This window comes from Myotis myotis, unplaced genomic scaffold (genome assembly GCF_014108235.1).
Source record: "Myotis myotis isolate mMyoMyo1 unplaced genomic scaffold, mMyoMyo1.p scaffold_m19_p_2, whole genome shotgun sequence".
NCBI lineage: Eukaryota > Metazoa > Chordata > Mammalia > Chiroptera > Vespertilionidae > Myotis > Myotis myotis.
The window spans coordinates 206,875,401-206,947,489 of NW_023416324.1; the positions used below are offsets into that span (position 1 = coordinate 206,875,401).

The 72,089-nt window shown below is 37.5% G+C and overlaps 2 pseudogenes; both read left to right on the forward strand.

Moving 5' to 3' along the window:
• Positions 1-6,846: 6,846 nt before the first annotated feature.
• LOC118675798 lies at positions 6,847-50,996 on the forward strand (annotated as a pseudogene).
• A 10,733-nt stretch (positions 50,997-61,729) lies between these two features.
• Positions 61,730-72,089, forward strand: part of LOC118675799 — a 13,681-nt pseudogene continuing 3,321 nt past the window's right edge.

A 72,089-nucleotide genomic window follows, 5' to 3' on the forward strand; every position in this document is an offset into this window, starting at 1 on the left:
TATAAATGTATATAATAAACAATTTAAGTCATTTTAATAATTTTTTGAAAGTCCCACGAATGTAGAATGCATTTATAATGTCATTGCTGGAGATTAAGTAACTATAAAGATAAGGAACAATCAATAAAAGAAATATTACATAAGAAACACTAGTGTGTAATTGTGCACACTTATCTAAGAGTAACTCTTCTCTTAATGTTTAATAAACTTTATCTTAGTAAAGCACATCAAATATCTAGTCTTCATACTTCCTTTAAGGGTATTCTTAATTTTAATCTCAGATACAATATGACTTTATGAACAAACACTTGATTCTTTGTCCATGAGACTATCCTGCTCTTACTTAATCCCATCGAAATTTTCTTTTATTAAATTTATTTTTATTGATTTCAGAGAGGGAGGGAGAGGGAGAGAGAGAGACATCAATGATGAGAAAGAATCATTAATCAGCTGCCTTCTGCACGCCCCACACTGCTGATAGAGTCAGCAACACCGGCATGTGCCCTTATGGGGACTTGAACCATGACCTCCTGGTTCATAGGTTGCCATTCCACCCTTGAGCCATGAAGGCCAGGCCCCATCTAAATTCTTTACAAAATACTGAACAGCTGTCTTTGTCTGTTTTTGTTTGCTTTTAACCAGAACAGCATCAGACCTTTTGGAAGCTACAGTGCTTACTCAGAAGTAGTACTAGATGAGAAGTAATCCTTTCTAATGTTTTACTGAAGCCTCTTTCTTACTGGTTACTGCATGATGTTGTGCAATGCCAAGGACTGCTTTAATCCTCTACCTTTCTTTCTGCAAAGGACAGAGTGATTGGTTTTTATTGACATAAGTAGAAAGCATTTCTTTCTGTGTTTCCTACAGCCTACTCCTTGAGACAGTTAATGTATATTCTGTGCTTTCTAATACATCTCTCACTGTTCATTTTGATATCATTGTGCCTGAAGCATAAGGCTCTCCTCCTTTGTTAAACTCTGGGGGATAATGGTGAAGAAAGCAAAGGAATTTTAAATAGTCAATGAAAAAACAAACATGTTACTTTACTCTGTTATAGATCACAATCACACAGAGACCCTTAGAGCTAGAAAGATTTCTAGTACAGAGAAAGAGTAAGAAAAGTTTCTTATTCTTTGCTGATACACTTCTAGTGATAGGCATCTCACTGACAATTTCATTTATAGACAGAATTAAATAATTTAGTCAATATCTGACTTCCTATAATTGCCCACATTAAGTCTTATGGATCCACGTAGGCCAATTTTAATTCTCTTTTGTCATGAGAAGTGTTTAAGGACAAGGCTCATAACCTATCTATAATAATAAAAGGGTTGTAGGCTAATTAGACTGGACAGTCAAACGACCTTTTGGATGACCTTCTGGAAGAAACTGGTGCTGCAAGTGCCATGCCCCTTGCATGAATTTTATGCATCGGGCCTCTAGTAGTGAATATATTGTTCGCTGCCCACATCCCCTCTTGAGCTTCCTTTGCTTCCTTTACTCCTTGTAGCCTTGATGAGACCATCTTGGTGGCGTGTGGTTGGGTGACCAGAAGAATAATTGTCCCCAGTACAACTATGATTCCAGGGGCTGACACATGAACAAAGTGGGACTCTCTTTGGTCTTTAAAAATTAAGGTTGAGTCAAGATCTCCCTTTTTTTGCTTAAAATAATATGAGTGATATTTCTATTCCTTCATTAATTATGAATGACCTGTTAATGTACTTTGTCTATATCATACTTTTCCTTTTCTTTCCCCTCAGTTATAACTCTTTCCATTCTTAGTGTCAAGTCCATTCTGAACTCTTTACCATATAGGTGCACCTTTTTTTTTCAATGATTTTTTTTTCTGAAAGTGAATTTCTTAGAAATGAGCAAAAATGTGCTACATGACCAACAAAGAACAGTGTGCACCACCACTCTCCTTGTTCTGAATGCTGCCTTTCTAGCAATGAAGCCTCAATGGGCATGGCTTTGCTGGCACTTCATCACCTAATTTGCTTGTATCAAGTTGGTGTTTAGTGCCTGGGGCATCCTCACTGACCCTCAGAGGGATGAATTAGAGTGAAGTTAGGGTATTAAACCCCGTGGATGCCTCCTTGTGGGCTTGCCTCTAAGAAGAGGTCATTACTCCTCTTACAGCAACCTGTTCTCTATAATTCTTCTCCCCTCAGGTTCTGGTAACCTGTCCCAGCCTTTGAGTCTAAGTTTGGTAACAGCTTCACTGTGCCAGGCAAACTTCTTTGGGGTTTCCTATACTTCGTCTATACCCTTGTTTACTATTGTTGTCAAAAAACCTTTCTTACAATGATCCTATTTTGATCATGTCATTTGTTTCCTATCTCAGGCATGGTGAATAAGTTAAAAACAGAAAGGAGTCCTTCACTTAACCATTAGACATGTCTTTACAGGGTGACATGGATCCTTCCCTCTAAAGATAAAAAAATAAAATAATGTATTGAATCTTAAGCCAAGTACTTTACTAAAGAGCCTTATAGCTACCTTCTGATTCAGTAGAGAGAACTTGGACTTTTATAATCAGGTAGAATTTGGTTAAGGTTCTGATTTTACTACATTAAGTTTGTTTCTTGGATCTATGATTCTCAGTATTCTCATTTGTACCACAGGAACAGTAGTGTATCATTCTAAAGGTGGCAGTAGCAAGTAAATGGGTTACATTTAAAGAGCCTTGTAGAGAACCTGAAGCTCAGTAGATCTTTCATAGTTTATTCCTCTTTTACTTTTATATATTTTACAACAGATTCTACCATTAGATTCATGGTGCATCCTGGACATAAAAACAGAATGTGTTTGTGAATTTTGAGATTACATGGCCCCACATCTAGTTTAAGTACCTCTCAGAGTTTAGCATATTAAGTCTTATACATTTAGAAAATGTCCTGGACTAGAGTTGTGGAGTCCTGGGTTCTACTCTCTTCTCTGATATTAGTTATATGACTATCTTTTCTTATTTATAAAAATAAAGAATAAATACCATTGGTGGCATTTTCTAGAGCTAACATTCTTATATAGAATATGTTACTTACCAATATGATATATATATATTGAAGTGGAACTCACTAAATACCTTTTAGCTTGAATATCAGGAGTTGAAAACTAGGAAAATATTTATATTCTTGTGATTACCAAAAATGAAATGCTTATTATACAAATCATTTTTTTGCAATTTGATTTTCATAAAAGTTTGCTTCCTAAGCCAATTTACCTCAAAATTTGTCACCATCAAACTGATTTTGTTACCAACTATCAAAATTCCCAGGTACTAGGTCCTTATCCTTTATCAGAAGCTTTGAATACAAAGTAAATATTTACATTTTAATCAAATTGGAAACTAGTGAAAGTAATATAAACTGATTGGTTGACTTTATAAAATACCATAATAAAATACTATTTAATAAAATAATATTTTATTATTATCAATATAATGAAATGGTAATATATGATAGTATCTCACATAGCAATGTGTTAAAATACTCAAATAAAATAATGTTTTATTACAAATATAATAAAATAGTACATAATAATGTTTAATGTAGTAGTTAATAACTTAGTATAGAGGTAAGTTGTATATTATAAATAAAAGATATGAATGAAATATTTTCATAGTTTTATTTCATCAGCAGTGTACAATTGTGTTGATAGCTATATGCTCTTTTCTTGATATCTAATAATACCAAAGCAAGCGTAGTTGAAGATGAAAGGTAGGAAATAATTGTACATGCCTATAAATAGAAATGACTATGAGCATCTGCTCACAATAAATGTAATCCTACTACTCCTTTGTTTTATTGATTCATATCAACACTGAATATTTGTATTGAATGGGAAGGAAGAAATGATCTAAGTTAAACAAGGTTGAGAGGTCTGACCCAAAGACTTAGGTTCAATTACACTTCTTAAAACCACTTCTCCATTTGAAAAGGAAGTGCTCTAGATTATTTTGTTAGAAGGTACTTGTCTTATTTTAGGAGTTGTGTGTGTGTGTGTGTGTGTGTGTGCGCGCGCACATAATGTGAAAAAAATTTTTGATATGCTACCCAATAGTGAAAATACCAATGGTAAAAAAAAAATCTCATTGGCTAGATACATTGATTAGCAAGCTACATTAAGTAAAAAACTTTAAAGGATGAGTTTGACATTTTAAAAAATCACTCATAATCTACCATTCAGAGATAAGTATTATTATTTACTTTTAATATTTTTCTTCTGAAAGTATTTTTCTTCTTGTTGGTAGCATTTTTAGAGTTGAGAATTACAGAATAAAGTGGTATAAATATTTTAAGTTTCTAAACATGTATTGCTAATTCTATATTCCTAAAGCTTTTTGATAAGATTATATCAATTTATGTTTCAAACAGCAGTACAGGGAGTGCTGCTGTCACACTATGCTCACTCACATCATTGAATCACTCTCTAATTGCAAACCTCTTGGCAAGTACAAAGGCAAAATCCCTGGAGGATGGACAAATTACTTAAAGGCAAGTGCCCTGCTTTGTTTAGAAACACCTTATATTTATAATATTTACCAAGTTAACTTTAATCCAGACCTCACCATCTAAATTTATTAACTCATACAACTTGAGAATCAACATCAAGAACTAATGTTGATTACCTTAAATGGGCCCCTAATATGGCAGGAAGAGGTTTCATATATTTAATTCAGATTTTTAAAATACATTTTTTATTTATTTCAGAAAGGAAGGGACACGGAGGAGGAGAGAGAGAAAAACATCAATGATGAGAGAGAATCATTGGTTAGCTGTCTCTTGCACCCCCCAACACTGGGGATTGAGCCGACAATCCTGGCATGTGCTGACCAGGAATCGAACTGTGGCCTCCTGGTTCATAGTTTGACAACCGACCGATGCTCAACCACATCAGCTGGGCTACAGTTTTTTTTTAACAAGCTGAAGGGGAGTCATGCATATTTAGAGACAGATGAAAGAGAGGATTAAGATGTTTGTACATTTCAAGTGAGTCAATTCTAGCTGGGGCCCATTTGTCTCAGTATTACTTGTGACAAAGAAGAGAATCTTGCCTCTAGGACATTATTTCATGTGTATTCGAAATTTCATGCAAAAGTAGTCATCCACAGATGGTTTCTCTGTAGCTTGGTCGATTTGAACAAATCGTCCCAGAACTGTTCTGAGCAGTGGCTAAATGCCCACTTCACAAATCCCTCATTGTCAGTCTTCAGGGAGTGGACAGGAATGGAATGCAGATGAGAGAATCTAAACTCGTCCTCAACCCTTGGAGGAGGCCTCTCTCCAGGGCAACATTCAAGTACATCGGCCTTGCTGCAAGGCAAGGTCTCTACTTTATGGGAGATCAACCCAAAAAGATTAAAAAACCCTGCCTGGTACGTTTAAGACCACATTTTACTGACACACACACACACAAATTATGGTTTTGACCTTTAACCGTGCTTTTTAAATTCTCTGTGTTAGTTGTTTCAATTTGTTAAGACCAACTTCAGGTCATCGGGTCCATGACTACCCAGACCCACAGGGAACTCCTTTCTGGTATTAATTATCTCTATTGTCATTTATTGCTTCCTATTTCTTTGTTGTTGCCTTTGCTGCTGTAAACATGTCTTGAACTCTAAGAAAATTACAATTATATCAAGGTCAGGGCTGGATATTTTATTTCAGTCTATTTCCTTTGGTGCCTTGGTTCCATCATTATGGACTGAATACTTGCTAACAATTCTCAACATATGGAACATACCAAATGTTTAGCTTGTTGGGACAGTAATTTAACATAATCATGTTGAATGTTTATGGTCTGGTCAGGGAGTGATATTTCCTCCCATTAATTCCCATATGTAGACTACTAAAGCCAGAAATAGTTTTTATTGGACAAAAAGAAAAAGGGAAACCGCATTGAATCTTACTACTAGTCATCATGGGCTTTAATGTTCGTGATTCCAGACAGGGAAAATGAAGTTTAATGAATAAACCATAAGCAAACATTATATATGCCTTTAAAACACATTTTGAACCTTTTAAAAGAAGAATATTTGTTAGATAGAGACAATTAAGTGAATTGGGGAGAAAATTGCTCAGGTTTTTAATAATGGGAGATAATTTACAGTCTTTGGAGTATTTATACATGCCTCTATAAAAAGACTTTATGAATAGGACATCCACACAGGGTGTGGCAAAAGTAGGTGTATAATTGTGAGTATGCGAAACACAGTTTATTCTTATATTATTTATTAATTATTGTATTATTTTCCATACAAACAACTGTAAATCTACTTTTCTCCCATCCTATATATCACAGTGTGGTCAATATAGTTCTGGCTTTTGTCTGATGTTCTGAAAAATTATGAATAGCCTTCTTTTACCCCTTCTCAGGTCCATCATGTCACAAATGGAATAATACATTTTATCAATACACAACTGATGTCTTAGTCAAGATCCTTGCTTTCAAAGCATGGAAAAACACAAACCAACTCAATAAAAAGTATTCCGAGATCAGGTAGCTACATAATTATAAGTTTTGAAACACATATCACATAGTAGTCTGTTTAAAATTTATTGTCAGCTTTATTATAGTAAAAGTAAAATATATACATATTTCTAGTCAGGTTCTAAACTAGTTCAATGTGTGCAGACTTTCAAAATAGAATTTGAGGGTGTCTGTTATTTGTACTTTGTTGATGCAAAGTAAATTACAATGTGGTATATTGTAAAGCATTTTTAAAAGAATGTTTCACTTCTTTCCCTTGAATTGGAAAAAACAAAAAGATGCTTTAGAGGGAACATTGTGATCTGATTAAAGCTATTCAAATTGAGAAGAAATAAATGACTTCATCGCAGAATGATGGGATATGTGCAGAGTGACATGAAGTCCCAAGACGTGATGAACTTGTGTGTTTGTTTTTTTAACTGTGTTATTAACAAGCAAGTGGCTTTTGGGTCAAGAGCCTGGTTTCCAAAAGGTAAGTCAAACCTCATCACATATTTTCAAAAGCATGCCCGTTTAAGAAATTGAATATCATAATGCAAGTTCATGTCAGTCAATCTCTAGTTTCTAAACACCAAAGATATCACATGATCTCACTCATTTGTTGAATATAGTGAACAACATAAACTGATAAACAAAAATAGATACAGAGACAGAAGCATCGAATAGCCTGTCAAACTTCAGAGGGAAGGCGGGCTGGGGGGCGGTGCGGGGAGGGAGAGGGTAAGAGATCAACCAAAGAACTTGTATGCATGCGTATAAGCATAACCAATGGACATAGGCACTAGGGGGGTGAGGGCAGGTGCGGGGGTGGGGTGGCTGGGGGGAGGTCAATGGGAGAAAAAGGAAACATATGTAATACTATATGCAATACTTCAAACAATAAAAAATGAATAATTTAGTCCTTCGACCTGCAAGTTCCAGTTGAAGAAGGAATCAGTTGTAGAAATAAATAGAAACCAACACAAATAGCATGATGCTCTGGAGCAACTCGCTCCTTCAAAATGCAATCTGTTTTTTCTGCTTCGTTGAAGAGAAAGCAGTTGATGGTTTACACCTAAATTGTTTTCAAATGTTTATCATAAAATGTGAAAATAATAAAAGTGTCTATGAAAAAAAGAAGTATCTATTCTGAGTCCTGGAAGGTGGGTGAGTCATATCCCAAGAAGTGAGCAGGAGTAAATTGCAGTTGCTTTTGTTGTCATTTGCCACTGATATTTGTTGTCAGTACATTTGGCCCCAGCAGTCTAGAGATAGAAAGAACTCCTTCAGATGGGTAAGAGATGTGGAATGAGAGTGGAGGGAATGAGAGGGTGGAGACTCATGTATGTTATTGTTAAAAGCAATAGACATGTGACAAAATGCCAGTCATTTCTATGGTTCTGGAAGATGAGTCGTAGGTTTTCCTACTATTAGTAGCAATACCTAGGCTCAGTTCTCACATTTTCATCATTAACTGTGTCCATTGGCTGAAAACTCATTATCACTTCCTATTTTTTTAAATATATTTTTATTGTTTTCAGAGAGGAAGAAAGAGGCAGAAAGAGATAGAAACCTCAGTGATGAGAATCATGGATCGGCTGCCTCCTGCATATCCCCTACTGGGGATCAAGCCCACAACTCGGGCATTTGCCCTTGACCAGAATCGAACCCAGGACCCTTCAGTCTGTAGGCTAATGCTCTATCCTCTGAGCCAAATCAGCTATGGCCAGAGACAATGATTTTAAATCTTTTAAAAATAGATGATATTCCCTCTCTTCCTTGCCTTTTGTATTTTTCACATAAGGCTCTGTGATGAATGTGTGTGCATAATCATTTTATACAATGTTTTTTAATGCACTTTCTGAATTACAACCATGAGAATATTAGAGCCAGAATAATAGGATAAAAAACCAGTGAGTCGTAATCCACATTGTCTAAATTTCTTAGAAGAAAAGGACTCACTAGTGCTCTATATTAATTATGTATTTAAAATGTATGTTAGTTTTGAAATATTGAAAATTCCAATCAAAAAGAGAAAATGGAATACAATCTGTTTATTATTTTGACTTCTTAAAATATTTATTAAAACTGAAAAAGAAAAATCCAGAAGCTAAAATATTTTAATTTCAGCAGAGTACTTCCTTGGGACATTGAAAGACCTGTAATATCTATTGGAATTCAAAAAGCTCTTGCAGAACAACATTTTGATAAGTTTAAATGCAAGTAAATGAAAAGCTTAAGTATTGAATTTTCTTTGATACACATAAGAATTTTGAGAAAAAAAATGTTTGGAACATATGCTCCGAACTCAGCAAATCAGTAACTATAGGCAAAATGTCCAATGTGAGTTCATGAAACTCATAAATTTCACAAGGAAAAGGTTTCCCAATAAAAAGGCAGAAAATAATCCTATATAATAAAAGCCTAATATGTTAAGTGCCCGGTCGGCTGGTCATCTGATCACCCATTTAACCAATCAAAGCGTAATATGCTAAGGCCCTCAACCACTCGCTATGACATACACTGGCCACCAGGGGGCAGATGTTCTGGCCGGTAGGTTAGCTTGCTGCGAGGGTCCGGCCAATTGGGACATGCCCTGGGGCCCTCCTGCAGTCCCTCCCTCAGCTGGCCAACCTCCCGCATCCCTCCCTGGCCCCAATCATGCACCGGTGGAGTCCCTCCACATGGCCTGCACCCTCTCACAATCCAGGACCCCTCAGGGGATGTCAGAGAGCTGGTTTCAGCCCCATCCCACAGGCCAGGCTGAGGAACCCCACTAGTACACAAATTCATGCACTGGGCCTCTAGTATCATCATAATATTATTAAATCTTTACAACTTTCTTTTGAAATGAGAGAATCATACACATTGAATCTCATTAAATCAGCTGTATGCAGTAGTTTAATTAAATAGTGATACACGTTTTTGCCTTTAAAATTTTTGGACGCTCATCTAAAATCAGATAATAAATTGGTAGCAATCTTTGTAAATATTTACACACACACACACACACACACACACACACACACACAAAGGGAGGGCCAGAGTGTTGTTCAAAAGTCTTCCTATTGCAATCAGAACTATTCTTTGGCAAGTCACTACCCATGTGCACATATGTTTATGATAAATTTATATATATATCTGATAGGACAGTCACACATACTGTGACATGTATTGTACAGATCCAGATGCTGTAGGGACAATATCAGAACTACAATTGTTCAAATTTTAAAAAGGTATAAAAGATTTAATACCAAACACAAACTTAGTTGTGATTAAATAAATAGACTTAACTCCAAAAGTGCATTCCAATTCCCTTATTTCCTAATACGAGATGGAAGAGGCAGATGGATACTCTCACATTAGGGCAATTTCAACCAGAATGGGCTTAACTGGGCAGCTAATGATCATAAATAAAATTCAACTTAAAAACCAAATGGAACTAAATGTCCTGCCAAAAGCAGCAAAAATATATTTCTGAGTAATAAACAATAATGTCTTTAGAAAACTTCCAGGGAAATAGACATCTTAGTTCTCTCAGCAGGTGATTCTATACTACAGGGTAGGATTTCTTTTTAACATGAAAGTTATACTCTGTAACTGCTCAGGAGTTGAGTTTTTGTGTGCCAGGTACATCCAGTAAATGTGGAGGTGTTTTTGTTGTGCTGTCCTTGTCTTATGGAAGTATCACTGAAGAAAAAAAAAATTAAAGAATGGATGCTTATTGTCAAGTCCAGTTCACTTTAAGGTAGCAAGATGGATTCGGGATTTTAGCCAAAATCAAGAATCTATTTTGTATTATTGCTAACCTTTCAAAACAAGGGCCATTAATCTGCTCTGTAAAAACTATTCAGAGACTGTAGATTTAACACATGTTATAGAGCACTGATGACTAAATACTAGTACTGCCCACACAAATGCAGATTTCTGAGGTCCAGTATGGGATATACTGTGTTGGGGTTCAGGAAGCTTTAATTCATAGAGCCAAGTAACAACTGAGAGAAGAATGCTACCTTCAATCTTGGTCACACAACGTGAAAGTGGGGATACAAATTCAGCTCATTCTTTTGAAAGAATTTAAGAGTCAAAACCCTCTTGGTATCTTTTAAACTTTACTCCCCACAATATGAATGCACCGGTAAACTATAATAGAACCTCATTTCTTAGATATAGTGGGGGAGACAGATATGTCTCTTCCTGTAAATTTAGAAATCTGAAATTGTGATCACTAGTTTGAGGGACTATTATCACAACCTAATTTTCATCTGATGTTGCTCAATTTTTAGGAAGTGTATTGTTCTTGTTTTATGAAATTTGTAATTCCGTTGTCAAGAATGTGTCACATAGGTTAAGTTATTAAAATGCTAGCCTTAAATTTAGTATCCTATATGTGTTGTTATCATATGGCTTATTTCATGAAAGCAAAGTGCATCATCTATTGAAGAAAATCTAGAACACAAGTAAATTTGTAAAGAAAATTAAAGATATCAAAGTAGTTAAATCTATGAAACTAGCTGCTGCCTTTATTTTCTTCTTTTCTAAATGTATTTTTTATATATTTCACAGAAATTACTCAGAAGTAGAAGCCAATCTTGCATGCAAATATATAAAGGGCAAGATGACTATATCTGTAGTCAGCCATTGGCAACTGTCTCTAACAGTAACTATAATCAAGGCATTTTTTAAAATACATTTTTATTGATTTCAGAGAGGAAGGGAGAGGGAGGGAGAGATAGAAACATCAATGATGAGAGAGAATCATTGATCGGCTGCCTCCTGCACACCCCACACTGGGGATCAAGCCCACAACTCAGGCGTGTGCCCTTGACTGGAATCGAACCTGGGAGCCTTCAGTCTGCAGGCTGATGCTCTATCCACTGAGCCAAACCAGCTAGGGCAAGGCATTTTTTATAAAAGAAAAATGTTTTCTCCATATTGGCTCTCTGCTTTTGTCATTCATTCATTAAAAAATGTTTGTTTTGTACTTACCTTGCGCTGAAAATTTAAAATTGAACAAGTGGTTTCTGAGTTATTTGGAATAAGATTAGAGATCAGCTTTACAGCCTATAGATAAAAATTGAACAAGTGGCTTCTGAGTTATTTGGAATAAGATTAGAGATCAGCTTTACAGCCTATAGATAAAAATTGAACAAGTGGCTTCTGAGTTATTTGGAATAAGATTAGAGATCAGCTTTACAGCCTATAGATAAAAATTGAACAAGTGGCTTCTGAGTTATTTGGAATAAGATTAGAGATCAGCTTTACAGCTATAGACTAGACATTCAGCGAGCACCTTGAAAAAAAGATGGCCCCTTTCTGTAGGTTCTGTCTCACCTAAACCAGTGCCTGGCATGCACTCATGGTTCTCCTAACACTTGCTGAATGAATAGGCAATTGCAGGGACTTTTCTTGGGATGGAGGGATTTTTGTATGCATCCTCTACATTTCTATACATTCCACAAGTCTTCACCAATTCCCAGGTAAATGGTGCTACTTTCCCCTTTTGAATGAGTTTGATGAGGTGTCACTGAAAAATATTCTTGAAGGCAGATTATAATGCTTTCTTTTACAATATGAAAATCACACCACACACACACACACACACACACACACACACACACACACACACACACACGCTGAGAAGTGCTGGACCTCTTCAGATGATCACAGGCAACAGACCTTGCAAAATACCTGAACATTGTGCTTTCCCCAAGGGAGGTGAACACATCATAAGATGGCAGATGTGTTCTGAGTTGTTGCTTTGGTTTTAGACATGTGCACAAAATACATGTGCACTAAATAAAATAAACATAAATGTGCTCTTTATTTTGAAGACACCTGGCTTTGTGGGAAGTTAAATGGGTGTGTGATGTCTTAGAAAATACCTAAAAGGAACTGTAACTCAACATTAAATTTAATACTAGGAACTCTTGATCTTGAACTCTAACTTAAGTTACTATTTCAGTTAACATGCAAGTAATAATCATATGCCTAAGCTTTCTCAAGACCCATAAGCCTGGAAAGAGCCAGTCTCATGACCTGCAAGTATCTACGTGAGCAGTTTTGCTTCACAGAAGACAGGGTCAAAAGGGGAACAGAGTTAACATCTATTGAGCACCTTGTGTATTCCAGGCACCATGCAAATTGTTTTATTTAGGTCATTGGCTTCCCTCTCAATATGAGACTACAAATGATAAGAGGAGAACTAATAATAGTATAGATTTTAACAAACTATACATTATTCTTTATTATTACCTGTCCCTGTAAGGGTATTTTTAGATGAGATTAATATTTAAATTAGTGGACTTGCAGTAAAACAGATTGCTCTTCATTAAGTGGGTGGGCCTTATCCAATCAGTTGAAGACCTGAATAGCACAAAATGACCAGCCCCCGCTGAACAACAGAACATTCTAATATGCTCTGGAGAATATATCCCTGGACTTATAAGGTGGTTTCTACTTTTCCAGAAATTTTATGAGATATAAAGAAATGTCATATTCTGCCTCATTTTAATTCCACCAATCCTTTAATCTTATCATTACCCATTGGTCAAAGCAATATGAATGAATCTCAGGAGAAATTATACTGAAAATTCAAATGAAATAGGGTTTTCTTGGGATAGATCTAAGAAATATATTCTTGCTCTACATGGTTTGGCTCATGTGGATAGAGATCAGCCTGCAGACCAAAAGGTCCCAAGTTCAATTCTAGTAAAGGGCTTGTATTTTAGTTGCAGGCTCCTCCCCGACCTGGGGCTTGGTCAGGGCTGGTGCAGGAGGCAACCAATCAATGTGTTTCTCTCACATTGATGTTTCTCTCTGTCTTTCCCTCCCTCTTCCACTCTCCTTAAAAACCAATGGAAAAATGTCCTCAGGTGAGAAATAACAAAACAGACAAAAAAGAAATATATTCTCTGCTCATACATATCTGATTATTTACAATAAGATCAGTAATGGCAAATTGAGTGATATAATAACTTCATACAGAATTCTTATTTGAAAAATTCATTTTAGTTGAAAACGATTTACTTAATTGTGGATTTAGAAACACTGGTACAATATATAAAGAGTTTATACTTGCTCTGTTTACTTACTGTGATTATTACCACAGCTTTTTTTTTTTGGCCTGAATCCCTATGATGACAGAGATGCCATGAGAATTAAAAGAGGTAATCCACTTAAAGCTTTTAGAAAAACACCTGACCTGTAATATATAAGAAACTGTCATTATCCATTAGTTGTGATTATTATTGTTACCTTTTTTCTTCCTCTCACCATGCTCTCTGAGAAGCCACTAAGTATTTATGACTCCTCCCTGCTGCTGGTCCACTAATTCTAACGATTTATCACTGTCACTGTATGTCAGGTCCATTCTGTACATCACTCTTACCTACCCCAACATCCTGCTCTGGCCTTTCACGCTATTGCAGTTACCACCTGACTTTTCGCTATGCCACGAGTTGCTTCTTCTCCATGATAGCACACATACCACTGTCACATTGTATCTTTCAAAAATGGCTTTGGATATTTGACCCTTCTAAAAAAACCTTCCACTTCTTCCAATTTCTGAATTAAGATCACACTGTAAATTGGCATTCATGACATTCTACTATCTGGAATAAACTGTCAGTACCATACATGTGGCCTCCAGATGAACTGGATTATTGTTGCCTTTTTAAATACATATTATTATCTTTTTAAGTAATTGAATAGTGACTCTCAGGATTAGGGAAGTGATCACCTTTTCTCAGAAATCTCTCCTTTAGATCCAATGACACATCATTTTCAAGAACTTCCTGAATCTCACAGGTGAACTGTCTGAATCTATGTGCTTTGTTTAACATGTATCTTATGATTCTTTGTACTGAGGATGCTTGCATATCCCCTTATATCAATGTGATAATCATTCTAATAGTCATAGGGCCTTTAAAAATGTATATGGATATAACTGATAAATGAATAAAAAATACACTTAACGCTTACAAAGCAATTCCACAATGAAATATTCCTTGTTTTTTAATACTGCCAAAGTAATTGGATAAGAAAAGTAGAAACAGTAATTACATACATGTTTTATATGCATAATACAAATAAAATAATATTTTAAAATAAAGGCATATTTGATATCACATATACATAAATTAAGCCATGACAAATTTAAGAAAATTCTATCTCAAGTTTTTAAATTAGATATCAATTATTGTCAATCTTTATCAATTTACCTGAAAAAAATGCACATGAAGCACAGAAAGCTCCTCTCCCTATTACAGGGGAAGCAAAGAAGAAATAAATTTTGTTCTTGTGAAAGACTTAATGAGGGAAAAAACAGATGGAAAACCCGAATCTGACTTTCAAACAAAAAAGTTCTTTGAAAATAATGCAGTGGGTGATTTCCTTCCCTCTCTCGGCAATGCCATTTCAATCTCTAAGAATTTCCTATTTACTCCTTGACCTTTCAAATGAGGTCATCACTAAAGGAAATGTCTTCTTTCAAGAGTAACTTCTTACTTTAGAGATCTTAAAGGGTTTCAGAGTATAGACCTTGTTAGATCCTGTTCTTATGAAGAGGAAGGGTAAGCAAGAGCTATTTGTCAATGAAAGCACTTGCCAATGAATGTCAGAGCACATGGGTGCTTCCTGAATGTACAGCTGTGCTATATGGAACCAGACTCCATGTAATGCTAACATTTTAAAATACTTCCTAATAGTTTGTCTCTAAGTGACATTTTAGAGATTGAGGTTTTTTTCCATTTAGAAACTAAGGTTATAAGAGCAAAATAAAAGTTGAGCTTAAAATACAATTGTCAAAAAATATGGCAATACTATTCATTTTATTTATGGTTCTAGATGAGTACTTGAAATATTGGGGGACTCACTTTGTAAATTTTATGATTGTCTAACCACTATGCTGTACAGCCGAAGCTAATATAAAATTATATTGAATATCAACTGTAATTTAAAAAAAAATAAAAAGAAACACTACTCACTACATGGCTTCATCAAATTCAAATAAGACACTGATTTCCTATCAATCTATTTTTGTGTGTGAAATTACTTGAAAACTTTAGAAAAGATGTATATGTGTTTTAAGATAACTTATAGTGAGCCTAATAAAATAGATATAATGTTAAAATTCCATTATGTTATCTTTACCTTGTTTATTATTTGCATTTGATTTATGGTGCCCAAAGCTTAATTAAAACAAGGACTTAGTATAATACATTTCCTAAAACATAGCTAAGTGTATAAGTAAATGATGACAAAAGATACTCTTTTCATGAAAATATTAGTTTCAAAGATTTTAAATCAGGAAATTCAGTTGAGGACATAACTATTTTTTAATTGCATCAGCTTTTTCTTTCCTGATAAGTCAGATCTAAATAAACATTATTGTTACATGATTGGTTAACATTTAATTGAATGTGCTCATAAATAATTTTGAAGCCATCTTAGGTCAAGTTCTCTCAGAGGACCTTGAGAGTTACATGTATTCAAATGAGCTGAGCACTCGACAATTGGCTTAATAAGGAAATTCTTCCAGGAGAAACCTGTAAGGAAGTGTAGGAAACAGGGTAGGAAAAGGGAAGAAGTCAAGCAAGGCTATGGTTTCAGGGGAAGTACAGACTCAGCCTGATCCCTTGGGAGCTCTGTAGAGGAAATTGCACAGTTTGCCCCATCTGGAGTCAGGGGAGCTGAGTTGTTCATTACCTACGGGCCATCTCTTTGAACCTAAGCTATCTGTATGGTCAACTCAGTGATAAGACAAGTGCATTCCTCTGAAGCTTGCCATTGCCAGTCTTTAGCAGCAAAGCGCATAGAACTTAAGGAATGAGCACACACAGTTCCCAGAAAGGAGATCCAGGGATTTGGGGATGAGGCTCCAACACTGTCTATTCTAGGAAGTATGTTAAATCTTAATCTGCAATACTAAGAAATTCTAATAATATTGTTGCAGACTGCCAGCCATGCACCCCAAATCCATTCACTCCCCGCGTCACCACTTCTAGTTCTCTGATACCTTGCTGAAAAACCTGATGTTATTAAAGTCTTCCCTTACACTATTCAATTCCAAACCTCACGGGTTGAATCAGGATTGTGTGGGGCCAACCTTACAAGTGGCATTTTATTTGACAGTGATTGGTTTAGACATTGGCAAGGCACTTAATCCTGTCTAATGAGATTTCGGGGAAAAGATGTTCAGTTGTTTAGATGTTCACCCTAATGAGAAAAGCTGCACAAAAGGAAATGTCCCTTGTCACCAAATGTCACTGCGGCTGCATGCCATGCGGGAAATGCTAAGGCCTCTTGCCATCTTGAGTGGCAACAAAAGGTACAGGAGGGGGGTGAGAAAAAGGATGGAAAGCCATTGAAGTTTGTATGGGATTTCTGGGCCACTGTAACCTCTCCATATCCAGATTTCTAAATGTGTCAGATAATAAAATTAAAAGAATTATCATTTGCGATTTCTGTTATTTGACACAAACACATTTTAATTACTATAACAATAGCTAGCTCTCAAGCTACTTGCTTTGACAGATAGATACCATGTAAAGCTTGTAATGGGCCAGATACATTTCTAAGTGCTTTACATATGTTAATTCATTTAGTAATGTTGCTACTGATGGGAGAAGACACGCCCCACAGCTGCTAATAAATATCACGATTGCCAGGCAGAATCAATGTCCTTCCATCTTGTTGAAAAGGTTCACACCACATTGTGTCGCTCACTGAAATTACTATCGTTTCCATCACTAACACCACCAAAACCACAGTGAAGGAACAATAGACTTTGTTCTTGGTTTTTATTTAAGAAACGTAAACAAGCATCTTTGCAAAACCATGAAAAATATTTCTTCATGATTTTCTTAACAATAGTTCTTTTAAAAATGGTTTGTAATTTATAAGTATGCTAAATTAACTCTTGCTAACATTGGATATGCCCTTTTCCATTCGCTGTGTTATCCCAGGAAATATTAGCTGAACACCACCCAGAAAGTTTTCTAAGCCATGTGAAATGCAATCAAGATGTTTGCGAAAACAAAGCACACACACATACACACATACTGTCGATGATAGATAGATAGATAGATAGATGATAGATAGATGATAGATAGATAGATAGATAGATAGATAGATAGATAGATAGATGATAGATAGATAGATAGATAGATAGATAGATAGATAGATAGATAATAGATAGATAGATAGATGATAGATAGATAGATAGATAGATAGATAGATAGATAGATAGATAGATAGATAGATAGATAGATGATAGATAGATAGATAGATAGATAGATAGATAGATAGATAGATAGATAGATAGATAGATAGATAGCTGATGGAGATAGATAGATAGATAGATAGATAGATAGATAGTGATAGATAGCTGAATAGAAGATAGATAGCTCGATAGTAGATAGATAGCTAGGCTGATCGATAGATAGATAGCTAGATGATAGATAGATAATAGATAGCTAGATAGGGGGGATAGATGATAGATGATAGATAGATAGATAGTAGATAGAGAGGATAGATAGATAGATGATAGATGATAGATAGATAGATAGATAGATGATAGATGATAGATAGATGATAGATAGATAGATTAGATAGATAGAGAATAGATAGATAGATAGATAGATGATAGATAGATAGAGACTTGTTCTGTATAGTTCTCTTTTTTATTATGTTCACCATTACATAAGATACATCAGATAATAAACTATAATATTTTACTTAAGAAGGGCATCCTCTTTAAAATATGATTGAGAATAGTTAAACTTGGTTCAGTTCACCTGAGCAATTAATTAAATGGAAATCTTTGATGAGTCCTTGTTGCTAGATTTCAATGAATAAACTATTCACCATCCTATATTTGCCTGCTATCACACTTCCATATTTCTCCTTATTAACGTCCTAGGGTTATGAAGACTACAGATTAGATATGAGCCCTGGGAAAGACTTCATGTGTAGCCATGTCACCGCCTCTCTGTGCCTCTTATACGCTACCTAACCCTGCTAATGCAGAGGAGCAATCTGAGTGTGTGTAGTTTCATCAGAGAGAGAGGAAGAGTAGGAGAACAAGGTTAACTACAAGAGTTCACATTCTAATGTCCTTTAGTCATATGACCTTGACAAAATGAGTTAATCCTTCTGAGGTTTAAAGCCAGTACACTTTGATGGAGAACTGATATTTCTTCAGATATTTGTATCAACTTGATAAAGAGTTCAAGGATGATTATGAATGAATATGATTTCTGGACACTCGTGGTACAGATTCTCAATAAATATTTGTTCCCTTTTTTTGCCTTTATGATTCAGATTAAGAAACCATATTAGGTGATGTTAAGTTCTCTAAAGGAGACCATTTCTGCTTAAAGGTATGAACTTCAGCCTCATGCAGTAGCTAAAATTTTTATTTATGCTTAAGGTGTTTTTTGTTTTGTTTTTTTAAATATATTTTATTGATTTTTTACAGAGAGGAAGGGAGAGGGATAGAGAGTCAGAAACATCGATGAGAGAGAAACATCGATCAGCTGCCTCCTGCACTCCCCCTACTGGGGATGTGCCTGCAACCAAGGTACATGCCCTTGACTGAATCGAACCTGGAACCCTTCAGTCCTCAGGCCAACACTCTATCCACTGAGCAAAACCGGTCAGGGCTATGCTTAAGTTTTAAAACATCGTGTTGATGTATTTTATCCTGCAAGTGTATTTGAATTTTAAAAAGAAATTATTAATATGAATGTTAATTCAAGATATTCAAGGGCTGACTAGAAATATTCCAAGAGAAGGATGTCCCCCCCAAAGTAATGAGGCATAACCTTCTATGCTGAGAATTTTTGTATAACTAAGACATAATGTGTGAACAGGATATGAGGCAAGTCAAGCAAAGATTAGGGTTTGAGACTGAGGGCCAAATATTCAAAAATCTTGTACAAAATAAAATAAAATAATTATAATAATGATTAACATATATAAATTTCCATACTTTTCAAATAGTAAAACAGGGTGCCCTTTTGTAGAATATCAATTTTAGTCTAGGATTTGGGGGATAAGTGTATGAAAGTAGGAAATTCATAATATACATATGAAAATAAACAGATATATATTGAGGAGTAGGAATGAGAAATTAACTTGAAAAGGATAAGACTTCAGATTTTTGTATCAAGCTGCTAAACTTTTAACCTCCCAGTCTCTAGGAATAACCAACTATTCTCTCATTTTGTATTTTGATGGAAAACTTGAAGAAACATTTGTCTATGCCAAGCTTATTATTTAATCTAATTACCACAATAATTATAGAAGGTACAAATGAAGAATCTAAGACTTAGATGGTGAAAATAGTTTTACCAAGATTATGTAACCTACAATTTACAAAGTGGGGACGCTACTAACTAGAATTAAACTTGGTTTTCCCCAAATGCTTTACTTCCTTAAGTAAATAAAATTTTAGACAAAAGTGACAAGTCATTTAAGCATTTAAAATAGTGAAGGGCCACAATTACACACACACACACACACACACACACACACACACAATATGATTAAAGAAGGAGGAGCCATTCAGATATTTGAAATCATCCTGCTAAGAAATGATCGGGGTCAGGAAAATTATAAAATTATATCTCTTTACTATCCCAGGCTATATTAATCTTGGAAGTATCACTTTTTTAAATAATGAAGTGAATACCTCAGTGTGTAATTGTTGCCCTTCACTATTAATAAGGACTTGTAAGATATATGTGAATAAGTCACATGTTTACTTCCAAAGATAACTCATGATAGTGAAAAGATGTGGGGAGACAAATAAGCCAATATTTCTTTTGCTTTCATATATTTTAAATGTATGAAGCATTCAATTTATTTTGAGATAATCAGTGGTGAAAGTAATGCCATCAAGCATGAGTGGAGACTTTTAACTAGAATCATGTGCCATGTAAAGCTGTTGGATAGAGTTAAAAGGATCAGAACATTGCGGGGATATTAAAAAAAAAAAAGGCAAGTGCTCAGTTGCTTTTGTAAGAGATTTTTAAATTAAAGCAGCAAATTCTTTAAAGCATCACACAATGGGTAGAATAAAAAAGAAAACTAATTAAACTATTTTATAGTGGTGCAGCCTTGTAATAATCTTCCATGGAGTTCATGACCACAGGATTACTAGACCTTGAGAAGTATTTGGAAAAGAGGTCAAGGTGAGAGCAAAAGCATCCATGTGAAACTCAGCTGGCCTGCTGGGGCATGTCTGAACCAGACATCCACTCCTGAACCACATGTAGAAATAGGTAGAAAATAAAGTGCTGTGTGCACATATCTATGTTAAAAATATGTGTTCTTATGAATATATTCATGTAATGCATATGTTATAAGTATATGAAATAATATGTACTAATCGCAGTAGAGGATAGTTTGACAGCACATTTCAAAAGCCTTAAATATTCACAGTACCAATTTATATTAAAGAAAGACATCATCAGAAAGAAATGTGCATATTTAGTAATATACTATTTATTGCAATATTATTTATAACAGCAAAATACTTCAATAATCCAACAGTCTCATGTTTTTTTATTTAAAAGAATGTATCATCAACATATTATATTAGTTATAGGTATACAAAATTATGAATGTATACTAGAGGCCCGGTGCACAAAATTCATGCATGGGGGGGGGTGTCCCTCAGCCCAGCCTGAACCCTCTTCTATCTGAGGCCCCTCAGGGAATGTCCCGCTGCCACAGGTTTTGGGCCTAAACAGGCAGTCAGACTTCCCTCTTGCAATCTGGGGCCGCTGACTTCTAATGACTCACCTGCCTGCCTGCCTGATGCCCCTAACTTCTCCCCTGCCTGCCTGATCGTCCCTAACTGCCTGTGCCACAGCCCTGCCACCATGGCTTTGTCCAGAAGGACGACCAGATGGTAATCTGTAAGATGTCCAGCCTAATTAGCATATTACCCTTTTATTAGTATAGATTCATATACATTGCAAAATAATTACCACTAGAAGTCTAGTTAACATCAGTCCCTATGCATAGTTATAAATTTTTTCCTTGTTATGAGAACTTTTAAGACCTACTCTCTTAGCAACTTTCCAATGTACAATACAATATCAATAACTGTAGTCATCATGCTGTACATGATATCTCCATGACTTACTTATTTTATAGCTAACTGCAAGTTTGTACCTTTTGAACCCCTTCACCCATTTGGCCACCCCATTTTTTGTCTGTGGTTGTAACTTATCTGTTCTCTGTATATATGAGTTATTTTTTTGTCAGTAATCTTAATTTTCAATAGTAGAAAAATGATAAAATAAATAAAGCAATATTCATAAAATAGAATGTGTGCAGAAATGCATTAAGTGAGTATTTAATGACATAGGTGTAGAATAACAACACAATAATTAGAAATAATTGCATGTACCAACAGATAATATATATGTTCAAATAATTATATGAATATTATATATGTATATATAGAAAGGCTAGTAAGAAATACACCAAAATATTTAGCTTATATTAAATAAAATAATACCGGAGTTGTATGTATGTTCTTTGTTTATGCTATCAGAAGGTTGCCATTTTTTATTAAATAAAACCCTTTATGTATTATACTTAAAAAACATTGTTTCTAAATATCAATTTGAGAAAAACAAAGTCATGTTAGAAATGAGTTTAAAGAAGTATTATCAACATAGAAGAATACAATTTAATGAAGAATACATTTTAATGCAGCCTAAAACTAAGCTCATAAAGTTCATTAACTGAGGGAAATCAGCAAGCTCATTACATTTCCTTAAGCTGCAAAGTATGTAAGTCTGAGTCTTTTTTCCTACTGTGCTTTTATTAAAATATTCCCTTTGATGTTCTTTAATATATCAATTTTCTTTTAATAAAATTGTGTATGCACCAACACATTTTTATATATTGGCACATGATACTTCTTATTCTAAGGCTGAAAGAAACTGAGTTCTGCCCAAGCAGGTAATTCGAGTCCCACATGGTGACTCCAACCTCCCATTCCTGAGAATCTTCTGGAATGCTTCCTTTCTGCAGGGTAAGTTAGGGCACAGTTTACTATATAACCCTCCCAACACCAGAAATTATCTTTGGTAATATTTTTTAAATTATAAAATATACTTATTGAAGTTATTTTGAGAAATATAAAGATACATATTCTATCATTGAGAGAGAAATCCTGATATTATTTTGTGATAGAAAAGCACTACAAGGGAAAAATTCAAAATGGTAACAACTTTGTATTTAATTTAAGAGTGTGTGGAGGAGAAAGGGAAGGAGAGAGGAGGTTGGAGAGATAGAGGTAGATAAAGATGAGAGAGAGAGAGAGAGAGAGAGAGAGAGAGAGAGAGAGAGAGAGAGAGAGGGAGAGATGGAATGAATAAATGGAGAAAAGGAGAATGAGACATTAAGCATAGAGGAGAAAGATCTTGTTGGTTGGTTGATAATTCAATTAGCAAACTATCCTAGAGGTATAAGATATACTCAGTGACATGTAGCATCACACTCATTGAAAAATATCCAATGGAACATAATATCTAACACACTCTGACCCCATTTATCTGCCCAATAAGTCCTAGGAGAGAGAACATGAAGGGAAGGGGAAACCCCTCCTCCTGACTGGTTTCCAGGGATTTATGAATAAAGGCAGTGGAGCAAGTACCAAAGTCACACTGGGTCTTTCTTTGTTTTCCATGTTTCAAGCATTTGTGTGAGAACCAGGTGCACCAGAAGGGCATAGGGAATTACTTTGGAAATGGCAATGTTGGTCTTATCCTTTCTCTTTTAAAACTTTTTATTGGAAGAAATGGCTTCCTTCAATTTATCCTTATACCAGATATATTTGAAAATATATAAATTATTGGTTCCCCCAGCCGGCATGACTCAGAGGCTGAGCATCAACCTATGAACCAGGAGGTCATGGTTTGATTCGCAGTCAAGGCATATGCCCAGGCTGGGGGCTCCATCCCCAGTGTGAGGCATGCAAGAGGCAGCCAATCAATGATTCTCTCCCATTAATGATGTTTCTCTCTCTCTCTACCTCTCCCTTCCTCTCTGATGTCAATTAAAATACATTTTTAAAAATTATTGGTTCAACTTATTAATGTAAATGTAATTAATGTAAAAAAAATACAAAGTTTTTTACTCATGTAGTTTATAGTGTAGGGATGCTACAATGAGAGATAATATTTATTTTAATGTATTGAATTGAGTTTGGGTTAGGACTATAAATTGAGAGGGGTCACAGGACCTTAATGAATACAGACAGAATTTATAAGTAAAGCAATATATTTATTGATTACTTAATAGTATTATTCATATATGTAATTTATAACATTTATACATATATCAATACCTATTAGTGATATTTGCATCATGCTATAAATATGAAGTAAAAGTCAAGGTGATTTTTCAATTAAAATCAATGAGATAAAAGTTGATTAAATGGTAATGGGCTTTGAACCAATTTAAACTAAAACTTCACTCAGGCTTGGTCCAAGATCATATACTGGACAAGAAAATAAAATTGCCATTTTGACATGTTTTTTGATCATTTGAATTTGACTATTAAAAGTGATGTTTTTGGAGATTGAACACACACATACACACAAGAGCAAAAGTTGAAATGTAAATAACTACCATTTTGAGAAACAAAATTAATATGCCAAACTTTTCTTATACTTTATTTAAATCTAAATAGTTTGAACTTTTTATTCATCTGTTTAGTAGGAAATATATTGTTACAGAAATTATAAAAACTACCAAAATACTGATGTAGTATATACAAGATTCCTATTTTATTATTTATATAAAATGATGTTAAAATAACCTTCTTGAATACAGCATCATCAATTTAATGATTAAAGACAAATATATTTTACATTATTCAGAACATCCATATATATAAAAGGCTAATATGCAAAGTGTCCCCTCGGGAGTTTGATCAGGAGACTGGGAGTTTGATTGCTTGCTATGACATGTGCTGACCACCAGGGGACAGCATGGAATGAAGGAAGGCCCCAACTGGTGGCCTGCAGCCCTGAACACCAGCCAGGCTTAGGGACCCTACCCATGGATGGGTTTTGTGCACCGGACCTCTAGTTGACAATAAAATGTGAAGTTTTACAGTGGTTGATATAATATCATAAGTAAAATATTATCTGCTCTCTTTGCCTTTTGCCTACTTATTCCACACCATCATCATAAATATTATGGTACCTACTAGTAGCTATGCCTCACCGAAGCAAGTAAATACCATAATGTGGAGGTGGCAAATTTATCATGTAAATCAGACAAGTTCCAAATGTTGGACTGACAAGACTATGAATCTTTGGGAAGCAATTAAGATAACATTAATATCAAATTTTAATCTTTAAAGAAACAGATTAGTATATCTACTTATCTTTAGAATGTTTTTAAAAAAAGACTAATTTCTGAGTGTTTTCTACAGATTTGCACTACTTAAAAATAACATTTAGAGACTTTGCTTAGCCCCACCCTGTTTCAAATGACTACTGCTGTAGGGTTCCTAAATATACCATGTTCTCTAGTCCAGTGGCCTTCAGACTGGATATAGGCGGGATACCCCTCTCTGTAAGGGCATCCTTGGTGTGGATGATGTTAAAAGGATCAATGTCCACACCCCAACTTTAACATGGCTTCTTTCCAGAGGCACCTGTTCTGTAGCTGCATGTTCTCCTTTCCCAACTGCCCTTTCCGGCCTTCCTTCTCTCTTTTATAAGAGCAAGGCATTCATCCCTCCCATTCTGCCTCTAACTGCTGTCCTGGAGTGTACAGACTCTGCCTGGATTGTCCAAAAGACAAATGCAAGATTGGTGAATGGCTCAGAGGATCAAGAAACATTTTTTTTTTTTTTTGCCTCAAGCTCAAGGAGCTTCCAATATTTGTGGGGGAAAAATGAAAAATGAAAAATATATCTATATTATAGGTAATTGAGAATTTGGGCATACATATTTTAAGATTAAAAAATTACATATCCTTACTATTATACACTACTATTTCCAATAATTTATTTATATGAATAATGTTAATTATTTATAACTATTAAAAATAAGAATCAAATATTTTTATATGGATGATGGTAGGGATCAAATTGCCATGGTATTTTTTTTATTCCATAAAATATAAAAACTTGTAATAATTTTATTTCAAAGTACCATATTTACAATATGCCAAAATTATATACTGTTTACACCTTTTATGATAAAAAAAAATTAGATGTCAACCTAAAAAAATCAGTCTATTTGACTGAAGTATAGAGAAGAGATTGGAGAAAAATGTTAGTGAGAGGCTAATCAATAGGCTGTCACATCAGTACAGGTGAGAAAATTATTACTTGCACTAGGATAGTGGCTATAGAGCAGGAGATAAATAGATTCAAGAGGAATTGACAGGTAAAAGTGTCAGAATTTATTGGTGAGTGCAAATGAGAGTGATGTGCAAACACCCAGATCTCTGTTCTCAATGGTTACCTGGATGACTTGCTATAAAACAAGAGCGGCAACCCTGGGAGAGAATCAGGAGAACTAGGTTTGACACTGAACATCATGATTATGGTTTCAGATAGGTTGAACGGAGCCAGACTTTGGAACATGGAAGTAAATGTGAGATAGCAACGAGCTATGTCAGTCTGGAGCTGAGACAAGACGTTCTTATGCTATACAATAGTCCCCCTTATCCATGTGGATATGTTCCAAGACCCCCAGTGATATTTTAAAGCACAGATTTATGATAAAGTTTAATTTATATATTAGGCACAGTAGGAGATTAACAATAGTAACTAGTAATAAAATAGAATAATTATACAATACACTGTGATAAAAGTTATATGAATGCTCTCTCTCTCTCTCTCTCTTTCTTTCTCCCTCTCAAAATACCTTAACAGTTATTGTACTGTACTCACCCTTCTTGTAATAATGATGAAATGCCTTACTAAGTAGGGAACTTTCATATTTTCCCTTAAAGGAAGCACTTTACAGCTTCTCTTTGGCATATGCAAATTGCTAGTGTCACTACTCTTGGGCTTTGAGGCCATTATTAAGTAAAATATAGGTTACATGAACTTGAACGCAAGCCCCATGAATCTAACAGTCAATCTAATAACTGGAGGCTATATGTATACAGCAAGGATATTCTGGGCAATGGGATGATTCATGTCCCAGGTGGATGGAACAAGATGGCACAAGATTTCATCATGCTTCTCAGAATGGCATGCAATTTAATTCTTATGAATTGTTTATTCTGGAATTCTCCATTTACTATTTCTGGACCACAACTGACTATGCGTAACTAAAACCATGGAAAGTCAATGGATAAGAAAGGGCTACATTGTCCGCTAATGGAAAAGTCATATTCATAGGATGCTCTGATGGTTTCTACTGAAGCCATTTGCATGGTGAGGGTGAAGGGAGAGAACCTGAGGTGGACAATGGGTAAGTTTGGAAACAGTTATTATGGGAGGACATATTACCCAGGGTAACAGAATAATTGGCAACCCTCGACCTTTATTCAGAGGAGTGCTATAAACAAAAATATTTTAATGTTGTTTTCCATTCCTGGGGAACATAGCAAACTCACATTAATAATTACTGTTGTATTTTTGAGACTCTAGGAGGCCTCCTTGAACAGTTAAAACAAGCAAAAATCTCATTGTTAGCTAAAGCTTGGTAATAGAAGATATGGATTTATACTTGAATACTCTCAATATAAGTTTATAAATGAATGGTACTTCCCTATTCCCCCCTCCAAAAAAAAAAAACACAATAAAATAAACTTTGTGTTTGTGAGTGAAAGTGAAGCATGAATTAAAGGGAACCAGGAATTAAAACAAACAGAAAATATAATATCTTATAGGAAATTAAAAATATCATAAGCTGATGTGTGTATATATGGGAAGTAATGGGAATTGGAAGTCAGAGAGCGGTGTCAACAGTCTGGATCAAGGGGCTTGCAATCATAGCAGTTGGAGGAAAGATTGGACCGGAGCTTTGGAGTTCTATTTCTGTCTCTTGACTTGGAGAGGATCAATGTTGCCATGAGACGGTAATTGCCCTCCCACATTATGGAAATGTCAGCAGGAGGCCAAGCTGCCCAGTCTTACTGAGTAAAATCAGAACAGCAGAAGTTACTCTGGCGTTGAAAGGAGCTGGTAGAAACCATACTCACTGATTGGCTTCCCTTCCATGATTTCCTATGGATCCCTTCATTCTTTGCATCTCGAGGATAATGGATCAAAGTAAAGGAGACTTCCTCCTTCCTCAGGGCAGGCCCAGGAAGCTGATTGGAGACTTGGAAATCTGTGTGTGGGAAATGCTCTCTGAAACGCCATCTAGAAAAGAGCCAGGGAAACAGAATTCGGTAGAACAATAGAATGAACTGCATTTGTAATGCTACAGCAAGGTCAGCCAGTCCTACAGAAAATTCTAGAGCTGGGGTGGGAGATATCTCTAATTGAGACCTGGGAGCCAGGCCTTTGAACTCTGCAGTGACACCTATCACTAGGGATGGGGGAAGAAGTGGGGCAGATCCCTTAGGATGAGGGTAATTTCTGGAAAGGGATGCAGGCTGCATGTCTAGCTATGAGAATATGTGCTGCAAAACTGAGGGGAAGAGGAGCAGCATCCCATAACAACTATTGCACTTCCCTCAGTGCCACTCCTTTCAAAGAAACTCAAATGCAAGGTAATATTTGACCCAAATAGTTGTCTGGTTGATGAGGCAACCAAAGAACTGTTCTCAAGGAATGAACTTCCACCCAGGTGCTACTTAGTTCCTGTCTCTTCTCTCTCTCTCTCTCTCTCTCTCTCTCTCTCTCTCTCTCTCTCTCTCTCTCTCTCTCTCTCCCTCCCCCCTCTCTCTAAATTAATCCTTAGGAATGCAAATGACAGCTAGGCTTCCAATCTTTCCAAATACACATTTAAAGAGAGACTAACAATAGCCCCAGGAGTTATGAACTCAAGGTGATTTTGACCAAATGGATGGTCAGCAAACTCTTTCTTAAAGGGCAGATAATATTTTACACCTGGGAAGTCACACAAGCTCTGTCCCCAATTATTCAACTCTGCTGATGTGCCCAGAATCAGCCACCAACAATGCATAAACAAATAGATGTTTCTGTGTTCCACTAAAACTTTACTTAAAAATACAGGTGGAGGCCCGATTTTGGCCTGTGAGCCATCATTTGCCAACTCCTGAACTAGACACCTAAAATATATAATTACTACAAAACAAAGAAAACAAAATCAATCATAAGTCATACACCATCTAAAGCAAAACTTTTGGAACAGACTTACAACAAGTAAAAGTTGACATATTAGATATGATTTAAATAAGAGTTTAAGTGGAGTTTGGCAAAGGGAGGGAAGGAAGAGACACCTGTATTAATGTCAACATTAAATGTTTTAATAATAATAATAATAAAGAATACACAGGAGTAAAAAGACTCAATAGATGGAATAAGTAGAAAGATGAACACAAAATACTAGTGCACTGAAATGTCAGACAGTGAAATTCTCCCCCCAAAAGAGAAAAAAACATAGAAAGAAATTATACAAACACCTAAACGATGTTTCAGATGGTAGTTAGGCCTGTGATATCTTGGTGACAGAGTACCAGAAAGCAATGGGGAAAATAAAGTTACTGAAAAAAAAGAGACAATTTTTGGAAAAAATAATACCACATTTCCTAGAATTAAAGGAAAAAGAAAGATTCCAGGTTGCAAGTCATCATAGATTGCCAAGGAGTTAGCTAGGAAAGCCCATACTAGACGCATAAAGAAAGTTAAGAACATAAATTAAAAGGAAGAAATTCCACAGCTTCCAAAAAAAAAAACCACCAATAAAGGTATGAGCATAAGATAGCCACCACAATTCTTAAAAGAAGCTAAAATGTACAAAACCAATAATGTAATATTTCTCACATCAGAGGAGAAGATTATAAAATATAAGTTTTCGGTGGAGTCAAATTGTCACTTAGATGTCAGTGAGCTAAACACTCAAACTAAAAAAATAAAGTTAAAAAAGCAAGGAAAGGCAAGAGGTTTTTGTTAAGTCTAATCAAGTACAGTGGGGCCTTGACTTATGAGTGTCCCAACTAACGAGTTTTTTGAGATACATTTTTTGCATTGAGTTGATAGAGTAATTTGAGTTAATGAGTTCGGACTCGGAATGAATTAAACTCGTAAGTCAAGGCCCCACTGTAATTGACTCGATACCCCCTCCCCTGATATCTGACCTTTAGGCCACTTACAACTGACATTCCCTTTCCCTTATTAGCCCGCATTCCACTTGCTGAGACCATTATCCTTTCCCTGGGGGCCTTCTGAGGACTCAGACCCACCCAAAGAATTCTCCACCCAGAAAAAGCCTGCCTAGAGTCCTGTAAAACCTCCTACTCCCGGTCCCTGGGTGCTGGCGCCATCGGTATTCAGATGACCTAATAAATTCATAATCCCTCACCACTTTGGCCTCATGCATTCCTCCTTCAGCGACCCTAACAGTTTTAAAAGCAAAAAAGAAAATAATAAGGAACAAAACAAAAATAACACATTAAAAACTGACAAAATTGATACACCAAACATTTAAAGAAATTAGTAAGATAGAGTCTGGAAACCCAATTTTAAAAATAGAAGAGAAGATGCAAATACAAATATAGGATAAAAGAAATGACTTACTAAGCAACAGAAATTTCAAAAAAATAATAAAAGGGCATTGTGCTGAACAATTCACTAATATATTTGAATGCCCAGAAAAAAAATAATGTTTCTAGATTATAAAATAAGAAAATGGCACCCAAAAAATGAAAATGTGAAAGAGCAAACTGAATTAAGTAATTTTAAATGGTAACTAAAAAACAAATTTCCCCTCCCCAGTGCCCCAAGGTTAGATGTTTTTAGTCCCGAGTTCTGACAAAGTTTAAATAATAATTAATTCTTATATAAATCATAAATTATGTTCAGCTTTTTATTTTTGTTGATGACAGTGTAACTGTTCCCACAACTAGGAAATGAGATATAAGATAAAATTCAGTTAAAAATGTAAATGTGAAATCCCTAATGGAACATTAGATAATTGACTCTGATGGCATAAGTTTAAAAAATCAGGATACTGTACAAATAATGATTGACGTTATGAAATTCTACCAATGTAATATGCCAATTGGTAGACTTAGAGCAAGCATTCTATGTAATAGAGAAAGTTTAGTAATATGAAAACAAACAAATAGCATTGCCCAGTCGTCGACAACTCTTGAGCAAAAAATATAACATGGTCAATGCAACAAAGAAAGAAAGTGGGAGACAAATGTCATGTGAGTCTCATAAAAAATGTGACTTTGGCAGAATGTGGAGACAGACCATTTAAAACAAATTAGAGAACTCAACAAAGAGGTTTAATTCAAGATAAGTTTACAAGAATAAAGGCATTGTTTTTCCACTAAAAAATAATTTCCAAAATATAAAAAAATGACTGAATTTTATTATTATTGTTCATGTAAAACTTCTTTTGGAAGGTTATCTTACCTGGGATCCATGGTTTTCAAATTAAAAAGTTGGTTTTTTTTAATTAAAAAAAAAAAAGGTCATTGTGTTTTTGTCATTTCAAAGAATTACATTACAGCTTATGAAAATGCATATTGTTTTAACACGTATCCAAATTGTCATTTTCAAGCTTTTGGAATTACCAGGAAACACACCAGCTAAAGGTCAAAACGGACATCATCCAGAACCACAGGAAGGCTGGCTGAGTGGAAATTCTACAACTAGAAGGAAAGAGAAGAGCACACTGAGACTCAGATGTGCAGAAGTAAAGTGCAGAGGTACGGAGGCACACAGGGAAAGGGCTGGCAACTGAGCATGCTGTTGTCTTTATCAATTGGGAGGGAGTCACAAGCTCCTGACTGCTCTGAACTCCAGTTCCAGGCGAGTCTCTGGGGACCCATACTCATACGGGGAGAAACTGGACTGTCTGGCATTGGGCGGAACTTGAGGGCGACTTTCTCTCAGAGGTGCTTGCAGTGATTACCACGGGACACTGAGACCCAGGGCCTCTTAGGGCAGAGCTGAGGATCAGCCATAGCTCTTTGCTCCGCCCTGCTGATCCTCTGAGACCCAATCCCACCCAAGCTGTGCGCGGAGGCTTTTGCATATGAATAGCCTGGCCCTTTGCAATCTAAAATTACCTAACAAACTGCAGCTGGGTCAGAGAGACCTAGAACATCCAAAAGAAGGCCCAAGGCCCCACAGCAGCTTGCATTGCTTCACAGCTGGGCCTCATCTGGGCACCTCCAAACCCCAAACAAAGAAGAGGAATCTGCAGATCTCTCCATAGCTCCTGCTGGGTAGCCTCAGGCAGAGGCTAAATTAGCACCTCCTTAGAGATCCAAGAGCCAGTGTACCCAGTGGTCAGAGTGGGACCATCCAGATTACAACTCTTCAGATCCATAAGGGACACACTCAGGTGGCAGACTCAGTGAGCACCAAAGCCCCACTGAAGCAAGTCTTGCCCAATAAGGGTGTCTCCAGCACAGAAGTTCTCCCACCATAGACAAAGCTGATTCTCACAGCCAATTGGCCTGGAGGTCAATTCCTCCCAGTGATACCTACAACAATCAAGGCTTAACTACAACAAGACTACAACAAGACTGTGCACAATGCCCACAAAGGGGTGCACCAAGAGTGTCCACCTCAGGTAATTGGGGAGGCTGAGCCACTGGGCCCTATAGAACACCTAGCAAAGAAAGCCAATCTATCAACACAGGGAAGCAGCCAAAATGCAGAGACACAGAAACAGGTCACAAATGACAGAAATGGAGGAAAGCAAACTACTGGATATAGAGTTCAAAACCATGGTTATAAGGTTTTTCAAGAATTTTCTAGTAACAGCCAACAAATTTAGTAAGACCCTCGATAAATCTAGTGAGACCCTCGAGGATATGAAAAAGGACCAACTAGAAATTAAGCATACAATGACTGAAATAAAGAATATTATACAGAGATCCAACAGCAGACTAGAGGATCGCAAGAATCAAGTCAAAGATTTGAAATACGAAGAAGCAAAAAACACCAAACCAGAAAAGCAAAAAGAAAAAAGAATCCAAAAATATGAAGATAGTGTAAGGAGCCTCTGGGACAACTTCAAGCATACCAACATCCGAATTATGGGGGTGCCAGAAGAAGAGAGAGAGCAAGATATTGAAAACCTATTTGAAGAAATAATGACAGGAAACTTCCCCTACCTGGTGAGAGAAGTAGACTTACAAGTCCAGGAAGCACAGAGAACCCCAAACAAAAGGAATCCAAAGAGGACCACACTAAGGCACATCTTAATTAAAATGCCAATAGCAAAAGACAAAGAGAGAATCTTAAAAGCAGCAAGAGAAAAACAATCAGTTACCTACAAGGGAGTACCCATAAGATTGTCAGCTGATTTCTCAACAGAAACTATGCAGGCCAGAAGGGAGTGGCAAGAAATACTCAAAGTGATGAATGCCAAGAACCTACAACCAAGATTACTTTATCCAGCAAAGCTATCATTCAGGATTGAAGGTCAGATAAAGAGCTTCACAGATAAGAAAAAGCTAAAGGAGTTCATCACCACCAAACCAGTATTATATGAAATGCTGAAAGGTATCCTTTAAGAAGAGGAAGAAGAAGAAAAAGGTAAAGATACAAATTATGAACAACAAACACATATCTATCAACAAGTGAATCTAAAAGTCAAGTGAATAAATAATCTGATGAACAGAATAGACTGGTGAATATAATAGAATCACGGGCATAGAAAGGGAGTGGACTGACAATTCTTGGGGGGAAAGGGGTTTGGGGGGTGCTGGAAGAGCCTGGACAAAAATCGTAGACCTATGGATGAAGACAGTGGGAGCGGGTGAGGTAAGGTCAGAGGGTGGAGTGGGAACCGGGTGGAGGGGAGCTCTGGGGGGGGAAAAAGAGGAACAACTGTAATAATCTGTACAATAAAGATTTAATTTAAAAAATAGGTTTGCTGTTAGGTCTTTCTCCATTATTTTCACTGAAGTATAAATGACAAAGTTGTGGCAAAAGCAAGAAAAAGATACTGTCAACCAGGAAAAACACAGAGTGAGCAGGTGTGTACATTAAACCTCACTGCAATCTACTATGTACCTCTTTTGTGTTTTTAACCTCATCATCCAAACAAACAGTGCAAATCACTAAGCCCAGAGCCATGTTTGTTACAACTTCAATGCCATTGTTCACTAGGGAACGTGCAGGCTTCTGAAGAGCCTTGAGTGCACTTCAGCAAACCTGCATAATGGGGGCGGTGGTGAATTTAAAATTAGAACTTGGCACATTGATTTCCTTTGAAAGAAAAGCAAGAGAAAGAAAAATGTGAAATTTTAAAAAAATGAATTCTATCAAAATTCTTAATATTTGAAAGAGTATCCTCCGTTGTTATTGTAGGCAAATACCAATACAATGATTCTAAGCAGTTGACTGGCAACAAGCAGGAAGAATAGAAGCTGACTATTATTCAGCTTCAAATTTAATTTTCTTTTCTTTTCAGACAATCATATTATAGTCACCCCTCCCAAAGGATTTCCCACTTTAAGACCCAATATTCCATATGAGAAATATATGGATGTAAGAGCATGTAAAGTTAAAAATAAGAAGTACAGAATCTGCTACAGCTGGGGATAATTAGTAAAAAAACAAGTTTTCGCCAGAAATAAAAGGAAGTTGGGTAGACAGATTTTTCTGTAGCCAGGGTTTGGGAGATCCATGGAAAGAGAACATATTTACAACCCCTATCCCTTCTCTTTCATCTCATAGAATCTGGCAAAAGAAAATCCGTTGTATAAAGTGTAAAAAAACACCACATATTCATTATTTAATTGAGATTCTCTTAATGAAACAGGCAAGATCCTGAAGCATTTGAGAAATCAATAACTTCTGAGGCTCTCAGGATCTTTTCATGCCAATTCTGAAGCATACACATGACATTTGAAATTCCTGAGCAGTCACTCCAAATAACCAGATCCTTTTAAAGCTTTTCTTTTCTGTACCTGAACACTCAGGACTGATAGCGTAGGATTACTCTCCTACCCGTACTAACTACTTCCGTTAGTTTCTATAGAAGCAAATATTTCCCCAGGTTATGAATTTAATGTGACAATGGTGGTTTAATGAAACTGACTTTATCATGATTTTACCCAAGTCAATAAGTAGTGATTAGCCTTTGCTCAGAGTCATGCAGGTGGATTTCCAGGGATGTAGATCTTGCTAAGACTCAATTCCTAGCCTCAGTTCCCTTGCAGTTTAGCTAACAAGAGGCAGGCTGTCTTTCTTAATAATTAAAATGTTCCATGGGTTGGAAATGCTGTGCATTAGATGTAGTCTGGACTTTATGTCTATCATCAAAGGATATTTCCCAATGGTGAACTGAGAATATTTCTAATTGTATATTTCCTTCCCATTGCCATTGAAACAATGTAAAAACACTGAAGAAATTAATAATGAGGATAATTGGTCGAACATATTGTATACATATAAACCAGAATATTTTTATAGATTTAAATGAGTCAAAAGGAGTTATGCCCAGTCTTTCCATGGACCAGAGAAAACTGAATTTGTTCTTCTGAAGCCAACTGAGATTTATGCAGGCTTGTATGTATTTTTCATTCAATCCATTTGCTACTCATTAAATTGCCAAAGTATATTAACTTAAAAGGTTGAAACTACATTAATTTATGATGTCTGCATAAAGAGTTTGGTCTTTGGCTTTTCTTGAAAGCTGGAACTATAATCTAGATATTCAAACTTTAAAATTTACCAAAGGACATTCTCACAGGTTGAGTAAAGGTTAATGAATAGCTAATAAGTCAGCACCTAAATGTGAGGTAAAGAAATGTACATCTTTTGTAAAATTTCTGTTTTGAATTTTACTCTTTATTTTTTCCTTGACATTCTACCCTTCCTATACTAGCATACTGTTATCTCTCTTAGTTATAAATACTTCCTCTTCCCATTGGATACATTCTTCCTGCTAATTTTTAATGTTGACATTAAGCCTAGGCCTGAGGCATGTCCTTTGTTTAATCTTCAAGAATCAGAAGAATAAACAAAGGTTAATATAATGTTGATTTAGTGAATTGCTTAGATATGACCTCAGGGCAGTTAAGCTTTGTATGCATTTCAATAATTTAACACAAGAACTGAAACAATATTCTAATTCTGAATCTATAATGTTCCTGAATAGTTAAAGAAAGAAGTCTTACATCCAACATCATTTTTAGAAATTTATAAACTATTTGGGGGGTGGGGTGGTATAGGACATCTTTGGGTATAGTTTTAATAAAATTATTATCTTAGAAATTTTTTAAAACATCATTTTTTCTCATGTATCAGTGATACTGAAAAGAGACTCCATTACATTCTAGTTCCTTGAAAATATTAGAAAAGGATGTATACATCTCATTTATATGCTCTTTGAATAGAATTACAGAGATATTCAAAACTATACAAAGTCTAGTATTTCTCTCCTACAAATATTTAGAAAGTGTCTAATTTGTGTACATAAACTTGGAAGTTTTCAAACCCAGATGTTGAAGTCTAAATATGCTTTTTTTCATAAATTAAAATTGTGATTTTAAAAATATTTAGTCCTGCCCTAGCTGGTTTGGCTCAGTGGATAGAGCGTCGCCTGTAGACTGAAAGGCTCCAGATTTGATTCCAGTCAAGGGCATGTACCTTGGTTGCAGGCACATCCCCAGTAGGAGGTGTTCAGGAGGCAGCTGATTGATCTTTCTCTCTCATCGATGTTTCTTTCTAACTCTCTATCCCTCTCCCTTCCTCTCTGTAAAAAATCAAATATATATATATATATATATATATATATATATATATATATATATTCCTTAATATGGTTTGATTATAGCAAAACTCTAGAACAAAAAATCAAGTATCTTTCATTCTAATTCCCAACAGGATCACAACTGACAATTGACATTTATTCCAGTTAAAATCCACTAGTAGAACATTCCAAGATCAAATACTGCTTACTGTTGGGGAAATTCCTTTCTTTCTAACGCAGCAAGCATTCAGCCCTGACACATGCATGGCAAAGACATCCAGGTTGCACAATGATCCAAACCCAGCCAGTCCTTGGCCCCGGACTCCTGAAAACTTTACGTGCTCCCATGGAACTTGGCCCCAGCCATGGTCTTTAAAACAAAATAGTCCTGACTAACTGAATTCCATCTCTAAAGAACAACTCTGACTCCAGGCAATCACTCGTCATCCAGGTCTTGTCCTTATCACCACCATTTGTCCAAAACAGAGACCCCTGTGTCCTTCTGGTTCCTCATTTCATCAGGGACAAGTTCCAGACTTCAACCTTTTTACATTTCCTCCTCCCATCTCGGATACCTGTCTCTATTAGTTATGGTTAAAGTAACTAACAGAATGTTTCAATTTCCTGTAATGTAAGTGACAGTTTACCTATAGCAATCTTTAATAGGCACATTTCCTTGTATTCTTTCACTTTTAACAGAAAAGAGTTGGTCATTGTTTATAAAGAAATCTTGCTGTTACCTTAGGAAAATCAGTCTAGGTCAACTTTGACCCATCCTATATAATAAAGAGGTAATATGCAAATTGACTGTCAGACCCTTGCACAAGATGGCCCCCATGTGGTCACAAGATGGCCAGCAGGGGAGGGCAGTTGTGGGTGATCAGGCCAGCAGGGGAGGGCAGTTGGGGGCAACTGGGCTGGCAGGGGAGGGCAGTTGTGGGTGACTGGGCCTGCAGGGGAGGGAAGTTGGGGGCAATTGGGCCAGCAGGGGCAGGCAGTTGAGGGCAATTGGGCAGGCAGGCAGGCGAGCGGTTGGGAGCCAGTGGTCCCAGATTGAAGAGGGTGCAGGCTGGGCTGAGGGACATCCCCCTCCCCATGCATGAATTTCATGCACTGGGCCTCTAGTAATTTAAAATAAATAAATGGAATTGTAGAGAGTTGCATTGTGATAGATCTGATTATTTCCCAAAGACAGTATTAGTAAACAATTCTCCTTTTTGGGGAAGAGTTAAAATATATAAACTTCAAGTGTTCTACCTTACTGAAATGTTGGCCAGAAATATTTCTCTCCCCTTCATCTTGAAAGGCAGAGTCTAATTCCCCTCCTGAATGACCTGTTTGACCAATAGAATGCAGAAGTGACATTCTTAAACCTCTGAGGCTACTCAGAAGAAGTCTGAAAGGTTCCACTAGATTTCTTAGAACGTGGATCTCAGATGTTTGAGATGCCATGTAAAATGTTGGACTATCCTGAGATCCACAGCTGGAAAAACCACATGGGGTATCCTGAAACTAGGTGAAGAATTAAACAGAGTTGTGCAAACAGCCTTGTTGATCCAGCCCTTAAAATTTTGAGTCTTCCCAAAGATTGGGGCCAGATACTAATCATCTTTACTGAACCCTACATAAAGTGCAGATTCAAAAGCAAACTCAACAAGTGTTGTTATTTCGAGCCATAAAGGATTTATTTCTGGGACAGAGAATGTTACACAGTAATCAGTAACTGAAACATTTTCTGTTATCACCCACTAGTGGTCCAGTGCATGAAATTCATGCACATTAAAAGGGAATTGATTAGAGGAAATATTTTAATATTGCTAGTTGCCCTTTCTCTATAATAGAAGTGTCAGAGATGAAAGAAAATTAGTAAAATGTATATGAAAATCTTCCTCCATTCAGAGTCTGGGATGTGCCACGGGACCCAGAGTCAATTTCCACCCACTTGTGCAAGCCTCAAAATCACATGAGACCCAGACCCAGCCAGTCCCACCCTCATCAAGCCCCGCTGGGTGGAGGGTGCAGCCTCAGGAACCCTGGCCCAGTGCAGGCAGGGGGCACAGCCTCAAGTCCCCTGTCAAGCCCCGCCAGGTGGGGGGTGCAGCCTCAGGAACCCCATAGCCCCACCGGGTAAGGGGCACAGCCTCAGGTCCCCCACCTGGCAGCCTCAAGGCCCTGCTGATCACTTGTTACAAGAACCCTGCCTCCACTGTGGGCGCAGCCATCTTGTGACGGTGTGATGGAGTGAGGGTCAAATTGCATATTACCTCTTTATTATATAGGATTGATTACATGAGGTTGAAATCGTGAAAGTTGTTGAGAGTTTCTTTATCCCATCTTCTTCATGTAATCACATAATTGGAGTCACCATGAAGCCAAATTGTGAGGCAGGTAGAGCTATTATAACTTTAATGTCTCCTGTCTCAAACACCCATTCATTTATACATTGATGGCATTTCCTACTACTCTGCAATTTACAGGGACCTAATGTTCCCCATAGAATGCTTCAATCTGACTTTACTAAATAAATCCGACACTCAGGAAATGTAATCTTAAATTTATCTATTTTTATCAATTTGTAGTTGTGATTGGTAATTCCTACTTGGTTTTTCTTCTAGGATTGATTCCTCCAGTGTACAAATGTCATTTTCTTTTCTTATCATCTTTATATCAGGTCTGAACTAGATTACTTCCAGATTACTTTTGTTTACCCTTCCCTGCCCCATGTATTCTCTATACTGCAGCCAGGAGTCTTTCTGAAATGTAAATCCTATCACTAACCTCTTATCCCACCCCCCTTTCCCATACCTCATATACCTCACCACACACACACACACACACACACATACACAGTCTCAACTCCTTGAAATATTCGATGTGGCCCTAGCTGGTTTGGCTCAGTGGATAGAGTGTCAGCCTGCTGACTGAAGGGTCCCAGGTTTGATTCTGGTTAAGGGCATATGCTGGGGTTGCAGGCTCGATCCCCAGTAGGGAGGGAGCATGCAGGAGACAGCCAATCAATGATTCTCTCTCATCATCTATGTTTCTATCTCTCTCTTCCTCTCCCTTCCTCTCTGAAACTATGAAATATTCATAACTCCTCAAATTTAATGTGTGCACTCTCTTCACTAGGTCTCTGCAAAGAGTTTCTTTTATCTTTAGAACTCGCTGATTCTCTTTACCTTTCCTTATACTTTTACACCTTTCAATTTTCCCCTATACCTCGGTAAAAACAACTCTTGCAATAAGACTTCCTGGACTCCTCCCTCAATATTGATTATTTAGTCTTTCTATCAAGACATGTAAACATAATCAAGGCATATAAACTTTTGTATTACTCCTGAGACCCCCCTGTGGCAACTAAGATATTGATCACATGGTAAACCTTAAATATTTGTGATTTGAATAACAGTTATTAGTTGCAATTTTGTGTCAATTACTCATCAATGGATAGCATACTCACTTTCATTAATACTGGTAGCCTAGTAATAGGTAGTTCAAACTAAACGTGTCTAAAACTGATTTCATTTTTTAATCCATAATATTATCCTCCTGCAGCCATTTCTACTTTAAGCATCAACAACTGTATCCTTTCAATTCCTCTACCTTCAAAATACATATTTCTTGCCCTGACCGGTTTGGCTCAGTGGATAGAGCGTTGGCCTGCAGACTCAGGGGTCCCAGGTTAGATTCCGGTTAAGGGCATGTACCTTGGTTGCGGGCACATCCCCAGTGGGGAGTGTGCAGGAGGCAGCTGATCGATGTTCCTCTCTCATCGATGTTTCTAACTCTCTATCCCTCTCCTTTCCTCTCTGTAAAAAATCAATAAAATATATTTAAAAAAAATACATATTTCTGGATCCAATCCCTTTTCACTATCTCCAATGTTACCACCTCGGTCCAATACTCAGTCATCTCTTATTTAGATTGTTGTTTTGGCCTCTTGGTTGGCTTTTGTTTCCACCCTATGTCACCTACTCTTGGCATAGCCATCCAGAATGATCTTCAAAAAATCCAAGTCAGATTATGCCATAGTTGCTGTATAATGGTCTTCAATGCCCTAAATGGTTTAATATTGATGGCATTATCAAATGAAGTTAAGATGAGAGAAATGAAAAGAGGCAGATGCTCTGTAATTCAAGTTCTCTCAATATAATTAGAATTTGATTAAAATACAAGAAAATTATACTTTTGTCATAAAGTATAATTTTATGCTTTCCTTTCTCTTTATGCTTAGTCTACCTCCTACTACTCCCCCCAGTGCTCACTCCTCTGAAAACACACTGGCTTGTGCAACATGCCTTAATCATACCAGTCAATTTCTACCCAGGCCCTTGAACTTGCTGTTTTCTTTTGCCTGAAACAGCCTCCTCATAATCATCCACACCCTCATTCCCTCATTTCTGTTAGGACTTGACTCAATTTTACCTTTTTTGAGAGGGCTTCTTTGACTTAACTATTAGGTTAACTACCCATTGCTAGCATTCCTTATCCTCCTTTATTACTAATTTATTGTTTTTTCTATCATACTTATCACCATTTATCATATTATACTATATATATATATATATATATATATATATATATATATATATATATATGTCTCAGCCCCACAGAAAATAAATTATATACATGTTTGTTGATTTTGTTAAAAAATAACTATTCTCACCAGAACCTAAAACAATGCCTGACACATAAGAAATACTCAGTGAATGTTTGTTGGATGAGTAAATGAACATCAGGAAAGTCTAAAATTGTTATTGCTCATTCTATTGCTGCACTTAAGGCAATAGCAATTCTTTGGTTCACCCAAGAAGCTTTAGCAAGGCTGATACCTCTTGCCAGAGAAGCACTCAAAGACTGACTAACAACATCCTTTTCTTAGCATCTCCTCCTGCCTCACCTCATCACTCTTTCTCCTTTACCCTCCTCCTCCCTATCTTTCCTCCTAATGAAATGACTTGCTTAAACTCTGAATACAAGACCCACAAAAATAAGTCAAACAAAGAGTTTCCGGTACCCAGCATCTTCTACTATTCTGGAACTTCACTTGTGCTATAGTAGATTCCTTCCACACTACATTTTAATGAAATATTAACCAGAATATCCAAAAAGTCATCTTTGGTATTTTCTTCTTTGAAAAACATATGAATAGCTAATCTCTAGACTAGAGACTTTGGCTTTGGTTTGTTTTGTTCTAACGAAAGAAGAAACAAACACATTGAACAATGCGGGTCTGTGTTAAGCACTTTGCGGGCATGATTTCATTTAATCTACACAATGTCATGGGGGGAGGCTTATGATTATCCTCTTGGTACTAAATAGAAAAGGGAGCAGTTAAATATCTTGACCATGGCAACAAAGCTAATTAATAAGCAGTGGAACTTGGCACTATAACTCCAAATTCTGTTCTTAACTCTTAAAATACACAATGTGAGTGTTTTTAGCCTTTTTATTTGAAATATTTCTGGTTTTTATGTGTTTTCCCATGGTGCTGAGCTGTAAAACTTTACAATGCACAGAGACTAGGTCGTTTTTCTAAGGGGCAACCAGGGAGTGGGGATTAGGGCTAACTGCTTCCACTCCACAGTCTAATTGTAGAGAGAGGTCACAGGTGAAAGATCTTCCAGCTGAGAAGAGTATAAAAGAAGAGGAAAAGTGGGTAATAATCCTAATTTTAAGGGAACAAAAGGAAAAAAAGACAAAGTTTGCTTAGGCCTAAAGACTTTCCCCAGCAAATACAAGAAATTTGAAAATAAAATAATAATAAAAATTCTCACCTTGTTTTGTACTCTTTTTCTTGAAATGCCGAACATATTATATTGCTAATATTATTTATTACTTACACTGGAAAATGCTGTTTAAATTAAGACCATGATAGTAATTCAATCCTTTACATATAGCCATGTTCCAATTTCCTTTATTGTCACCAAATCAAAATGCACACATATACACACACTTACTTAAATTTAGTGAAAAGAAAAATATGATCTGTTGCAGTTCAAACATTTACCATTTTTCTCATGACCTTAAATAATTTGTGAGCTTATATTGTAACAGTATTTGATTACAATCCAATAAATGTTTTTGAAAAAAAAAGTGTATTAGCATTTATAAATATTTTGGAATGATTAAATTAGGCTAAATTTAATCACTGGGTATGTTGTGGACTTAATTATTTTCTATTAAACTACAGGTGAGCTATTTTGCCCTGCATACTAGCTAATAGATGGTGTTTGTATGCAAGTCTTGGGACTCCCTTTACTGTAAAAATTACCTCACAAGTGGGATTTTTGAGCACAAAAGTAATTTTCTCAAAAGGGAAACTTTCTTATATTCTCTTTAGTAATGAACTGCTAATTTGAAGATACAACCTATAATAAAAGTACTTTAAGTACACTTTTCCTAATGAAAACACACAAAAATTTGTGCTGACATAATTTTGATTTTACATTTATGAATTATTACATGAAGGAATAAATTTGTAGTCTTCCTGTTACACTTTTGTCTTTTTTTCAATCCAGAATTATAGAGGAGTTGCAAGGCAATTAAGAGTGTTGTGTGGAGCATTCAGGTGCAGCACTGGAATTTTAAAACACTTTAAAGGCACTTTGAATAGTAATGTACAGTAATACACCTTTTAAATTCTACATCGACTTTAAAATTTTTCATGGAAAATTCCCAAGTTACCACGATAAGGTAAAGCTCTGTTTTCTTTGGGGAATATTTTTGGGAAAAATAACTTAGTTTTATTTTTATGGAAAAAATATCTAAATAGTAGTATTGCTGTTTAAATTTTGCCACATTTCTTTTTGTGGGTGTTTTGAAGGATTATGAAAACATTGTGTTTTGGCTTCCGCTGAATGTGAGAAAGAGGCAGTGTGTAAGTCCTGACGTACGTGGGCTTTATGTAAAGAGATTTTGCCATTTTCCAAGCCAGATATAGCTTCTGTATCAACAAATGAGACACAAATCCCCAATTTAGACTTGGAGAGAAATAATCCTATAATATTTACATAAATTATTTGTATTATAAGTTTGTTGATGAGACCATTGTATGTATCTAATGCTACCAAAAATTTAAATTTTACTATGTATTTAAGTTAATAAAATAAGTAACATTTACCTGTAGTAATCATGGAGGACAGAATTGTTACTATGAGGGATCTTCTGATACAGATGTCTATAAATAAAAGTGAAGGTAAATATCTGAACATGTATATGCTAAGTAAACCAAGGTCTGCGAATGATTTCTATTCAGAATGTTGAGTGCTATTAGATATAGACAGCAACTCAAACGTGAAAAATATTTAATGGAGCTTCTTATGTTTTAGTTATAAATTCTTTCATCAAAGATATGATTTTACTTTCATAGTAGGCTTCCACTCAAATATACTACTAATCTCTTCTCAACTTTCTGTACAATTCTCTGGTCTTTCAATACTTTATCTTAGGTCATGTTAGTCTTTCATTTCTATTTACTACGACACGATTGGTTGCCTTCCAGGCACACCAGGAACCCTTCTACAGACTTGAAATATATTCCTCATTACTTTCACAGTTGATTATCTTGAGGTGGCCAGGTAAGAAAGGGCCACTGTCAGTATACAGGTCATTCCCAGGGTGAGCTGCTAGCATGATTCGGTTTGAGAGTCCCTTTTTGTGCATTCACACTCAGACTGTAAGCAATGATGTCAGCATTACCCCAGAGATTTAAAAGAAGTAAAGGGCATGTGGAAAACCCAGGTAGGGTTAAATTCCATGAGATATTTAGACATTCTTAAAATAGGACAGTTTTGTTTGGAGAAGCCAACAAAATGGAACTCATAAATCCATCTCACAGCAGTCCAACAAAGGGTCTTCAGTCTAAACATTACTTACGATGGAATGAAATTCCCCAAATCATGTGAAACAACCATTATAAGGAAATGCATGTAGCTAGAAAATAAGAAAAATGTAATGGCTCTCTGCAAGGTAGACCAGATGTCTGCTTCTGCATGCCTCTTTCTTTTTATCTCTTGGGTAATGCTGAAGTCGTTGCTTACACGTTTGAGTGTGAATGAGAATGACCATTTCACACCAAATATTTCCAACCAGTCTGTCATCTGGCAAATAGCTGAGAATGCTTCTTGACATCTTGTTTTGCAGGGCGGCAATAATCTCTCACCACCCGTCAGTTCCACAGCGTCTCGTCACCTGTCACTGGTGATTCTGGCCATCAACAGCCAGTGCCTCTGTGATATCACTTCTGTCTGTTGGGAGTGCAACACCTCAAGCTGTCCTGTTGCTTAGATAGGAAATATGTTGACTGAAATAAAATTCTACAGGTACTGTTGACACACTGTCAACAGAGATAAAAACCCCAACTACACAGACTGAAAATAAAGGGGGCAATGGGCATAATAAGGATCATCTTTACTCCAGAATTATGTATATGCTCCATTGAAATATGCTCCTTTATATGAAAAGAAAACATTTAGCTTGTACAGAATATTAATGGCATTGTTGGGTTAGATAAAGAACAGCAAAGAAAACAGAGAAATTTCAAATGATGCATTTTGAACTTAGCAAAGTGTATTTTATTACTAAGGAATAGCAAGTGAAAAGCAAACTGCTCAACAATGTTTTACCCCTAGAAAGGAAAGATCAATAAATAAATGAGTTTTGAATACCATCACACATTGGTTAATGAGGAAAACATGTCTTGACTTTAGGTCTTGACATACATTTTCCCCCACCTCATTCTTAGAATTATTTCTACTTATGATTCATGTATCGGCCACCTCTGAATGAATAGTTTCATAATGGGGAGGATATTGCCTGTATATATTTTGAAGCCCTTCACTTTCTTTGAACTTCCCTAAGTACTCATGTCCATTATCAAACTAGCTCTAAAATTCACATCTCAATTGTTCATTCAGTTTAGTGAAAGATGATTAAAGAAGTATCCTCATACCCTTTATTTTAAAAAAATCTAATAACCTTTATGAGAGAATAGACCCACTAAAATTATATTTGAGTAATATAAAAATTATGTTTCTTATAGTAAGAAATATTTCAAATCAAATTACATATAGCATAAATGAGGGGCTTGTGTAAATCTAATAATTATCATGAAAGTACAAATGCCAAGCAGCAAAAGTTAATTACAAGTCCACTTTCTCATTATATTTGGAAAAAACCTTTGATGATTACACAGCCAAAGGATTTGTTCTGATTTTTTTAAAAAGGGAGACAATTTGAAAATTCTCATTAAATTTTGAATTTAGTTATTTATAGGTAAATATTAACTCTAAATATCAATAAATGACCATAAAAATAGGATATTTTTATTGTATGAAAATTTGTTGTATACATGTTATAGCACAAACCTATTCCCTCTGAAGTATATGTGTTTAGAGCACAAACAAATGTAGACATGGCTGGCTTATGTATAAGCAAATAATATGTATGTGTCATAATACCATATATAATAAAAGCCTAATATGCTAAGTGTCCAGTTGTCGGTTCAACCAATCAAAGTGTAATATGCTAATGATATGCTAAGGCCGCTCAACCACTCGCTATGACACGCACTGACCACAAGGAGGCAGACAGTCAACCAGTCAACCAGTCGCTATGATGTTCACTGACCACCGGAGGCAGATGCTCCTACCAGTAGGTTAGCTTGCTGCTGGGGTCTGGCTGATCTGGGGACTGAGCGAGACAGGTCGGACACGCCCTGGAGCCCTCCCGTGGTCCCTCCTGGTTGGCCAACCTCCTGCGTCCCTCCCTGACCCTGATCGTGTACCGGTGGGGTCCCTTTGCCTGGCCTGCGCCCTCACAATCTGGGACCCCTCAGGGGATGTCCAAGATCTGGTTTCAGCCAAATCCTGCAGGCCAGGCCGAGGGACCTCACTGGTGCATGAATTCATGCACCAGGCCTCTAGTAAATTGTAAGTCTGGAAATGTTTTCTCAAATTGCAGTTATCCAAGGTCAAACTTCACATCTGAACTTTAATCTCATCCACTTCAAAGAGCCTGTCACATGCACTGACACCCCTGGAGTTGCTTGGTCCTACCCAGCAGCCTCTTTGAGTTGGGTTCACAAGGAAAGCTCTCCCCTGACTACTTCCACACATTCCCCAGTCTATGCCTGGCCCAAAGTAAAAGTCCAGTGGGTACCTGAACAAGCAGGCACTAATCTCTATTTCCTGGACCACAGAGACCCACAGTCAATTCTCCAAAGCATTCTCTCACATAGTTTTCTTACCAAACTTGTATTAAAGAGTAAGAAGCATCCACACCTTTCCCTCCTCCCTGCCACTTTCTGTTAGGCAGACAATTTTCCTCAAAGAAAGCAGTACTTGAACACTCTTGGAAAATCCAGCATAGATTATTCAGGTATGTGTGTATAGAACATATGCATACCTATCAGCAACATCAGCTATGTTTCAGTTTGCTTGAGAGTGGAGATAATGGGTAAAGTCCACTTTAATAACCCATTAGATAGAAAAAGATGATAGATGATAGATGATAGATAGATAGATAGATAGATAGATAGATAGATAGATGATAGATGTCAGAGTGCACGCACACACACGCACACACAGGCACATACTAAGTTTAAACACTATGTTAACTAAAGACATTTTTATACTAATAATGAACATTACATATTATGTCACACAATAAATACTTATTTCAAAAACTGGGCAGATTTCTTTACATTTTACATTCTTTATTCATTTTTTAAAAACACAAAAAATAGGCTAAAACTTTAAAATTACAGCCTCATTTTTCCCTTTTGCCCTTACCACCCTCCAACCATACATCTCCTATATAATAAAAGCCTAATATGCAAAGTGTCTGGTCGTCTGGTTGACCGTTCAACCAATCAAAGCGTAATATGCTGATGATATGCTAAGACCACTCAGCCACTCGCTATGACATGCACTGATCACCAGCGGGCAGACAGTCCACCACTCGACCAGTTGTGTGATGTGCACTGACCACTAGGGGACAGATGCGCTGACCCATAGGTTAGCTTGCTGCTGGGGTCTGGTTGATTGAGACTGAGTGAGACAGGCTGGACATGCCCTGGAGCCTTCCAGCAGTCCCTCCTCAGCTGGCCAACCTCCTGTGTGCCTCCCTGGCCCCAATTGTGCACCAGTGGGGTCCTTTGGCCTGGCCTGAGTCCCTCACAATCTGGAACCCCTCGGGGGATATCAGAGAGCTGGTTTCAGGCCAATCCCACAGGCCAGTCCAAAGGACCCCCCACTGGTGCACGAATTCATGCACCGGGCCTCTAGTAAATTTAAAAAATGAGAAAGATAAATGACTTAGGAAAGAGGAGTTATGTGGAAAAGAGACAGGTTCTTCCTGGAAAAGACTGAAGCCATTTTTAGTTAACTACACATGAGCTATTCCTAAAGCAAAGAAGACATATTTTTCAGCACTATACTACAGTTACTTGTTTCTTCATCAGTGGCTAAGATAGTTAGGCCTATCAAAATACAGAGACACTTGGAAAAAGAATCGCAGGACAATGGTTCCAAAGAAGCTGTCACCTTCCCTGGAAGCTTCCAGTGAGCTGAGATAACTCTCCTGCAGCAGTGGGGGGCACCCAGACCCACGCTATCATTCCTTCTGTTTGTCTTTCCATTCTCCTCTTCCAGGCTGTTTCATACAGCAACTATTCAAATGTTTTTTGGATACTTTCATCAGCTACGGCTTCCAAAAGTTTGGTTAAAATAGTAAGTTAGCTGAGCAAGCAACACTGTGGCCTTTTCCTTTTATTGGGCACACCAGTCAATTGCCGCCCCTCCCCCATTCTATTCTCCTCGCACCAGGACAGAGCCTTCCCTGGATGGGTGTTCTGCTGGCTGGCCAGGGGCCATTTCCTTGCAAGCCACACATCTGTGCCCTTGGAATCTGAATCGTTGCCTTCATTTCAGGGCATCAGGGATATTTCTGCCAAACTCTGAGCTGTTTCTTTCCTTTTTGTTCTTTAATTCCTCCTTGGGTTTTTTTTCTTTTTTTTCTTTTTTCAATTCCTGAGAGCAGTCTGTGCTACTCACATAGCTGACACAGCTGACACCACTAGAAAATACAAGAGTGATTTGGAGGGTTTTAATTCATCTCCGCGCTACCTCAACTGGCTTGACTTTTTTATTTTGGAGAAGTCATTTAAATTCTTTCAGTTCCTTGTAAATTTATCTGCAAAATGAGGTTTATTATAGGACTGTGTGAGGAGCAAATAGCTGGTATTAGTCTTACTCTTAGGTCAGAGGGCCCCTCATCCATGACTGACCAAAATGCACGGGGTTGAGCTGAAAGGCTTCCTTTTACCTAAATTGTTCCCTTCTCTTCTTAAAGTTGGTGTTTTCACAATGGGATTTTTAAAGGCCAAATAAAAACAGTGATGCCTTGTGAAGGCTCCAGATCCATTAAAACAGCAACAACAAAATTATGAAATCCGTTACAGTGCTCAGCTAATATTTTAATCTATAAATCAACATTTCAGAACCCTTCGCTCTGTAAGAGATAGCCATTGTACATATTTATCTTTGCAAACTTAGAATTTAATGGCTTCTAATCTATGCTCACAACCTGGATAATGTTATCATATTTGAGGCTCACATGGAAAAGTACTTTTAAGACATACCAGTTACAGTTTATATACAAAAGTCAGTTGCTTTTCAAATGTCATTTCCATTAGTATCTTATATCAGAATGACAAGTGAAATGAACACACTGTAACCTAGTATCTTAAAAGGTTATGTTGAAGGAGGAGAGAGGCTTAAATTAATTTTCCCCGTTCTTATCCAGTAGGTCTTTACCTCAATAGGATTTCCTATAATTCTATCTTAATCCATGTCTCTACGGATGAACCAAACAGACCACAACATAGAAGAGCCTGCCAAACTGGCTCCCTGCCAGCAGCCCTTTCTACCCTTTAAGAGAGACTTCAGCTTAATGATTGTACAGTTATCCAAATCAATCAAGAAAGCAAAGAGCAGACGTGTATCTTATGCTCTGCAAAGATCTATTTGTTTAGTCATGTGCAAACACTGCCCGAAAATGGTCAGAAGGATAGCACGTTAATCATTTACTACGTCTATTCAATTTTTAAAATTAATGCTAAGAATAAATCATTTCAAGGAATTTTTCTATATAAGCAATATTAATTTGATATTTGAGAGGACTTGCACTGCTGGTTTTATTGCTGGAGACTTGAAGTAGAAAATTATTTGTAAGGTCTAATGGAATCCATAATTATATTTTGGGGACTATGAATTAGCCAAAGATAATAAAAGTATCTTCTAGCAAAACCAGTGAAATGGAAGGATAAAATTTATATGTAGGCTAAAAGCTCACACTGTACCACCTTGCCCTAAGTGTTGCTCTATACTATTGGAAACACATTATAGAGGTTTGATATGTATTTCCTAATGAACAATTTTACTGGAACTATTTGTACCACAATCTTTCCTTTCTCTGCATTTTGATTACTGTTAAGAGACTGGAAAAATATGTTATTTATTTTAAGGCCAATATATGATCATACTGAGTAAAATGTAGATAGTTGGTTATCTATCACAGTAAATATTCACCATTTATATCCCTTAGAAATTTTAAGTCTAAATTTCAGCTTGATGGAATTCAGTATCACTGAATTTACAATTTTTTTTCATTAGAAAATTATCTTGGTTATAAATCTTAGATAAAAATACCCAAATGAGAACAGATTTTTTTTTATCAAATAACGAACAAAAGGGTTGATTCAAAAAAGTTGTCTTCTTTACTGTCTACACAGGACATAGAAAATGCAAAATGTCTTATCTAAATTTGAAAGTTGGTATTTAAATTTCTCCATATGAACTTTTGTCAGGGTTTGAATGGATAAAACAAATGAAAAGTGTCTATTTCTTATCTAAAAATTATTACTAAGCCAAGAATGAGTCCTCTATTAAATAGTCTCTTAAGAATCTATACCATCACTGCACTCAATCGCTTGAATATTTACCAAGAAAAAAATAAAAATTTTGCAATCTGTGTATTGTGAGAGACTTTTAAAGTATGAGATATACCATATTATATTTTATTTAAGAAAATAAAACTAAAGTGCAGAAAATAAATTAATGAATTCTGTTATAGTGTCCTGGGTAAAATGCCTTCTACTTCAGTCTATGAACTGCAGGTCCCCTAAGGAGAATTTGCTCAACTTCTCAAGAATTCACCTACAAATAAAAATATTTCTAGGGTGGAGACTTGCGCTTCCTCTTGGTCTGATATCTGCGAGGCAGTGGCTAAGCCCTACTCTGAGTCTCCCAGTGCTGCCCAAGGACCAACAACAAGAAGAAAGATGCTGGAAAGTCAGGCAAGACAGACGAAGACCCTGTGAACAAAGCCCAGGGACAAGACCAAAAAGAAGTGCTCCAAAGGCAAAGTTCCAGACAAAGCAACGTATGACAAACTCTGTAAGGAAGTTCCCAACTATAAGCTTCTAACGCCAGCTCTTGTCTCATAGAGACTGAAGATGTGTGTCTCCTTGGCCAGGGCAGCCCTTCAGGAGCTCCTTAGTAAAGGACTTATTAAACTAGTTTCAAGGCACAGAGCTCAAGTAATTTACACCAGACACACCAAAGGTGGGGATGCCCAGCTGCTGGAGAAGACACATGAACAACAGGTCTCACAGGCCACACATTTTGAAAAATAATACTATATCTATATATATAAAAAGCTAATATGCAAAGTGTCCCCTCGGGAGTTCAACCAGGACACGGGAGTTCGATCGCTTGCTATGATGTGCGCTGACCACCAGGGGGGCAGCAGGGAACGAAGAAAGGCCCTGACTGGCAGGCAGGGAAGGAAGGCCCTGATTGGCCCTGATCACTGGTCAGGCCTAGGGACCCTACCCATGCATGAATTTCATGCACCAGGCCTCTAGTGTGTGTGTGTGTGTGTGTGTGTGTGTGTGTGTGTGTGTGTGTGTGTGTACACATATAGTATGTATATATTTCTAGGTGCATATTTACCTTGCTCCTATTACCTAGAGCAGAAGATAGTCTCTGGAAATATTCCTTTGAATTTAATTTCTGGGCCAAGCCTCAATCCTTACCCTGTTCTTGAAAAATCAACAGGTGACATTCTAATATAATTAGAATAACAGAAGTTATTCAAAGTAATTTCCTTATAATCTCTCCTGAAGCCATTTAAATTCCTGTATCTTTATACATAATGTTCTTTCTATATCTAGCATTCTGCCTATCCATTTATCTACCCATTTTTTTCATCTATTTAATATTTATACATCTGATTTTGCTTTCATCTATGTATTTATACATTTATCATAGTTATCACTTTACATATTTATCAATCTATGTTCAATGGTCTAATATCAACCATCACTTTCAATCTTTAATTTTCTATTTCTATTTTATTTTTATCCTTGAGTAAATTTACTCAAAGGCTTTTAAAATACTGCATTCAATTCCTATATTTTCTATTCTTGAACTATTATACTCCGAGTATTAATTCTAAAATCCCTGCCAGTTTAAATGCAACACATATTCTAAAAACCCATTGAAATTGACATTTTCTCTCCTTGCTTGATATTGTAACTTATTTAGAAATCTTTGCATATACATTATACAATTGTATGCATTCCATTTTTTTAGCTATTTGTATTATTCTATTAATAAATGGAACCCTTCTTGCCCTTCTTGAAGGTTAGGTCTCTTGCTATATTCTTTGGCTTTGTACATCATATAATGTCAAACACAGACTTCTGTAAATAATGAGAATTTAATACATGTTGACTGGACAATATAATTGATGTGCGAAAATTAATTGGGGTGGGGGTGGAGATTACAAGTTAGATTGTGTTGCTGGGCAACCTAGATTCAAGCAAAATCACCAAAGATCTCTGATAGCAATCCAGGAACACATTGCTATAGAGTTGGCTGAATAATGGAGATGTGTACATTGAAAAGATGTGAATGTACAATATTTCCAAAAGTAGGGTGGGATTACATGACAATAGATCTGCAGAATGAGGAAAGTAAAATATCTAAGATGGGGTTTTTTTAACTTATCCAACCTGGAAACTGGTTAAGCAGTACCACAATGGGTAAATCAATTTGGGGCAGGTAAACCATATACCATTGCAATAACTGGGTTCAGTGAAGGGTAGAGTGTGGACTGAAAGGAGACAAAGTGGAAAGGCATATGAGGAGAAGCAAAAGACCCAGGAGGGAAGCTGGCAGAGGAGTTAAATTACTGTCTAAGGAAAGCTGAGAAAGGGACATGTTTTCAGAAGAAGTGAGTGATCAATAAGAAAGAAGCCAGACTGAAAGAGTAATTTAAAAAATGTGAATAGCTTGATATTAGCAAGAAGGTGATCACTGCCAAGCTCATTAAGGTATTTTATTGAATAGTAGCATTGTTTTATCCTGTCATTAAATATAATTATATTTAATAAAACATGATAATGGATCTTCATTCTGTAGATCCATTCTGTCATGTAATTCCGTCCTATTTTTGCAAATAACTTATATATATATATATATATATATATATATATATATATATATATATATATATATATAATATCTCCCTTGGCCCTTTTTTAATGTATGACTTTTCACATGAAATATTCTTCTCTGGAGAGCCAAATAATAAAGTAGTCTTATATATTAAACTGTATTATATATGGAATAATATATAAAATAAAACTGGTTATATATGACAAAATTCAATATGTTTTATTCTTCCATTTATGCTCTGAAAAGTTTTATATCAAGCAATATGGTCCTGCTTGTAATCTCATCTCTGAATTCTTTCTTGATTCAGAGTATCATTACATATAATGTTTAGGTATTCAATTTACCTACTAAGGTTTAAAATAACTGACTTTAAAAAAAAAACACTAAAAAAAATGACTATGACTTTTGATAATTGGCTTTATTTGCTTGTTTTTTGGGTTTTGTTTGTTTGTCTGTTTATTAATTCCCCAAGAGGCTCACTTGAGTAAAATAGAAAATCCATGTGTTTTTTCCTTTCTCATCCTCAGTCTACTACCTGGGTAGTACAATCACAAGAGGCCCTCTTCTTCCTGCTTCGTATATATCTAACATTTTCTAGCTACTTAATGATAATTAAATCTATCCTTTTGCACTATATCTTGAATCAATGTGACTTACACTAAGATGATGATGAGTACCAAGGAATTAAAGCATCACTCTCCAGCAAAATATAAAAATTGAGTGCACGGAAGAGTGGAAGAAATTATACCTACTGGGTGGTGATAACTTTGGCTAGAAGAGTTATTTAGAACAATTTATATTTATAAAACAGCTAAACTTGTTACCTGGGGTTCTCCAAAGGAAAAGAACCAATAGGTTGTGTACATATACAGTTGAGCCATGAAACAATTCAGTGAAGTAGGGCAATTACCTAAAGGATGCAGAGTCACAACACCAAGTCAAGAATTCAGGCACCAAGGAACCAGTGGGGACTTTTGTTGAAAATAAGCCATGGGAGTTAAACTGGTCTTAGACCGGGCAGAAGCTAAATCACTAAAATGGAAGCATAAGGTCAAATATTTACTATTAGCAGAATTGATTTCATTAATCATTGTATCTTCTGAAGAAAAGATACATCCCTAAAGATGATAGCTAAGCCTGAACATCTGAATAAAAAAAAAATCAGAAAATGGGAAACATGAAACAAGGTGGCAGGAAATGAGGACCTAGGACTTGAGTTAGGTTTGGAACAGCCAGGGTTCAGTCAAGTCAGTCAGTGATTGTACTTTGACTTCAACATGCTGTTTAAAATTTATTGTTTTTAACTATAAAATAACAATATCTTATAGAGGTAAATATTGTTTGCCATCCACAGACATATTTGCCTTTTATTTATTTTTTTTATTCTTTTAAGTTACAACCCTTCAAAGGATTTTTGTTACCTTGGACAGAAGTATTCTGATTAGTGCAATATATTTTGTGGAAAATCGCAAAAAAGTGAGTACTTCCTCATTCCTAAGACAGAAAATATTACACCTATAAAGGAACTTACATATTTACCATATCTAAATCTACTTAATGAGAGCATAATTTGACACTATGGATGCTATATAACATATACAGTCATAAACATACTCCCATGTACGTTGTTTTTTAGTTATACCTTTCTGTACTGGCTATCCCCTTAAAAAACTTTTAGTAATGTATACCTCACCGCCACAATTTTCCTATAATTTCAATTTCTATTAAAGATTAAATATATCACAATTTATAAAATTACCCAGACTATCAAAACCTATAATAATGTAGGTTTTGGACATTCTGAAAAGATTCAGAGAACTTAATATAATCCAAAATTCACAGAGCGTATAATTTTCTCCATAAAATAAGGACTAGACAAAATAGAGTACCACAAAATCAAGTCAAGATGTAGAAGCTTGGCAGTTCCTTTGCATACTTTTGAGCTAATTCCTACAACTTCTAACAAGAATATCACAGTTTCTCATTCAAATTAGTGCCTTGGAAAAATTCAAATAAAACCCTAGGGTCTTCAATGACTAATTAAATGGCAAACTAAGAATGTTCTTAGTCTGCTCTGCAGATTTCTAAAGGCATTTTTAATTTCTCACAATCCTTTCCTTATTCAGGCTATCACTTTTTAAAAGTAATGCCCATTGCTTCATCCAAAAAGTTCTTTTCTCCAATATATTAAAATATATATTAGGTGTATAATTTAATCTTAACATATGGTAAATGGAATTTTCATTGGTAGTTAACATTACCATAAATTTCACTTACAGATAATATTACTTTTTCACCATCTTTTGAAACAATTCATATCTGAAGAAACTAAGGTGATAAAAAATCAAAGGAAGATAAATGAAGTTAATTTTATTAAAATTAAAAAATACATGTTAAATTTGTACTAGTATGTATATTTTCTTTTTTTTCATATCTTTTTTTTTTTATTAGTTAAGGTATTACAAATGTGTCCTCATCCCCCCCATTAACCCCCAACCTCCGCCCCACACACAAACTCATGCTCCCATCCCCCTGTTGTCCATGTCCATTGGTTTGGCTTATATACATGTATACAAGTCCTTCGGTTGATCTCTTCCCCTTACCCCCGCCCTCCCCTACTTTCCTTCTGGGGATTGATTATTAGGAAGGAAAAAATTTCAGATACCACACAAATATGAGTTTAAGATTTGTTCTTAGCTGTCAGTGTAGATATATCATCTTATCTCTTTTTCCTAGTTTATGTTACAGTTTGATGAGAACCTCAAAAATTTCTTCATAACAAATGAGTTTTTAACCAACTACTAATAATTACAGTGTTTGTATTTCTCATCATCCTCAAAATTATTTACCTAATATTTAAGAAAATGCTAGTATTTTCTCCTTAGACTAAAAGTTAAAAAATTAAATGCATATAATTCCTCAATCTTTTTTTTTCTTTTAAAATTGGTTTACATGAAGTTATTTTTTATTATATTTTTTATTGATTTCAGAGAGGAAAGGAGAGGGAAAGAGAGATAGAAACATCAATGATGAGAAAGAATCGTTGAATGGCTGCTTCCTGCATGCCCCCCACTTGGGAATGAGCCCAGAATCCAGGCATATGCCCTTGACCAGAATCGAACCCCGGACCCTTCAGTCCACAGGCCAGTGCTCTATCCACTGAACAAAACCAGGTAGGGCTAATTCCCAAATATTAAATTTCTCTTCAGGTAAAGAAACCACCTTCATTTGATATATTATTACTAGATGCCTGGTGCACAAAATTCATGCACAGGAGTGGGGATCCCTTAGCCCGTCCTGTTCCCTCTCCAATCCAGGAACCCTTGGGGATGTCCAACTGCTTCTCACAATCTGGGACCACTGGCTCCTAACCACTCACTTGCCTGCCTGCTTGCCTGATCGCCCATAACCCCTCTGCCTGCATGCCTGATCGCCCCTAACTGCTCCCCTACTGGGCTGATTGTCCCAACCGCCTCTGCCTCACCCCGCACCCGGGACCCAGGATTCCCTCCTCTGGCCGATCACAGGCACCCAGGACCAGGGTTTCCCTCCCTCTGGCCAGCCGCAGGCACCCAGGACCTGGGCTGGCTTTGCCCAGTCTGGCCACAGCTGCAGGGGACCCTGGGAGGGCAGGCCACAGCCACAGGCACCCAGGATCACGGGGCAGACAGCTTGTCCCTCTCCCGGGCCACAGCCTGGCTGGTCCCCATTCCTCTCTCGCAAGCTAATTTGTGCCTGGCTGGTCCCCATTCCTCTCTCTCCAGTGTTGAGTGTCTGAGCTGTACGGCATGAGGACATGAGGGTGTGATGACCATTTGCATATTAGCTCTTTATTATATAGGATTTTTCTGAGTAGATAGAAACATAATTTAATATTATTAATATACAATTGAGAATACATATGATCAATTTGAAGGTGATCTTTAATTTGAAATTTAGAATGATTTGTGTCTTCATAAGATCTGTCAGTGTGACTCCTAATTAGGTAATTTACCCCTGAATGGAAAATGAGGCAAGAATAGACACCGCCAATGGGATTATCTCTGTATTCCTGGGGGAAGAAAATCCTTCTTTAGTTACCTCAGCTGCCTTCTGACAAAGATGAGGTTTAAATCTTCCACATTTACCTCTTGCCTAGAATGTAGCTAATGACCCGGGGTTGGTGCTAGACTTTTCTTTTGTCCCTTTCCCAAATATGAACACACACACACACACACACACACACACACACACACACACAGAAATAATAATAATAATAATAATAATAATAATAATAATAATAATAACAATAATAATAATAAACGATACCTGGCTTTAGTCTTTCCTTTGCACTCTTTTTGGGATCTATGACATACTTTCAAACATTCTTAGATCAACTCCAGTAATCAATCCACATTCGTGTAACCCCTGCAAATGGAAGGACCATCAAACACCTACAAGATTCACTTCTCACTTAAAGCACAAGGAAACAAAAGCCCAACCTGTCAGCTGTAGAATCCAATAAAAACCCAAATCTCCTGTCTTAGAATTCAGTACTCTTTCCAAGTCACTGTAAAAGTTTTATACATCCCTGTCCTTAGGACCTATGTATTTATTGCTTACATGTTCGACTAAGTTTGGGAGTTGGCTAACCTGAATAAAGAAAATGAAGAGACTATTGAAGACTATTAGATACGGTTCAGATGAAGGGTGAGCAAATCTGACCCACTTGCACTCAGAGGTTCAAAATATAAATCTAACTCAGTTGCAATCAAGAACATGACAATAGCCCAGCCAGCATGGCTCAGTGGTTGAGTGTCGACCTATGAACTAGAGGTCACACTTCGACTCCCGATCAGGGCAATGTACAGGAGCCAGCAAACCAATGATTCTCTCTCATTATCGATGTTTCTATTTCTCTCTCTCCCTCTCCCTTCCTCTCTGAAATCAATAAACATACTTAAAAAAAAGAACATGAAATTAAATGTCAACATACCAAAGACACACACACAGAGAGAGAGAGAGAGAGAGAGAGAGAGAGCAAATATATGCAAGAAAACTAACACGCTACTTACCTTAAAACACTAAATGTAGAGCAAATCTCATCATGTTTCTTACTAATTTATAACTTCCATACACGGGTCAAGATAAAAAGCCACATGTATGAAAGATGAGATCTGTATTTTATCCAAAAACTCTTTCTGGCAAAAAGTTGTTGCTTTCAATAACCCTGCTACCTGAAACCATAGAAGGAAGCAGGTACTTCCTCCCTTGTTTTATTTTTCAAAACTATCCACTAATCTTTTAATTAAAAGTGAATGATAGAGAGATGGCAAGTGAGCAGAAGAAGATGAAGAACACAGCTCCCTTATGTATTTGCACAACCCTGATCAGTCTGCACATCTCTCAGAGAGGTCTGTATTCATTACATGGAATCTAATCCATCCTCCTAAAGCTGATGCAGTGAACTTCCATGGTTGGCCCTCATTCATCATACTTGTGGACAACAACTGGTAAAATATATAACCTAAAAGAGTCACTTCTAGGAGGACTTTACATACAATAGAATATTAACAGGCTAGAGCAAATTTGAACTTTAAATAATGAAAGAACACTGATTTTCCTAGAAGTTCCTGAACAGTGCATTTAAGTTAATTGCTCTCTCAATTCAGTAAGTTGTCTTTAATTTTAGTCATGAAAGTACTATTTTGGTAATAATATAAATACCCAGACATACATGATGCCAACAGGTTTACTTAAGCCAAGAAATGAAAGTGAAAATAATACATATGCCCCATCTATATAACAATTATATATTGTTATATATAATTTATAGCCTATATAATAAAAGGCTAACATGCAAATCGACCAAATGGCGAAACAACTGGTAGCTATGACACACGCTGACCACCAGGGGGCAGATGCTCAATGCAGAAACTGCCCCCTGGCGGTCAGTGCACTCCCCCTGTAGGAAGCCGGGCTCAAGGCTGGCGAGTACAGTGGTGGTGGCCAGAGTCTCTCCCACCTCCACAGCAGCACTAAGGACCCCACGGGGGATGTCCGACTGCCAGCTTAGATAAACTGGCAGTCGGACATCCCCCGAGGGGTCCCGGATTGCAAGAGGGAGCCGGCCAGAATGAGGGACCTCACCCTTCCAGTGCATGAATGTTGTGCACTGAGTACTTACTATATGCTGGGCACTCTACTAAGCATTTTCGTAAGTTACTGCAGTGATAGTATTAATTACATATTGCAATTTTACTTTTGAGGGGAAAAAGTCTCTGAAATGGTAAATAGCTCACTCACATTTAAATATCTCTTAAAGTCTCTAATACTTAGAAGCCATTAATTCTACCATTATTCTCTCTTTCTCTCAACCCCTCATGTCCCCATAGACCTCCCGGCCCAACTGATATTTCAAGGCTTTATATTTCTTTTTACAAAGAATTCTTTCATGCTTATAAGTGCTTGTGCTCTTCTAGGTGCCTAAGTCATTTCCATGAGCAAAAAGTGCAAGGTCTCTGTCCTCGTCAAGCTTCTCTCAGTTCCTAACTTCTGATCTCAATTCCCTTGCCTTGATCCCTTCCTCTTACAAGTCTGACAAAATCCTTACCCTGATTAAATCTAATTTGTGGCTGCTTCCTACTTGTCACTAACTGATCCTGGTTTCTTTTTGACAAGACAAAGAAAATAGTAAAAGTCAGAACACAACTATACAAACCTCCACCATGAAAAGCATCACTACCTGTATCTATCTCAACACTTGGCTTTCCTTCCTGCTTCTGTGAAAGATTTTTCCAGGTTTCTATCCAATGTGACCCTCTCCTTGCTAGATCCCACGTATACTGTTCTAGAATTTTTCCTCATGTTCCTAAGCATCACCAACTATTTTTCCTTTAAAAAATATAATTCCTATAAATATATAGCCATAACAGCTCACATAAATAAAAAAAAAAAAAAAACCCTGATCAAAGATCCAAGACCCCTTTAATCTAAAAAATATATATAAAAGCTCCTCAAACCTGGTCCTGTAGGCTCTCAACTTCATGCCTTCACCAGGGGGGGGGGGGGGGGGGGCGGGGGGGTTGTGCCAAGACCATGATTGACCTCAAATTGTTAAATTCAGGCCAGTTTGTGGTTCTCATCTTACTTGACTTCTCAGCAGTGTTTGAATTAGCTGACACTTTCTCTTTCTTAAAACATGTTTTCCAGATGATTTCCAGGATACCGTTTCCTTGATTGTTCTTCTTTCCAGAGAATTTGCTCAGAGTTCTTTGCTTGATTTTTCTTATGTCTCCAGACTCTGACCTTCAGGGTACTCAGAACTCACTCCATTGGTATCTTCTCTTTAAAAGTCACTGCCCTACTGAAACCATCTAATCTCATCTCACCTATCTACTGATTATTTCTCAGTTTACATTTCCAGGTTGAAATGCTTACTTCTCAATATTACTTGGATGTCTAAAAGGCATCTCAAATTTAACAGGTCGACATTTGGTCTTCCCGTTCCTCCCTCCCTTCAATAAAAGCTTGAGTCATCTTTTTAGTCATCTTTAATAGCAAATATTTTCTTCCACATGCCAATGTGGAAAACCTAGTATTATCCTTGATTTATTCTTTTCTCTCACACCACACGTCTAATCCCCCACAGATAGCACTCTTGCCAAACCTTCATCACCTTTTACCTGCATTACTGCAATCTTCTCCTCACAGGCTGCTCTGTTTGCACTTCCTCTCACATCACTTCTTTGTTTTTTAAATATTTATTGTTGAAAGTATTACACATGTCCCCATTTTCTCCCCATTGGTCCCTTCTAGCCCACTCCTGCCCCTTGCCCCAGGCCTGCACCACCCAATTTTCTGTGCCCATGCGGTATGCATACAAGTTCTTTGGTTGATCTCTTCGCATCCACCCACCCACCCCGGCCTTTCCTCTGAGATTTGACAGTCTGTTCCATGCTTCTGTGTCTCTGGATCTATTTTGTTCATCAGTTGATTTTGTTCAATAGATTCCACATATGAATGAGATCCTGTGATACTTGTCTTTCTCTGACTGGCTTATGTCACGTAGCATAATACTCAGCAGCCAAGATGATCATTTTGAAATGAAAGTTAGATCCTCTCTCTCTTTGGATATAAATCCTCTTAGTGTACAAGCCAAATCTAACAATAGCACTACATGATTTCCACTTTATCTCCTGACCTCATCTCCTATTCCTCTCCTCCTCTAGCTCCATTTCAGATACCCTGGAATCCTCCAGCACACCAAACTTGATCCAGGCTCAGGGCCTCTGCCCGAGACGCACCTCTCTGATAGCTACAGAACTAGACTATTGGTTAAGGGCATTAGCGTTTACTGCTCTAAAAGACACACTATACATCACCTAAGTAATGTAAAATAATATAATTTGGGAGTTTTTTTAGTGGTTTTTTTATGGTTTTTGTTTTATTTGTTTTGTTTTGTTTTTGCTAATGTCACAGTTCAGTGAGAGTTGGGAAGTACCCCTGGCCAGTTCTTCCTCCTGAAAGCAGAGATTTCAGGTACCTTTCAGCAACGCCACCATCTTAGAGTCCTTTAACTCTGGTCACACAGAAAACAGGAGATTTGCGTAATTGTGACAGTTTTGAGTAGCTGGCCTGAAAGTGGCATGTATCTCTTTTTCTACATTCCAAAGGCCACCGCTCAGTCACGCAGCAAGAGAGAAAAGTGTCTGAAGCACAGATATAGCCTAGATATTTGGGTGATCCTAAAGTCTCTGCTACATTGGTTCCCTTTCTTAGGGAAGATTCCTGAGGCTTTCCCTGGCTACCATATTTAAAAATTCAACACCTCCTGAGCCAAATATTGCAATAGGTCACCAGTCTGGAAGAAGAGAAGGCAATGTGCACATGGAGAAAGAGATGACAATGCAGTATAAGCCAGGAAATGCCAGTAGCTGCCAGAAGCTAGGCAAGGTAAGGAACAGATTCTCCTCTAGAATCTCCGAAGAACTTTGAGCTTCCAGATTTTGAGTTAATTTCTGTTGTTTAAGCCTCCAAGTTCGTGGTAATTTGTTATAAAGGCAATAGGCAACTTATACACAGAGGAAAGTGAATTAAAGTCATAATTACAAGACTATGCTCAAAATGAATACATAAAAAATCCCTTTTGCATCAATATTAATTCTATATACATCCTGTTCAAATGAATTAGCACTGTGTCTAAACTCATGGGGAGAAAGTGGATTTTGGCAAACCTTCACTAACCATTTATTCTTAGTAAGAGCATTATAATGTACTAGAGGTCTGGTGCACGAATTCATGCACATTGAAAGTAAATTAATTAAAAGGTGGCCAGCGAAGTGGGAGTAGGCGAAATGGGCCAGACACTCTTTGGAGCTAACCTCCCGTGGTCCCTCCCTGGCCAGATGCACCTGGGACAGCGCAGGGGCTCAAAGGGTATCTGCAGAGTGAGCGGGGTCCCTCCTACAGGTGGGGTCCCTTGGCCTGGCCTGCAGGGATCAGGCCAAAACTGGCAGTCTGACACCCCCTGAGGGGTCCTGGAGTGCGAGAGGGCACTCTACAAAGTTGCTATCACTTGGCAAATACTGCATTGAGTGTCTACCTCTTGGTGGTCAATGCGCAGCATACCTACCAGCCAGTCGGCTGGTCAGCCAGTTGCTTAGGATGTATATATATATATATAGGATGTGTATATATATCCTATCTAATAAAAGAGAAACATGGTAATTGGCGTACGACCGCTACCCTTCCCATTGGATAATCAGCAAGATATGCAAATTAACTGCCAGCCAAGATGGCGGCCGGCAGCCAGGCAGCTTGAAACTAACATGAGGCTTGCTTGCTTCAGTGACGGCGGAAACCAACGTTCCCCGCCTACTTTGCCAGCCTCTGAGCCTGCAGTTTAAGAAACATTGCAACAAATATAGAAGCTAAACAAAACCCCAGAAACCTGTTTTCAGCAGGCCCGGGATCTCAGAGCTGGAGTTATACAGTGTTTCGATTATAGAACCGAAACAAACCAGATACCTTCTTTCAGCAGCAGCAGAAGCCTCAGAGCTGGAGCCAGAGCTAAAGCTGGCCCAGAATAAAAAAAAGAAGAAGAAAAGGAGCAGTTGGGAGCTTCAGTCGTCCTGAAAACAGCCCTCAGCCCCTCACCCAGAGTGGCCAGGCACCCCCGTGGGGACCCCACCATGAAGGGTGTGTGACCAGCTGCAAACAGCCATCGTCCCCTCATCCAGGCTGGCCAGGCACCCCAGTGGGGACCCCCACCCTGATCCAGGACACCCTTCAGGGCAAACCAGCCAGCCCCCACCCATGCACCAGGCCTCTATTCTATATAGTAAAAGGGTAATATGCCTCCCAGCACCGGGATCAGCATGACAGGGGGCAGCGCCCAAACCCCCTGATCACCCTGCAGCTCTGTGTGTGACAGGGGGCGGGGCCACAACTTCCTGATCTGCCCTGCTCTGATCCTGACAAGGGAAGGCGCCCCAACCCCCTGATTGGCCCGGCTCTGTGCCTGATAGGGGGAGCTCCCCAACTCCCTGATCGCCCTGAGGCTCTGTGTGTGACAGGGTGTGGTGCCCCAACCCCCCCACCCCACAGGCCCTGCTCTGTGTATGACAGGGTAGAGCCATAACCTCCCCATAAGCCCTGCTCTGAGTGTGAGAGTGGCAGCGCCCCAACCCCCTGATCCGCCCTGCTCTTTGTGTGACAGGGGGCGGTGTCCCAACTCCCCTATTGGCCCTACTCTGTGAGTGACAGGGGGGAGCTCCCCAACCCCCTGATCAGCCCTGCTCTGTGCATGACAGGGGATGGCGCCGCAACCTCCCCATCAACCCTGCCTTGAGTGTGACAGGGGGCGGTGCCCCAACCCCCCAATCGGCCCTACCCTGAGCGTGACTGAGGGTGGCATCCCAACCTCCCAATCCGCCCTGTTCTGTGCATGACAGGGGAAGGCGCCCCAACTCCCCAATCGGCCCTGCTCTGAGCCTGACCAGGGGCTGCACGTAGGGATTAGGCCTGCCCTCTGCCACCCGGGAGCAGGCCTAAGCCAGCAGGTCGTTATCTCCCGAGGGGTCCCAGACTGAGAGAGGGCACAGGCCCGGCTGAGGGACCCCCTTCCCCCCCGAGTGCACAAATTTTTGTGCACTGGGCCTCTAGTGTATATATATATATATATATATATATATATATATATATATATATATATATTTATTTATTTATTTTAGTAGCCCAGTGCAAGAAATTCATGCACTTGTGCACAGGAGGGGGTGTCCCTCAGTCCGGCCTGCACCCTCTCCAATCTAGGACCCTTTAGGCGATGTCCAACTGCCAGTTTAGGCCCAATCCCTAAACTGGCAGTTGGACATTTCCCTCGCAATCTGGGACCTCTGGCTCCTAACCACTCACCTGCCTGCCTGCCCAACCACCCCTAACCACTCTGCCTGCCGGCCTGGTTACCCCCAACTGCCCCTCCCCCTGCTGGCCTGATTGCCCCAACTGCCCCCCCCCTGCTGGCCTGCTCACCCCAACTGCTCCCCCACCTGCCTGATCACCCCCAACTGCCCTCCCTCCTGGCCTATTCACCGCCAAATGCCCCTGCCTCAGCCCAGCCATCATGGCTTTGTCCGGAAGGACATCCAGAAGGTCTCCCGGAAGGTCTCCTGGTCTAATTAGCATATTACCCTTTTATTAGTATAGATATAGACAGTTTCTTCACTTTATTGATGAAATTAGACATACTTGGGGAGATTATATTAGCACTTCATAAATTATTTGCTAAACAATCTATTATAAGATATTAGATATGAGAGCCAGAAACAAATCCTTTTTCTTTAACATATTTTAGTAATTTTCTGAACTGCATTGTTCTATGACCATAAATTATTGTCAAATAAATATAATTAATTGCTCCTGAAAAATGAAAAATGTGAATGTCTTTAGGGTGCAGGCTGAGCATAAAGAAAGATTTTCTTCCTTAATTAAATGAAAAATCATGCCCTGACCAGTTTGGCTCAGTGGATAGAGCGTCGGCTTGTGGACTGAAAGGTCCCAGGTTTGATTCTGGTCAAGGGCACCGTACATTGGTTGTGAGCACATCCCGGGTACGGAGTGTGCAGGAGGCAGCTGGTCGATGTTTCTCTCTCATCGATGTTTCTAACTCTCTATCCCTCTCCCTTCCTCTCTGTAAAAAATCAATAAAATGTATTTTTTTTAAAAAAAAGAAAGAAAAATCATGGGAGGAAGGTCTCTGCTTCTCTTTCAGAGGATATGATCATAATTGTGTCTCCCTGAATGCCTGAGGTTGAGCAGTCATTTTGGAAATATAGACTTGAACACGGCTGATATGTTGAGTAGAGCTGACGGCGGAGATGGAAAGCATGAATACATTGATCCCACCATTGAGCTGTTGAACCAACCATGGAACCACCCTGTGTTCTCTGATATAGTTAATTTCCACTTTTAGTTGTGTATTCAATTATTTGAAACTGAAAATCTCTCAATTTAGGCAATGATCGTTACAATAAGGCCACTTATGTTCATCGCTTCTGAATAATGTGTCTATTCAATGAAAAAATGATATTGTAAAACCCTTAATCATGTTCAACAATTAACCAGGACATGATTAAATCTATTTTAGGTTCCAGAGAAATAACATGGAAACTGAGATATTAAATAGCCTATCAGCAGTTTGGGGATTTTTTTCCACATAAGGAATCAATTTGTGTTGCCATGACGGTGATTTCAGTTGATGCCTTTAGTGAGCACTGGCAGTGCTCTCTAAATGGTATACTGAAATGGATAAATGGGCAGCAGATTTTTTGTAAAGAGCAAATGTATCCTTGGTTTGCTTGGTCACTACTTTCATGCTGATAGCAGAAAAACCTGGATTTCCTCTGTTGTAAGATTGATCTGAAAATAGAAAGCATCTTAAAATTTTAGCATACAGTCAATGAAGTGGTGATTGCACAAAATTTAATATTAAATTAACAGTTTTATAAATAATGGAATCTTTTAATCTATGAAATACATGAGCCCCACCCCAGAGTGACTGCCATGATAGCTCAGTATCTATTAACCAAACAAATAAAGCGTTTGCGTCTGGAATTTTGCAATGAACAAATATCTAAATATGAGAACACAATATCTCTACTGATTCTTTAAGTAAAGCTAAAATTAAATATTTTGCATACTGATCTTATCTTATAAGAATACATGAGCTCATGTAAAAAAATTAATGATTCAACAAAAGATAACATTAATAAGTTAATTTATCTTAAAAGATATTTATTGTCATTGTTTTGTAACAGACAATAAAATTTCCAGAGGAAATCAGCATTGTTTTCTTGTACTTAATTTTTCCAGAATTCTTTCTATAAAAGAATAATTGAACCTTCTACTTTAGGAGTGTATGGTTTATACCATTATGCAATAGAAATGTTTTGAAATTTATAGTATGAAACTAGAAATTCACTCTCAATTCTACTTTGCTCAGAGCAATCATAATGATATCTTACCTTCAAAAGTTGTTTTGGGAATCAATTAATGAAATATGTGTAAAGACTTTTTATGTTCTTTAGTTTTTATGACTGTTGTCAAAATCATAACAATTAAATAAATGTGGTGAGAGTTGATGTCTTATTTATAGAGAAACTGAGCAATAAAAAATGTGTTCTGATAATAGCATAACAATGACCAAATTGGGAAAATAAAGATATTTATAAGTATCTATATATATAAAAGCCTAAGAAACTGTCCAACCATTCAACTGGTAGCTATGATACACACTGACCACCAGGGGGCAGACTATCAACGCACAGGCATAGAAACGTGCAACAAACAGATGAATCTCAGAGGGAAGGTGGGGGGAATTGAAGGAAGAGATTAACTAAAGATCTTATATGCATACTAGAGACTCGGTGCACTGGGTCCCTTGCCCTGGCCTGTGGGGATCAGGCCAAAACCAGCTCTCCCACATCCCCCGAGTGTCCCAGGTTGTGAGAGAGCACAGGTCAGGCCGAGGGACCCCACCGGTGCACAAATCCGTGCACCAGGCCTCTAATCTATCCTATATAATAAAAGAGAAACATTTAAGTTGACCACCCCTCCACTACACTCACCAGCCAATCAGGAGTGAGTATGCAAATTAACCCGACAAAAATGGCCAGTTAATTTGCATACACAAGCGCAGAGCAGGAGAGCTGGTGGAAAGTGGAGTGGCTTGGGGAAATTGGTTCCCCAAGCCGCCAGACAGAGAGCAGAGAAGGAGAGCTGGCAGCTTGGAGGACTTGGCAGAGTGGGAAGCCATGGGACAGAGACAGAGCAGGAAGGGAAAACCAAGATCACAGGGAGCACCAGGAATTCTGGGAATAGTAGTTTTGGTGGCCGCCCCAGGACCGGAAGCGGAAGCCCAGAGCGCGGGGAGCACCAGAAATGCTGGGAATCATAGTTCTGTTGACAGACAGATCTCCTAGACACTAGAGCAAAGTGAGCCTGGAGCAAGTTACTCTTGAGGTGGGGGATGGAGGGAAAGCAAAGGTGAGAGACATAAGTAAACTCAGAGTGTCTAGGAAAAATTAAAGGGAAGATATCCTAAAACTTCCAGGAAATCTCCACCAATGAAGCAAAGAAAAAAAAAATGCCTCTATTATTCTGTGAGCAACAAATCAAACTGAGTTGGGGTCTCAAACAATTCACTCATATGATTGCAAAGACAGACAGAAACTCCCAGATTGGAGAGGGCTCCCCTGAGGGCTCCCAGATTGGAGAGGGTGCACAAATGTCATGCACCGGGCCTCTACTACATATATAAGAGCTTAAGAGACCAAAAAACCTAATGACTGGTCAACCTGTTGTTATAATGTGCACTGACCACCAGGGGGCAGAGGCTCAACACAGGACACAGGAGCTGCCCCCTGGTGGTCAGTGCACTCCCACAGCTAACCTCCCGTGGCCAGCCAGCCAACCTCCCACGGTCCCTCCCCCTGGCCAGCCCCCTCCCCCCCCAAATGGCCCCAATAACCAGACAGGCCAAGGGACCCCACCCATGCATGAATTCATGCACCAGGCCTCTATTCCTATGAAAAATCATGGGAGGAAGGTCTCTGCTTCTCTTTCAGAGGATGTGATCATAACTGTCTTTACAAGACAGTTTTCTTTCTTTTTTTTTTTTTAGTAAGAATAACATAAATCAATAATTGCATATTCTCAGATTGAAGTTTCAAAAGTAATTAGAAATGGTCCCTGCCTTGAGGACATAGCATTATAGTATTTGGAGAGATAATAGATGCTAAGCATTAAGTGAGATAGAAGAAGTAAGGACAATGACTATGAGAATACAGAGAATGAATGCCTCATCAGAGAGATGGAAAATGCAGGTTCCATTTCCCAAAGTTAGGTTTCCATAGCTCTTCATGTCTTGGGCAAAATGAAATTCTTATTTTCAACTTTCATGTACTCAGGTTGATTTTGGTGCCATATAACAGGCATCATGTTATACGAAATTGCAAAAAATTGAGGACAAGGCACAATCCACACCTCTTCACTTGTAAGCATTCATAAGCACTCCTATGGCTCCTCAAAATTGTGTTTACCTCATTAAATTAGGCATGTTGATGCTCCTTAGTAGTTATGCACAGATATATTTTTCTTTATCTTATTAAAATACCTAATTGATGTACTCCTTCAAATACTTACTGAGCAAATACTATGCGCCGGACACTGGCCAGGGAGATAAAGATATGATGATGAACAAGATAAATAATATTTGCCCTCAGAGATCTAGTAAAGCAGTGCATCTCAAATCTTAATGCTCACTCAAATTATCAGGGATCTTTTATAAAATTCAGATTTTAATTCAGTTGGTCAGGCAAGGATCTAATAAGGTCCAAGGAAATAATGTTGCTATTGGTCTATGAATCCCACTATGAATAGAAAGGCATTTAAACACACAGACAGGTAAACCAGTTATTGCAGTACAGTAGTTAATGGGAGACAGAGAAAACAGAAAGGTCAATGAAATAAATGGAAAGAAAGATATGCCTTGAAAATAGATCTTCTCATGTAAAAAAAATTTAAAAAATATAGACCACAAGTATATGTGGGAAAGTAGGAATATCCACTAAGTATGTAACAATAGCTAATCCTATCTAATAAAAGACAAACATGCAAATTGACCGTACCTTCTCTATGCCCCAAGCCACACACACCAGCCAATCAGAGCGACTATATGCAAATTAACCCAACCAAGATGGCAGCCGGCAGTCACGGAGCTGGAGCAAGCAGGAGGCTTGGTTGCCCCCACGATGGAGGAAACCAAGCTTCCTGCCTGCTCTGGCCTCTGCTGAAGGAGTGGCTGGGGGCCTGGGCCTTTGGGAGTAGGGTGTGAACTACACAGCTGGGAGAGGGGCCTGGGTAGCTGGGAGCAGGGTGGGAACTATGCAGCTAGATGAGGGGCGGGAACTTCTGCCATGTCGCCATGGCAACGCGGCAGAAGGTCCCGCCCTGTAGCTGCTTGCTCATTCATTTACTCGCTCATTCATTCACTCATTCACTCACTCATTATTCACTCACTCACTCAGCAATCCCTCTCAGGTCTCTGGCACCAGGCCAGGCACTGAAGGTGAAGCAGGATAAGACAGAGCTATGTCCTCAAGATGTTAGTAATTCAGTAGGGCGAAGCATGCACATGAACAAGGCAGTTGTACGCACAGATGCACTGTACTGGGTTCGGTGAGGGCTGTAAATAACGCCAACCTTGTTCTCTTGATAAAATGGGGCCTCGGGAGCCAGGCTGCCCCAAGCCTGTAGGCCTGCACCTAGGACCAGAGCAGCCGGGGTCACGGAACATGACAGAGGGTGCAGGTCGGGCTGAGGGGTCTGGCCCCACCCTTCATCCCCCCACCCCCATGCACAAATTTTGTTCATTGGGCTACTAGTATATATATTCTCATTTAAAACCATTTTACAAAAATATATTCCAATTGACTTACAGAATTAAGCATAATTAGAAATAAAAGGAAACAAATAAAAAGTATAAGTGAATACTCAACTAATCTAGAGTTGAAAAAGAACTTTTGCGTTATTAAAGGAATGAGGAAAATCAGAAAATAAAAATCTCAATAAGTTGACAACATAACTTAAACATTTATGCATTTCAAAAAATGAACAAAAAGGTAAGAATCTGTTTCTTTTACTCTCCCTTAATAGAAACAGTTATATCCAGACTCTGAATTAATTAATAAAGTCATTTATTTATTAATCTCCTCCATTGATGGTAGATTGACCTTAACAAAACCTTTATGTCCCTTGGATCCTACGCACACACTTAAAATCTGCAATGAGCCCGGCTGGTGTGGCTCAGTAGTTGAGTATTGAGGTCACAGGAAGTCACAGCTCAATTCCTAGTCAGGGCACATGCCAGGGTTTTGGGCTCGATCCCCAGTGGGGGCATATAGGAGGCAGCCTATCAATTATTCCCTCTCCACATTGATGTTTCTCTCTTTCCCTTCCTCTCTGAAATCAATAAAAATATCTTTTTAAAAAATCTGCAATGAATATGCTACCAGTAATGTTTAGCAAGCTCTGAAGACTCTTGACAGTAGGAGCTAATTTCACCTACCATTCCACTCTTATCATATTCTACTCCATTTATGAATTCCTTACTCTAGTGCTTTAATAAATCTAGTTCTTCCATTGTGTCTTTATTAAACTGTTTACCAAATTGATGCCTCCACCTTCCCTTCTGTTTTACTAAACCCAACAATGCATCTGAGAGCAACTTAGGTTTCACCTTTTCAACTACACCAAAGAGGTCCTTTAGACTTCATGGGAATGTCATAGTATGTGATACCTGTATTCACTTTAAAGAATTAAACAGGATGCTTTGATTTAAAACCATTTTTGAAAAAGTTATGTGGTCCAATGTGAATGTCAGTTTACATAGAGGACAGAAACTGTCAACTGCTTAGCATATTATGTTGCATCTTTGAACTACAAATAAATAACCACTGAGTTAATGCCTAACTCTGTGGGTGAGATGCTCATCATAGGGCTTTAAGTATTTTTAAGAGCTTTGATTATGTCTTTTACTAAATCACTTAACAGCCTTAGAATCTCTATACCAAGGTTACTATATATATGGGATGGGGCTAAAAGTAGGTTTATAGTTGTTCATATGGAAAATAACACAATAATCCTATATAATAAAAGGCTAATATGAAAATTGTAGCCTCAGGAGTTCAACCAACTGGGAGTTCGACTGCTTGCTATGCTATGTGCTGACCACCAGGGGGCGGCAAGGAATGAAGGAAGGCCCGGCTGGCAGCTGGCCACCAGGGGAAGGAAGGTCCTGATCAGCCCTGATCACCAGCCAGGCCTGGGGACCCTACAGGTGCACACATTTCATGCACTGGGCCTCTAGTTAATAGATAATAATATAAGAATAATCTGTTTTATGTACTCACAACTGTAGCCTACTTTTGCTCCACCCTGTACAAGCAAATGTTTCCTAAAAACTAAGATGTTCCAATGAATTCCATTGATGCACTATATTTCATAAAATTAGGTAATGTTTATATCACTAAGTTTGTCTTCCTTTGGATTAGAGAGAATTACTGCATTTTTAATAAAAATTTTAAATTCCTAACAGAATTTTAGAAGTTGGCCATATTCTAAACTATACATTAAAAAAAAACAACTTAAAAACTGTATTATAATATATTAATCTAAAAGTTAGAGTTGTTATTATTTTAAATGTTATTTTTTATTAATATACATTGACTTACCTTATAAAAATATTTCTAGCAATTATTTATTCTCTATCTTATGTATACCTGGATTCAATGTTCATCATTCAGTTATTTTACAATGATTTCTTCATTTGTCTCTTATGTGGATTCACTCTAAGATGGGATGAGGCATAGCATATTCTCTGAGTTTTTATATGAATAAGTACACCAGTATTGCCATTTTGTACTTGAATAATAATTTTCCTGGTTATAATATTCTTGAGACATACTCTTCCCTTAGAATTTTGTAAATATTGTTCTATTATCTTCTGGCACACCATTTTTCCATGAAGGTATTTGAGCCCAACCAGATTTATTCCCTTTGTAAGTTCTTGGATAGCTAATGAATTCTTTCTTAATCCTTGAAATTCAATCACTTTTCCAGAATGTCATGAAATCGGTTATTCTAATGAATTTCTTAAAAACAGTGCACTTTTGATCTGTGAGAATTAGTT